The 72,089-nt window shown below is 37.6% G+C and overlaps 2 protein-coding genes across 2 annotated transcripts in view; both read right to left on the bottom strand.

Moving 5' to 3' along the window:
* AADAC (arylacetamide deacetylase) overlaps positions 1 to 205 on the bottom strand; it is a 14,371-nt gene extending 14,166 nt beyond the window's left edge. Inside the window, exon 1 of the mRNA XM_055249150.1 lies at positions 23 to 205. Coding sequence (XP_055105125.1) covers positions 23 to 160 — 138 coding nt within the window. The 5' untranslated portion in view covers positions 161 to 205. The remainder of the gene's footprint in view (positions 1 to 22) is intronic.
* A 36,857-nt stretch (positions 206 to 37,062) lies between these two features.
* On the bottom strand, positions 37,063 to 63,386 carry LOC129466568 (arylacetamide deacetylase-like 2). The gene is made up of 5 exons (XM_055250272.2): positions 63,249 to 63,386; positions 53,950 to 54,172; positions 50,636 to 50,705; positions 49,110 to 49,281; positions 37,063 to 37,665 (listed from the first exon to the last, which is right to left on the bottom strand). The coding sequence occupies exons 1-5, from the start codon at positions 63,384 to 63,386 to the stop codon at positions 37,063 to 37,065; spliced, it is 1,206 nt and encodes a 401-aa protein (XP_055106247.2).
* Between the last annotated feature and the right edge of the window lie 8,703 nt (positions 63,387 to 72,089).

Raw genomic sequence — 72,089 nt, 5'->3', positions numbered from 1 at the left:
ATTCATAAAATTCCAAACTTACCAAATTTTGCATAGTTTTCAGATGTGCATTTATCCACATTATTCTCCATGGCTCCTCAACGTTATCCGGGAGAGGCGTATAAATATAATATGCTACGAGGATCCCCACAATCAGAAGGTACAGCGATTTTCTTCCCATGGTGTACGTCCCGCTTCTTGGTCTCTAGAAACACAGAAAGTAAACTTATATGATATGCCTGTAGTGTACTTTAATAAGCAGTGTGCTTCAGCTCCACCCGAAAGCTTTATCTTGCTTTTTTTGAATATAAAGTTGCTTACTTAGTTTAAGGGTTGGCATAATAAGGTCAAAATTTTACCTGTTATCCAGACACAGTCCTGTTAAGTGCAACTTCAAAGTTTAATGATTAATAGGAAACTAGGGCAAAGTTTGTCAATGATCATACTGTTATCTGTATTCCAATAAACAGCAGGTATTGAGTAATAACTCAGGAACAAATTCTTTAACTCTAACAAAATTATCCACAGAAAACATACAGAATTCAGAATCTTTGTTTTAAAATAGCTTATCATGGAAAAAACAAATTATATATATACATATATACACACACATATACACATATCTATGTACATATATACGCACGTATACATATATGTACATATATACGTAAGTATACATATATGTACGTATACATACATATATACATACGTACATATATGTACATGTATACGTACGTACGTATACATGTACATATATGTGTGTATATATGTACGTACATATGTACATATATGTGTGTATATATGTACGTACATATGTACATATATGTGTGTATATATGTACGTATATATGTGTGTATACGTACATATATGTTATGTAGTGTACATATATGTATGTATACGTACATATATGTTATGTACGTGTACATATATGTATGTATACGTACATATATACATACATATACACACATATATGTACATATATGTATACACACATATATGTACATATATATGTATATGTATATACACACATATATGTACATATATGTATATGTATATACACACATATATGTACATATATATGTATATGTATATACACACATATATGTACATATATGTATATGTATATACACACATATGTATATGTATGTACATATACACACATATATATGTACATACACACATATATATGTATATATATATTTTTTTTGATACAGAATCTCACTCAGAGTGAGTCAATAAGAGCGTTTTGTGTCAATAAGTCGTTTGTTTGAAGGTGTGTTGGGCAGTGGGATTTCCATGCACTGGGAAGTGGGGATGGGGTTTAGGCAAGTGCTTCACCCTGCGATTTCTGTGCAGGGCCTGTGTCAGTTATTGCAGAATCCTGATGTTTCTCCTGTGACTTGGGTCTGACGGTGGTTGGAGATTTTGAGAGTTTGTGTGGGGTTTGTTTCTGTTACTGTTTGGATGCCTGTCAGGGGAGTGAGTGTTAGGGTATAGTTGCATAAGCTAGAGGAGAGGGTGCCTAGGGGCATTCCTGAGGAAAGTTCACCTTCTGTGCATAGGGATGCTGGTTGGCTGAGTTCTGAGTCTGAGGTAAGTGTTCCTAAGATAACCTTGTGTTCTGAAGTATGTGTGGTAAGATTGAGTTTGTAAGTTTTGAGTGCATTTACTTCTCCAAAACTTTGGTAGCGGGGGTGGAGGGTCATATTGGTGAGAACCCAGTCTTTGAGGGGAACTGGGAAGGCATCTTTTGATATGGTTTCTGAGGGGTGTACCAGCAGGCCTTGGCCAGGGAGGGGTTATTTTGACTGAGTATCATATGTGCCTGTTGAATGGTGCACTGTAGGTGGAGCGGTAGCAAGAAGGAGGAGGGAAGAAGGAGTAAATAGACAGAGAGCAAATGTAAAGGTAAAGAATTCGGCTTCATCTGGAGTGAATTCCTGTAAATCTCCTTGAAATATAAGATTGGTGATCCAATCAAGGAGTGCTGTGAGGGTGGGATGTTCTGGGTAGGACCATGAAAAGTTTTCTGTGATGCAGTGAAGGAAGAGTGTGAAATGGCAGGACTGGCAAAGACAGGACATTTAGGAGGGGCAACTATCTGTTGGTGGTGGCTATTATACCTGCTATAAGGAGGATTATGAGGCAAGAGGTTACGGATATCGAGATTTTTTTTTGTCTGAAATTCCACCCAAGAGGCGAGACAGTATATATTCCTATGGCAAAGAGTAGAGTAAGTAGGGTGATTCCTGCAAGGGCAGCGTAATGGATGATTTCCATTAATAAGGGTTTGGATACTTAATGGTAAGGGGTAATAACTTATCTGCTATGGTTCATGAGGGAAGAGTGGGGTCTTCAGGGATGGGCGTTAGGCGGAGTCGAATTGGTCCGAGAAGAGTGCTGGAGTATTTGCAGGGAACAGCTGGTTGGTTATTTGGTGGCGGGTCAGCTGCTGGTCCTCTTTTTAACCTGGAAAGATGGTACCAAGAGTTGTGTCCTGAAAGTTTGGCTGCGGTGGGGGTAGCGAGAAGGACTTGGAAAGAGACTTCGCACTTTGGTGTGAGACTTGTTGGAGTAAGGGTTTTTAGGAAGACATATTCTCCTGGAAGGAGTGTTTGGTCAGTGGTGCCTTGGTGGGGTTTTGGGGGGCCTGGTCAGCTTGTTCGTGGAGGAGATGATGGATGAGGGAGAGTGTTGGGAGGTATTCTAATTGAGACTCAGGAGCAGGTCTGTTTTGTAAGAGGAAAGGGCATCCATACATTAAGTCGAATGGACTGAGGAAGGAGGGGGCCTTTGGACTGGCTCTGATATGAGCCAGTGCTATGGGTAAAATGGAGGTCTAAGGTTTTTGACCTTGAGAATTCCATTTGCCCTTTGGACTTTTCCAGATGACTGGGGCTGCTATGTGCTATGGAGGCACCACTGAACACCAACGGATTGAGAGGCTTGTTGGGTAATTTGGGAGATGAAGCTAGGCCCCTTATCTGATTGTATGGAGCGAAGGAGACCAAATCTAGGGATGATTTTTGTTATGAGAATTTGAGAGATTTCTGAAGCTTTTTCTGAAGGGGTAGGAAATGCTTCTATCCAACCTGAAAAAGTGTCTATGGGAGTAAGAAGATATTTAGTTTTTTTGACAGGAGACATGTGGGTGAAGTCTACCTGCCAGTCCTCCCCTGGGAGTGTTCCTCTGAGCTGATGTGTAGGGATGAGGAGAGGGTGGCGGGCCCCTTGGGAGGAAGTAACAGAGCATATATGACAGTTTGAGGTTATGTCCTTTAGTGAGGTGAATAGATGGGGGGAGGAGAAATAAGGGCAAAGGAGTAGGTACAGGAGGCGCCCACCGATATGGAAGGATTGGTGAAGAGATGTTAGAATTTCCTTGGTTTGCTCTTGGGGAAGAATGAGCTTTTGGTTTCTGATGATCCAGTCCCCTTGAAGGGAGCCTCCTTGCTGTAGTAGTGAAGCGTTTTCAGTGGGAGAGTATCTGGGTTGGACTGCTGAGGTGACAAGGAGGATGGGAGCAGGGATAGGAGAAAGGGAGGCCTGTTTTGGTGCCTCATCAGCCTATTTCCTCTTGAGATTTCATCTGATCCTGCCTAATGTCCTCAACAGTGTATGACTCCTGCTTCAGTTGGGAGGTGTGCAGCCTGAAGGAGTTGGTAAATAAGGGGGCTATTAGTAATGCGGATTCCTTTGGGGGTAAGGAATTTTTTCTCTTACCAGATGGCAGCGTGGGAATGAAGAATGTGATAGGCATACTTGGAGTCTATGTATATGTTGACCTGTTTGTCCTTGGAGAGGGTTAGGGCTCTTGTGAGAGCTGAGTTCTGCCTTTTGGGAGGAGGTTCCTGGGGGTAGGGGTTTAGCCTCAATTGCACGGTTTAAAGTAACTACTGCATACCCAACAATTTTAGGAAAGCCGGGGGCTCTGGAAGAGGAGTCATCTATGAATAGTTGGATATCTGGATTAGTGAGAGGCTTGGAGGAGATGTCAGGGAAGTGTGGCTGCAAGTGATCCAGAATGTCAGTGCAAGAATGAGTAGGAGGGGAAGAGGATATGGGGAGTAGGGATGCCAGTTTGAGGGGGGCACTTTTGGCAAGGCTGAATTCAGGATTTTTGATAAAGAGGGCATAGAGCGACTGAATTTGGGAAGGAGAGAGGGAGCTTAATGCCCAGGAGGAGAGGAGATACTGTAAGTTGTGAGGGCTGTGAATAGTGCTGCTTTGGCCAAATGTTAGTTTTTTGCTTTCCAGAGGCAAAACGGCCGCTACTGATGATGCTTTAAGACAGGTTGGCTGCCCTTTGACAGTGTTGTCTGGTTGTTTAGAGAGATATGCTACAGGGTCAAAGGAAGGAGGATTTCCCTTTTGTTGCCCTAAGACCCCAAGAGCTATTCCTTGGTTTTCGGCGGTATAGAGAACGAAGAGTTGGGAGAGGTCGGGTAAGGACAGGGCAGGTGCAGTGATGAGAGCAGTTTGGAGTTTACAGAAACTGGGAAGTATGTTGTGTATGGGGCTTAGGGGTTTATTGAGGGGGCCTTTGGCTGCTTTGTAGAGGGGTTGAGCCAGGAGGGAAAAGTTGGGAATCCTTCTTCTAAAGAAACCTTCTAGTCTTAAGAAAGAGAGAATTTCATTTTTTGAGGAAGGCAGAGGCAAGCTGTTTATTAAGGTTGCTTGTGCCGGGGTCATGGCTTGGGCCCCGGAGGAGAGTTGGACTCCTAAGTATGTTACTGTCGGGGCAGATAGCTGGGCTTTGGAGAGGGAGACCCTATATCCTTTGCTAGAAAGAAAGTTTAGAAGGGTGATGGTGTGAGTTTGGAGTCCTCTAGGGAGGGGCTGCAAAGAAGGAGGTCACCAATGTATTGGAGGAGGCAGCTGGGGGAGGGGTTTAAGGTGGTGAGGTCTTGGGCTAGAGCTTGTCCAAAGATGTGAGGGCTATATCTGAAGCCTTGAGGGAGGACAGTCCATGCGGGTTGTGACTGAAGAGTGTCAGGATCTGTCCAGGTGAAGGTGAAGAGGTCTTGGGAATTAGGGTGTAAGGGAATGGTAAAGAAAGCATCCTGTAGGTCGATTGCTGTATAGTGGGTGGTGTTGGAAGGGATGAGGGAGAGAAGTGTACAGGGGTTAGGGACCAAGGGGTAAATAGGGAGCACAGCCTGATTGATGGCTCAGAGGTCCTGAACAAGTCGGTATGAGCTGTCAGATTTTCCAACAGGGAAGAAGGGGGTGTTATATGGAGAATGTGTTGGTCTAAGAAGATTATATGAGTACAGCTTGTTTATAATGGGTTGGAGCCCTTTTGGTGGGTTAGGGAGATAGGGTATTGGGGAACGTTAGGAAATTTGGAGGGGTCCTTTAACTGGATTTTGATGGGGTTATGGTGTGCAGCTATGGAAGAGTGTAGGGAGACCCCCTGAAACTATTGCTATGGAATAAAAGATGAAATGCTCCTGATTATTGTAAATACGAAATTGCATGCAGGATTGTGTAAAGACAATGCCAGGTTGGACTGCCAGAATGAGCCAACAGCGCGTGATGTGCTTCCCCCTGCAGAAAGCCTATGAACGGATGTGCAGTCAGGGAGGTTTCACATCACCAAGATTCCTATCCCAGAAAAGCAGATGTTCATAGCTCTGGGAATGGAATGCCACCCTTGTGGAGAGCCTATAAATGGATGCATGAGGGGCACCTGTCCATATGGTAAGATAGGGCTATAAACGCCCTCATCTTGCCACAGCTCTTCTAGGCCTCTTTAGGGTTAAGGCATACTCCCTTCTGAGAATATCTGGTCTAACCAGTTGTCTACCTTCACATCCTGTTTCTATGGATTGTTTGTAACCAGCTTTTGCTGCAACTGTTACTGCTGATTAATATCTGGCTAATCATAGGTTATGGAAAGACTGTGTTCTGTTTTAAGGCTCTGTTAGAAATTACTGATGCACACACTATATTGTAAATTCTTATCTCTGCATACTGTACTTCTGCATACAGATGTTATGTTAAAGAATTACTTCATCCCCATGTGACCATCTCATCTCATAATCAAATGACCCTAAATCCCTCAGTAACCTACCCCCACCCTCACTAAACTTAATAATAAATGCTGGTATATCCAGTGCATTGTTGGTGCTGCAGGACCAGAAGGTGGTGACCCCCCTGGACCCAGCTTTCATTGTCTTGTGTGTGTCTATTACTTTTCGACCTGCCGATCTGCCTGGGAACAAAGAAAGAGCCCCGTTACATTGTGGGCTGCTGGCCAGATCCTGCAATAGAAGAGGTGGTGGTATCCCACACCACTGGGTTAATGAGAGAGGAGGGAAGTGGGTACTGGGGAGAAGGGTCAGGGGCTGGACTAGCGGAGAGGAGCAGAAAGGACTCTGGTTGAGAGAGACAGGAGAAAGTGAAGGAATCTTTGAATTTAGCTAAAAGATCTCGGCCTAGAATGGGGATGGGACAATGAGGCATGATAAGGAAGGAGTGTGAAAAAATAGTATTAAACAAGGAACAAGTAAGGGACTCAGTGGCGTGTGGATGAGAGACGAATCCATCAACCCCCATGACAGAGACCTGAGAGGGATGAGTGGGTCCTGAAAATTCAGGTAAAGCCGAGTAGGTGGCCCTGGTATCAATTAAAAAGGAGATCAGCTTACCTGTTACTGGCAGAGTTACACTGGGCTCCGAAGCAGTGATGGCAGATGGGACCGGGGACCCTGGGCTCTGTCATTCTTCAGCGGCCAGACCAAGGAGCCGTGGTAGGGTGAGTGATCTTTCACTCTCTGCCTTGCCAGGGCTTTGAGGAGTTGGTCTGTTAGCCTGGTTTTTAAAAGGACAATCAGACTTCCAGTGGCTAGTCTGTTGGCAGGCTGGGCAAGGAGTTTTTGGTGTCCTTGGGTTAGGACATGCCAATGCCCAGTGACTTTTGCTGCACTTAAAACAAGGCCCAGGAGGGTTACTGCCATTGGGTTTTTTGTGCCCTTGGGTACTATGGCTAGGTTGATGGATAGCCGCTGCCAGAAGCTGGTATTTGGCACCATCTCTTTGGGCCTTGTCTAATTTAATCTGTTCCTCCCTGTTATTGAAGACTTTGAAAGTCAGGTTAAGGAGATCTCGTTGTGGAGTTTGAGGGCCATCTTTGGCCTTTTTAAGTTTGTGCTGTATGTTAGGAGCAGACTGAGAGATGAAATGGGTATTAAGAACGATAGTTTCTTCCTGGGAGGTGGGGTCTGTGCGAGTATATTTTTGGAGGGCCTCTGTAAGGCGAGAAAGAAATTCAGCAGGATTTTCACTGGCTCTTTGGGCTTTGCGCTTTCAATTTCTTTGAGCTTTTCAAAATTTATGGCCTTATGGGTTGCTTTGTTAAGGCCTGCGATGAGGCAAGTAATCATATGGTTACAAGATGCCTGGCCAGGGTCTGTGGGTTGGTACTTCCCGGGGGGTTCCTCCAAGGGAACTGCAGCAGCCCCTATGGGCTTAGTAGGGTCTTGCCGACGAAGATCGTTGGCATGTGCCTGTGCTGCAAGCCACACTCTTTCCTTCTTTTCTGGAAGGAGGGTAGAAGAGAGGATAATGTAGAGATCATGCCAAGTGAGTTCGTAAGATTGGGTAAGGTACTTAAATTCTTTGATATAAGTGTCAGGATCGGAGGAAAAGGACCCAAGACGTTTTGCAATTTGGGAGAGGTCAGAGAGGGAGAAGGGAACGTGGACTCGAATGATGCCTTCGGCTCCAGCCACCTGTTGGAGGGGAAGTATGGGGGCTGGTTGTTGGGCATGCTGAGTTTGACAGCGGGTATGAGATGGAGATGGGGATGAATCAGTCAGAAGCTGGGTGGTTGGAGAGAGGGGGGAAAAGAGGGAGGGCAGGAGCTGGAGCATAGGGCAGAGGGTCGTGGTGATTGGGCGGACGTCGGCAGGGTCAAAGGAGGAGGAATCGCCAGAAGGAAGGAGAGCTGAGGATGAGTCTGGCTTGGAGCGGGCGAGGAGGATTTGGAAAGGGGAACAGGACTGATAAAGGGAGGGGCATCTACGGAGGGCAAAAAAGGCCTGAACATAAGGGATTTCAGACCACTTTCCATTGCGATGGCAAAAGTTGTCTAGGTCCCTGAGGATGTTAAAATCGAATGTGCCATTTTCAGGCCATTGGGAGCCATTGTCCAATTTATACTGAGGCCAGGCTGTGTTACAATAAAAGATGAGCCTTTTTGGTCAAATTTCGGAATAGAGGCCCAGGGCATTAAGATTGCGGAGGAGACATCCGAGGGGAGATGTCTTTGAGGGAGTGGACTGAGAGGCTCCCATGGTAGAATGAGTGAGGGAGGGGTGGAGATGGGAGGAGTGGCCAGAGACTAGAACGACAGGAGAAGGCGTCCCCTGTCCTACAGTTGAAGTCAGAGAGGTGCGATAATTCCCCATTCAAGCATCCCTGAAAGGCAGATACCAAGGGCCTGGAGGCCGGGAGGAGGAAACCCTTGGCCCAGTGCTGCGTCTTCTGAGAAGGAAAGAGTGGACAAGGGTTCCGGACAGAAGGCAGAAGTCTCCTTTACTCACCCCTGAGGTGGCCCTGGTGTTGGATGTGTCTGCCAGCAATGGAAAGGAGTAGGAAATCCTCTGGGTCTCCAGCAGGTTCTGGAAGGGGGAGTTCGGCCGGGGGAAGGGAGAAGGGAAGGAGAGAGGGAGAAAGGGAGGCTGAACTCTACCACCTTCCCGGGTTTTGGCACCAAGATGTAAGGGATAATTGGAAGGATAGCCGAGAAAGGAATGAGGCCAACAGACCCAAGTTCAGGCAAGCTGATTTATTGTCAGTCCTGCTGGGCTACCTCCTGACAAAAGCAGAGGAGGGAGCCGCACTTACAGGCTATAGCAAGGTTTTGTAGGGTGTAGAACTGGGTCAGGGTGAAGGAAAAAGAAAAGAGTTGTGGGGTCCTTTGTGCCAGGTGTCTGACCACTTCCTGGGGATATTTTTCTTGCCAGTTCTGTTGTGTAAGGTAGACGTCTTGACTGCATCCTGGAACTGGTCAGACAGTTACAGGCGGGTTTGGTGTAGGAGGTTTTACTTTTGGCCTTTGGGGCTTAGGTCTATGGGAGGGGAAAACAGTCCAGTTGGGTGAACCCTAACAATAATAATAAATCACTTTCCTACATTGCTAAGCTCACTGATGTTGACACCTTCCTGTATTTACTGTCATAACTTTTTTTATACATAGGTAAATCTTTCCTAGCTGAAGCCTAGAGTAAATAATTTCTTCAAGGAGTCCTGGTTTCATTTAGTGGCAAATGTCAGTAGAAAAAAAAATCTTGGCATTATATGTACTCATTGGTACTAAGCCATTTTAGTTTGCAGAGCTAGAAAAGATAGATTTTGAAAATATGAGTTTAAAATGATGTTTAAATTTAATACTACAAGATTGTCTTGATTTCATTACTTTTACAATTTTATATAGTTTTTCAAGTAAACATTTCATTTTCATTTTACATTACTGAAATCTTATGTTCTGTTGTATAAAATTATAAAACATTTATATGCAAAAAGGAAAATTAATAAGTCCATCCTCTTTCCTGATATTCTCCTCTCTTGGCTTCACGTAGATCTTTAGCCCTTCTCAGTCACCTAAGAGTGTACCCTCCCTCTTTACCATTTGCAAGTTGCTTCATGTCAGCACTCTCTAAGCCCAAACTTGTAACACTGGCAATCAGAACCCCCCTTAAATCTAGGCAATTGAGGCCTCCATCCCAAGCCCTACACTTAAAAGGACTGTCTGGCCTTCCTCTGATTGCCAGCTTCACTGTAGGGCATAGACTAGCAGAGCAAGGGGCCATGTCCATTCCATTCTAGGCCATACTCCCAGCACCCTGGACCTTGAGCCTTGAACAGTCTTTCTACATTTCATCTATTATCTTGTTCATTGAAATATCCCACATGAAAAAAAAAATACTAGCTATTTTATTAAACATGAAAACTGAAGCATTTTTCCTGGAGTACATTTTGATCTTGGAAAGGATAATAATATTGTTGGAGAAAAAATTGAAAGGAAAGTACAAGCCATTATTTAATCCTATATTGTTAAACAGGAAACAATTCAAAGAAAGCAAACTATGCTTTAATATTCAATTGTTTATTTTTATTTATTTTATAGACTGAGTCTTACTACTGTGCCTAGATTGATCTCAAATTCCTGGCCTCAAATGATGCTCCCACATTGGCCTCCCAAAGTGCTGGGGTTATAGACATGAGCCATAATATCCAGCCAATATTTAACTTTAGTATATGGAAACTCTGCAGTTTTCCTACCTCTATTTGGGGACATGAGAAAAGCATATTTGGAAAAGAATTATTTATTTGAGCCATGAAGGAAAAATAAGTCATTTCCAGCAGTATGTTGGCAAGCTCACAATGCAACAGTATGTTGGCAAGCTCACAAAGGAACTTGGTAAATCTGTGAAATTTGTAAGTTCTGTCAGTGAATGGAAGGGTCAGAAACTCTTAGGTAGGGTAAAAAACTATTAAAATATTTCAAAGTTCAACTGTTACTAAACTTTTATTTAGATTGAGATTTCAAAAATTCAATTAATTCATGTTGCTTTAATGAAATAAATTTAGGAAGCAGGAACATGATATTTAATTTGTAGATTATGATAAAAGAGTAGTCAAAGTAGTATCGAAATTGTATTAAATAAATTTTCCACCAATTGATACTTACTGTTACTACTCAAACATGAGCCACCACCATGGTTATAAAATAAGCTTCTTCTTCATGATTCTGTCTTCCATTTTGGCACACATTTGCAGACAACAATGTTGTTAAATTTCCTTCTCACAGTTACATTTTCATCTGAGGTTGGTGGAACCTTTAGAAAGCTTGAAAGGAACATCATAGGCTCTATCAAGTTGTTTGGCCCCAACATTTCAGCAAACAGGGCCTAAAATAAAACACATACACATACACACACATTCTAAGTGTCAAAAATATTTTTGAATAAGGAAGTGCACATTAATATCTGATATGATCCCAATGGTCTTAAATTACATACTCTCAGAAAAATGATACCATCTGAAGATACAGAAGCTCAAAAATTGTAAAGTAAGAATTATTCTAAGTGAAATGAATCCTCATTTATGCATCACTCAATAGGAATACCATGTGGGTCTATAATCCTGTGTGAAATACTGTGAAGACCAAGCAGAATCAAGTAAATTCATCATCCTAAAACAAAACAAAACCACCACCAGCAAAAACCTCAGAGCCAAATGACAGACATGAATGACAAAACAAGGTCTTACCATAGATATAGACAAAGTTATTTGGGATAATCATAAAGATGTAAGAGAAAGAAAAGAATTTCAACTTGGAGTTAAACTGGAACTTGAAAGGAAAGTAGAGTTTGGACAGCAAACTTAGCAGAAGGCCTCTCAGGCAGATTAAATGAGCTTAGCCCAGAGAAAAACAAAAATATAGGAAGTGAGAAGTGCAGGTCTTGTGCTATCCCTATACTTCTGGGTGTATGACAGTGGGTAAGAGGAGCGAATCCTTAAGAAAAATTTAATAAAACACACACATGTTAAGGAAAAAAACAAAGGAAACCATCAAAAGCCGTGATAGAAATATTGAAAAATTGAGTTAGTTAAGATTAAGAATTTATGTTAATCAAACTGTCCTATAAAGTGATTGAAAAGACAAGCTATGACCAGGTATGGTGGCTGGTGCCTGGAACTCCAGCACTGTGGGAGGTCTAGGCAGATCACTTGAGGTCAGGAGTTCTAGACCAGTCTGGCCAACATGGTGAAACCCTGTCTCTACTAAAAATACAAAAATTAGCCAAGTGCAGTGGTGGGCACCTGTAATCCCAGCTACTTGGGAGGCTAAGGCAGGAGAATCGCTTGAACCCAGGAGGCAGAAGTTCCAGTGAGCCAAGATTGCATCACTGCACTCCAGCCTGGGCGACAGAGCAAGACTCCAACTCAAAAAAAAAAAAACAGAAAAAAACAAAGACAAGCTACAATGTGGACAATGATATTTGTAATACATACAAATAAGAAAATATGAAAATATTAGTATATAGAATGTATAACAAACTCATACAAAGAAGGAATAGAACAACAACTCAATAAAGTAGATGAAAAACTTCTACAGTTTTTTCATGGAAAGCCTAGTTATTGAGATTTCAAAGAAAAAACCTATTCATTTTTCAAGTATATATTTCAAAAGGAAATACCTATAAAACAAGATGGTAAAATAAGCACTGTTTTAGCATCCTCTCCATTCTCCCAATATTATTAAAATGGTGAGGCCAGGTGCGGTGGCTCATGCCTGTAATCCCAGCACTTTGGGAGGCAGAGGCGGGCGGATCACGAGGTCAGGAGATCGAGACCATCATGGCTAACATGGTGAAACGCTATCTCTACCAAAATTACAAAAAATTAGCCAGTTGTGGTGGCGGGCATCTGTAGTCCCAGCTACTCGGGAGGCTGAGGCAGGAAAATGGCGTTAACCCAGGAGGCGGAGCTTGCAGTGAGCCAAGATCGCACCACTGCACTCCAGCCTGGGTGACAGTGCAAGACTCTGCCTCAAAAAAAAAAATTATTAGTTGGCGATTAACAATCCTATCTCATTAATTCTTACATGGTCTAATAATAGGTTATTATTATTAGAATAATATTCTCCTTTTAATTATTATTATTCTATAATTAGAACAAGTGTGCAGCAAAACCATAGGCATATAGAAAATTCAGTTTCTTGTAGAGCCTCCACAAGTTATAGGTAATGTCAGAGCAAACATTAACATTTCATGGTACAAATGTACTTTTAAAATTAATTCAAACTTTTATAAAACCCATTACATCAAGAGTTAAATCTTTTCTAAAGAATTCTTGCAAAGGAATCATCAACTCCGGATGTACTGAAATTTATATTTTAAATGTTATCAGAAATGTATCCCAATGTTGTCACAGTCCATAAAATACTCTTCCCAGTTCTACTAACAGTTGTATCAGAAGAATGAGCCTTCTCAAAATTAAAAATCATCAAAACTTAATTGCAGTCTTGCATTTGCGGAGAACAGCTGACTTCACTTTCAATTATGTCAATTGAAAATGGGCTGGGCACGGTAGCTCTCACGCCTGTAATCCTAGCACTTTGGGAGGCTGAGGCAGGCGGATTGCCTGAGCTCAGCAGTTCGAGACCAGCCTGGGCAACATGATGAAACCTCGTTTCTACTAAAATACAAAAAATTAGCCAGGTGTGGCGGCATACTAGTCCCAGCTACTCGGGAGGCTGAGGCAGGAGAATTGCTTGAACCCGGGAGGCAGAGGTTGCAGTAAGCCGATATCACACCACTGCACTCCAGCCTAGGCGACAGAGCAAGACTCTGTCTCAAAGAAAAAAAAAAGAAAAGAAAAGAAAATGAAGCTAAAAAAATTTGATTTGAATGATAAATTTACAAAAGAGTGGGCCAGAAAAATCTTATGATCAATCAGTATATCACACTGATAAATTGTTGTTATTCATTGTATTATATAAAATGATACAAACGTGTTTTTGCAATTTGTAACTTTATGTCATATTCATATCACTATTACTCCTATTACAGTTTATAAATAATAAATTTTTTTTAAAGAAAAGTCTTTAAGTTTTAAGATTTTTAACTGCATCTTTAAATCTGCCTTTTGAATAAGGTTTCCTTTATTTTTATTTTGCTCTGCCCTCCACAAATTACGTAGCCAACTCTGATATGCACTTTTATATGCACACTGGATAATATGGATGTACAGAGGAGGGGGCTAGACTATTATGATGCTTCCCTAAAAGAACAAATATGTGAGCCCATGTCATGAATATCAGTGTACTCAAAAAACTGCCTGAGCTAGTAGTTACAAAGGCGAAGACATCAGATATTTCCTTAGTGTTGTGTAAGCATTCCCAGACTTAGCACACAGTAGTAGCATTGTAACTCAGCTTAAAGGATTAAATGTGGAAGAGAAAGTTTCTATTCTCTGAGCTCTTTAGGCAGAGTCTAGGGGCACCCTTACTAATAGCTTTGGTGTCCTGTTATGAAGTTAGCAGACAAATTGGTCCTTTCTGGGTCCACAACTCTTTTCTGCTCTTCTTCAATAATAGATAGCCCTGCTAGTGAGAAGTGCTGTGGTGTGTGCTGTCAATACTGTTTTAAATTCAAATGGCTATGATAATATGCTGTATTGATTTACAGCAGTTTTAGTGCTGGCTTAGCAGGGTTAGTGTTTTTCTGCAGCAATAAAGGTAGGTTTATTTGGTGGCCTCTGATTCTCAATATCCCATAACAGTGCATTTCATACATAATACTTTTATGAGTCAGGCTCTTTTACTTAGGTGAGGTACAACGTATTTCTTGCCTCTCTATTCAGTGAGAACTATTCAGTGACCACAATGTCACATATACCAAAACCTGATACTCTAAGTTCGTGAGCAGATTCCAGTATTCCTAGAAAGATATTTACTGAGAAGCTCAGACAAATTTGGCAATAAAAATATAAATCCAAACCAAAATAAGTTTCCAAATGCCTGAGAAGAGTCTTGATTTGCTACTGAAAACATAATTAATCATCAGTACCTATTAGGGCCACCCAAAATCTAGATTTTGATTACTATTTAAATTCCAAAAGTATTTCCCTGAACAATTTTGAAAACTTTATCACGGCTAAAAGTTTGAAAGTCATTGACATTACCTGACTGGGTGAATTCTTTTTTTTTTTTTTTAATGCAAGTGAAACTTTAAATAAAAGAAAAGAACATCCAAGTTCCAGGTTCATGGTAGGCTGCTGTGATGGTTTTCTAGTGTTCTGAGGACAGTGCTCAGAAACGCCATTTTCACCCTCATTTTTGGCCACTCGTGCATTTAAGGGAAATCTGCTCCTTTATATTGAATGCACCACCACCATTTTTCTTGGAAAGAAAATGCTGTGCTATTCTCTCCATGCCTATCTTTATCTAATTAAGTCTCCTAGATTATGGAGGAAGAATTTCCTTTCAGCTTTTTCTTAGATGCCTGACTTGCACGAATCTTTTATAATTATCTTAAATCACAAGGGACTTTCCAAGAAATGGGACTGGGATAGAAAATTGGAGAAAAGTGAAAGTTCAATCTAAACTTCTCACTACTTATCAACATAAATTCCAACTGAAGCAGAGATTTGAACATAAAAAAGAAGCCAGGAAAGCCCCAGAAGAGACTAAAGGGGAATTCTTCTATAGTCTTAGAGTGTAGATAAACTTCTTAGCTATGAATCAAATTTTAGAAGACATAATTTAGAAGACCAATAAGTTTTGATTAAAAATGAAGAGTAGTAAAAAAATACTTCATCCTGGCCAATTTATTGTAATAAGGACAGAAGACAAACTGGGAAAAAATTGTATTTTCCTAATATAGAAAGAAATTTAAAAAAAAAAACAAAAACCCAATTAAAAATTGGACAAAGAAGCTTCTTGGAGTTCAAAGGAAAATAAATGCAAATGTCTCAAACATAAAAGATTTAAAAACTTACTCTTAGTAACTGATGTATAAAATTAAATTATACTAAGATACCACTTCTCATTTATATTAGAGAAATGAAATCCAGAAAAATCATAACACACTTCACTGAGAAGCTAACAGGACAAAGATATACTCATGCCTTGTTTGTAGGAGTTGAAATTATTAAAGGACAATTTTGCAAAGAGTAGCAAAATTACAATTGACCCAACAATCCCACTTCATAGATTATTTATTGATGAAATCTAGCCTCCAAATTAAATGTTATTATATAATACTGTATTCATCTGTTCTCATGCTGCTAATAAAGACATATCTGAGACTGGGTAATTTATAAAGGAAAGAGTTTTAACTGACTCATAGTTCCACATGGCTGGGGAGGCCTCACAATCATGGCAGAAGAGCAAGGGATGTCTTACATGGCAGCGGGCAAGACAGAGCTTTTGCAGGGGAACTTCCCTTTATAAAAACCATCAGATTTTGTGAGACTTAGTCACTATCGTGAGAACAGCACAGGAAAGACCTCCATGATTCAATTAACTCCCAGTGGGTTCCTCCCACAACACGTGGGAATTGTGGGAACTACAATTCAAAATGAGATTTGGGTGGGAACATAGCCAAACCATATCAAACACCATTTTATTGTTTGTAATGACAAAACATTGGAAAGAACAAAAGTTTTCATCTGAACAGATCTGATTAAATAAACTATGGTTTATACAGATATTGAGTCCTACGCCACTATGTAAAAGAATGAGGACAATTTGTATGTAAAGGTGTAGAAACTTCTCTAGGATGTATAATTAAATGAAAATGTAAAGACCATAATAGCATACATGTGATGCTGTTTCTTATGTAAGAAAGAAGGAAGGATAAGAATATATTTTTCTATTATCTGTATTCATTATCACTAGTATTACTTCTATGCAGAATACCCAGGATGGGTCACAAGAAGCTAATAAGACTGATGATCTATAGACGACTGGGTTGAGAATAGGATGAATAAAGTTAGAAATGGGAGCAGGATGTGTCATTGTGTACTTTTTTTTTCATATTGCTTTGATTTTCAACTGTTTAAATGTATTACTATTTAAAACATAAAATTTGCTTTAAATTATCTTGGAAACAAGGAGTGGGTACATAAGAAAGTAATGCACTCTCCATTCTTGGAATTGTGGATGTTAAGATCAAAGACCTCTTCCTGTGAAGATCCAGCAATTTCTAATGTCTACCACCAAACAATTCCTACTTGTTACAGTTAAACTTTACTCTCTCTATACATTGCTATATATACATATATGTACACACACATACACATATTTATACACACATGCATATATACACACACACATATATATATAACTGTGTTTACATACACATACACATACAGAAAGAGAGAGACTGAGAGAGAGAGTTAATTTTGTAGCAAGAAGATTTGAGGAGACACACTGGGTCAGGTTCTCAATGAAATAGTCATAGTAGAGAGAGAGACATTCTTCCGAAACTACTAACCACATCTCTCATAGTTTCTATGCATTTTCCAGTCAGTGAAGCTGTAGTATATTTTCATAAGAACTTACCCATCTGTAGTGTATACCCCAAATCTTCTATTAATGATTAAATGTCACAGAGTAGCTCAAACATATGACTTCTGGGTGTTGTATGAATCATACCTAAGTAAAATCATACCTAAGTAGAAGAATGTTTTAAAATTATTGTATATTTTATGACTTTACTGCTATTAGAATAGGTCATTTTTATTGTAAATATAATCCGAATATCACCTTGTTCATCTTGTTAGTGGTATACTTTAGGATCATTCAGGGATGCAATAAAGAAGCCAGTAACATTTGGCAATGAGAAACCAAGTACATATAAAACTTATTTTGTAAAAAGAAAACAACTAGAATCCTAGAGAACTTGTCTTTCTTGATCAATAAAATTTTTCACTTACCGAATATGACGACTTTCCATAACAGCATTTAGCAGCATTATTTTCCATGGTTTCTTAACATTATCTGAGAGGAGTATATAGATACAATATGCTATGAGGACTCCCAATATCAGAAAGTAAAAGAATTTCTTCCCATTTTGTAACCCTGTTTCTTCCACAAGACAGCATTATAGTTTACCTCAATGCCTAAAATTAAATAGACATTGGAAACCCCCCACCCAAAACTATTATCTAACTTTCTATCCCAGAGAGTTCTTATTAGCAAAACAGCTTGTCATGTTGTATCAAGTTTTACCAATAACAGTACAAATTCCAATGAGCACTGTGAAAAAGGAAATACTCACTTCTAGCTACTTCTGTCCAAGCTGCCAGCATTATTGTATCTTCAGATCGTCACTGGGCAGAGGCCTGTTGCCCACCGACTTGAAGAAAAGCATGTTAATTATCAGATATTCTGGAAAATATAGTAGAAGCACATCCCTCAGTGGAGAGAAAAACAAACTGATTCATTAAAAAGTTCTGATATATTTTAAATAATTAACTTTATTTTATCTTTAATAAAAGCCAAGTAATTATGGGCAAATTGAGTATCTTAAGTACTGATTGGAGTGGTTTGTAGTGAATAATGGAAAACCTTGTTGCAAAAGAAACTGAGTCATGTCTTAGAAAGGCTGACTGGAAGATAAGAAAAATAAAGGACTTTGTAATATAAAAAGCACTAAAGTAGGCTTTAAAAATATAACTTTTAATCCATATAACTTCTTGCTCTTTCATATTCTATCTTAGTTAATATATGACCTCACCTGATATGTTGTTGAATATCAAGGTACTTGATAAGAAATGAAGGAGTCCTTGATGTGTCTTTAAGCCTATTCTGCTGTTCTGCTGTCTTTAATGTAAGATTCACTCGTCTTTTTCTTTTCTCTTTTCTTTTCTTTTCCTTCTCTTTTCTCTTCTCTTCGCTTCGCTTCTCTTCTCTTCTCTTCTCTTCTCTTCTCTTCTCTTCTCTTCTCTTCTCTTCTCTTCTCTTCTCTCCTTTCCCTTCCCTTCCCTTCCCTTCCCTTCCCTTCCCTTCCCTTCCCTTCCCTTCCCTTCTCTTTTCTTTTTTTCTTTTCTTTTCTTTTCTTCTTTTCTTTTCTTTTCTTTTCTTTTCTTTTCTTTTCTTTTCTTTTCTTTTCTTTTCTTTTCTTTTCTTTCAGAGGGTGTTTCTCTGTTGCCCAGGCTGGAGTACCAGAGTGCAGTGGTGGAATCATACCTCTTTGTAGCCTCTACCACCTAGGCTCCAGGGATCCTCCCACCTCATCCTCCTGAGTAGCTGGGACCACAGGTGTGTGCCATCATTCCCAGCTAATTTTTTTAAAGAAATTATCTGTAGTGATGAGGTCTTGCTATGTTGCTCAAGTTGGTCTTGAATTCCTGGGTTCAAGCAATCCTCCCACCTTGGCCTCCCAAAGTGCTGGGATTACGTGAGCTACCGCGCACAGCCAAGTCTTACTCTTTCTTTAACACGGTTCTATGTTCTAGAAAGGCAAGAAAACAATTTGGATAACCACCTTTTTCTGTGTTGTCAAGAAAATTTTTGCATGGAGAGTGGATAATATAAATGGAAACATTTCAATTTACAGCAGCACTTGCCCAGGAGAGAATCAAAATTTAATGCCGTGTTTCACTATAATTCTTCGGACACTATCCTCTTAAAGAACCAGGACCTCTAAGTAATCCTGCTAATCCTGACACGAATCCAACCAAAGATTCTTTCCTGATGAATCAGGATCATTGAGGCTTGTTTAAAGCAATTGTGTGTAGTCATTTGGACTCATCTGTACTACAAGGGCATCTAGTTTTCAGTAAGCGATAACAAATAGTGAGCTATGATTTCAATCTCATCCAAAAGCAAACCTTTCTCACATGCCACAAATATATCACATGTACCCCATAAATACTATGTATCAATCATAAAACAGATATGTGAATATTAAGCCTAACTTTTAAGGTTTTTTTTTTTTTGCAGGGGGCGTTGTTTGTTTGTTTTTTGAGACCGAGTTTTGCTCTTGTCATCCAGGCTGGAGTGCAATGGCGCCATTTCGGCTCACTGCAGCCTCCACTTCCTGGGTTCAAGCAATTCTCCTGCCTCAGCCTCCCCAGTAGCTGGGATTAGAGGCGTGTGCCACCATGCCTGGCTAATTTTTGTATTTTTAGTAGAGACAGGGTTTCACCGTGTTGGCCAGGTTGGTCTCAAACTCCTTGCCTCAGATGATCCACTGGCCTCGGCCTCCCAAAGTGCTGGGATTACAGGCATGAGCCACCATGTCCAGCTTAAGGTTATTTTCTTAACTATAATATTCTCATTTCAAATGCTACTCCTCCTCATGGCATAGAAGGTTTTGTTGTTGTCATTGTTGTTGCTGTTTTTTATTCCCTTCTGCCGACTGTGATGTATTTTCACCAGTGCCCTAGGGCAGCTTTATTGCTATCCTTCACTCCTGTATATTAGGGTTTTATTTCTTAAGAGAGATAGAGAACAAGGATCCCAAGGGACTTCTGCCACCATTCTGCAGCAGCTGCCATTTCCCTCCCTGGCCCACACCGTAAGGGAAGCTTTCTCAGCAGTCTCCCCAATCTTGTGTTTGTGTGTGTAAATCTATGTAATATCTATCATCTATCTATCTATCTATCTATCTATCTATCTATCTATCTATCTATCTATCATCTATCTTCCTACTATTATGTAATCAATCTATGCAATCTATCTGTATAGAAGATATATATCACAGATAGATTTCTCTTCAAAACATTACAATTTTGAGCAGGTTGCTTCTTCATGATTTTCACTGTCTGAGTGGATGCTCTATTGAATTCTATCTTACTACTCTCCATATTTATTTACTGAATCCCAAGGAAGAAGAGTAAAATAAAAAACAATATGAAGAAAGAATGCTAAAATCAATAGACTTCAGCTGAAGTTCTAGCAGGAAACACTTTTGCATTCGTCACTTTGTGGCCAGTCCATGTTGGTGTGCTGCACCCATTAACTCATCATTTAGCATTAGGTGTATCTTCTAATGCTATCCCTCCCCCCTCCCCCCTCCCCCCACCCCACAACTGTCCCCGGAGTGTGATGTTCCCCTTCCTGTGTCTATGTGTTCTCATTGTTCAATTCCCACCTATGAGTGAGAACATGTGGTGTTTGGTTTTTTGTCCTTGCGATAGTTTACTGAGAATGATGATTTCCAGTTTCATCCATGTCCCTACAAAGGATATGAACTCATCATTTTTATGGCTGCATAGTATTCCATGGTGTATATGTGCCACATTTTCTTAATCCAGTCTATCGTTGTTGGACATTTGGGTTGGTTCCAAGTCTTTGCTATTGTGAGTAGTGCCACAATAAACATACGTGTGCATGTGTCTTTATAGCAGCAAGATTTATAATCCTTTGGGTATATACCCAGCAATGGGATGGCTGGGTCAAATGGTATTTCTAGTTCTAGATCCCTGAGGAATCGCCACACTGACTTCCACAATGGTTGAACTAGTTTACAGTCCCACCAACAGTGTAGAAGTGTTCCTATTTCTCCACATCCTCTCCAGCACCTGTTGTTCCCTGACTTTTTAATGATGGCCATTCTAACTGGTGTAAGATGGTATCTCATTGTGGTTTTGATTTGCATTTCTCTGATGGCCAGTGATGATGAGCATTTTTTCATGTGTCTTTTGGCTGCATAAATGTCTTCTTCTGAGAAGTGTCTGTTCATATCCTTTGCCCACCTTCTGATGGGGTTGTTTGTTTTTTTCTTGTAAATTTGTTTGAGTTCATTGTAGATTCTGGATATTAGCCCTTTGTCAGATGAGTAGGTTGCAAAAATTTTCTCCCATTCTGTAGGTTGCCTGTTCACTCTGATGGTGGTTTCTTTTGCTGTGCAGAAGCTCTTTAGTTTAATTAGATCCCATTTGTCAATTTTGGCTTTTGTTGCCATTGCTTTTGGTGTTTTAGACATGAAGTCCTTGCCCATGCCTATGTCCTGAATGGTATTGCCTAGGTTTTCTTCTAGGGTCTTAATGGTTTTAGGTCTAACATTTAAGTCTTTAATCCATCTTGAATTAATTTTAGTATAAGGTGTAAGGAAGGGATCCAGTTTCAGCTTTCTACATATGGCTAGCCAGTTTTCCCAGCACCATTTATTAAATAGGGAATCCTTTTCCCATTGCACACTGCTGAATTTGACCAGAGGTACAAGGAGAAGCTGGTACCATTCCTTCTGAAACTATTCCAATCAATAGAAAAAGAAGGAATCCTCCCTAACTCATTTTATGAGGCCAGCATCATCCTGATACCAAAGCCTGACAGAGACACAACAAAAAAAGAGAATTTTAGACCAATATCCTTGATGAACATTAATGCAAAAATCCTCAGTAAAATACTGGCAAACTGAATCCAGCAGCACATCAAAAAGCTTATCCACCATGATCAAGTGGGCTTCATCCCTGGGATGCAAGGCTGGTTCAACATATGCAAATCAATAAATGTAATCCAGCATATAAACAGAACCAAAGACAAAAACCACATGATTATCTCAATAGATGCAGAAAAGGCCTTTGATAAAATTCAACAACGCTTCATGCTAAAAACTCTCAATAAATTAGGTATTGATGGGACATATATCAAAATAATAAGAGCTATCTATGACAAACCCACAGGCAATATCATACTGAATGGGCAAAAGCTGGAAGCATTCCCTTTGAAAATTGGCACAAGACAGGGATGTCCTCTCTCACCATTCGTATTCAACATAGTGTTGGAAGTTCTGGCCAAGGCAATTAGGCAGGAGAAGGAAATAAAGGGTATTCAATTAGGAAAAGAGGAAGTCAAATTGTCCCTGTTTGCAGATAAGATGATTGTATATTTAGAATACCCCATTGTCTCAGTCCAAAATCTCCTTAAGCTGTTAAGCAACTTCAGCAAAGTCTCAGGATGCAAAATCAATGTACAAAAATCACAAGCATTCTTATATACTAATAACAGACAAACAGAGAGCCAAATCATGAGTGAACTCCCATTCACAATTCCTTCAAAGAGAATAAAATACCTAGGAATCCAACTTACAAGGGATGAGAAGGACCTCTTCAAGGAGAACTGCAAACCACTGCTCAATGAAATAAAAGAAGATATAAACAAATGGAAGAACATTCCATGCTCATGGGTAGGAAGAATTAATATCATGAAAATGGCCATACTGCCCAAGGTTATTTATAGATTCAATGCCATCCCCATCAAGCTACCAATGACTTTCTTCACAGAATTGGAAAAAACTACTTTAAAGTTCATATGGAACCAAAAAAGAGCCCACATTGCCAAGTCAATCCTAAGCCAAAAGAACAAAGCTGGAGGCATCATGCTACCTGACTTCAAACTATACTACAAGGCTACAGTAACCAGAACAGCATGGTACTGGTACCACAACAGAGATATAGACCGGAACAGAACAGAGCCCTCAGAAATAATGCCGCATATCTACAACTATCTGATCTTTGACAAACCTGAAAAAAACAAGCAAGGGGGAAAGGAATAATTTCAATTACCATAGAATTAATTAGTTTTAAATAACTCATGCTATTCTGATAAAACTCATATTACTATGAATCCATCTTTGCTGATGCCTTCTCCATTGATGTATTACTAATTAATTTTCCAATGTTTCTCAACTTTATAAACTAAGGGAAGGTCATTTTTTTTTTGCAGCTATGGTGATTTTTTTCCAGTAATTACTTGTTTTTTTTTAACTTTTATTTTAGGTTCAAGGGCACATGTGCAGGTTTGTTACATAGCTAAACTCCTGTCACAAGGATTTGTTGTACAGATTATTTCATCAGTCAGGTAGTAAGCCTAGTACTCAATTGTTATTTTTCTGCTCCTCTCTCTCCTTCCACCCTCCACCCTTAAGTAGGCCCCAGTGTCTGTTATTTCCTTCTTTGTGTCCATGAGTTCTCATCATTTAGCTCTCACTTATAAGTGAGAACACACAGCATTTGGTTTTCTGTTTCTGCATTAGTTAGCTAAGGATAATGGCCTCCAGCTCTAACCATATTCCCACAAAAGACATGATCTCATTCTTTTTTATGGCTGCATAGTATTCCATAGTACATATGTACCACATTTTCTGTATCCATTCTGTCATTGATGGACATTTAGGTTGATTCCATGACTTTGCTATTGTGAATAGTGCTGCAGTGAACATTCACATGCATATGTCTTTATTGTAGAATGATTTATATTCCTCTGGGTATATACCCAGTTACAGGATTGCTGGGTTAAATAATAGTTCTGTTTTTAGCTTGGTAAGGAATCTCCACACTGATTTCCACAATGGTTGAACTAATGTACACTTCCAACAACAATGTAGAAGCATTCCCTTTTCTCTGCAACCTCACCAGCATCTGTTATTTTATTTTTTTGACTTTTTAATAATAGCCATTCTGACTGGTGTGAGATGATATTTCATTGTGGTTTTGATCTGCATTTCTCTAATGATCAGTGATATTAAGCTTTTTTTTTCATATGCTTTTTGGCCACATGTATGTCTTCTTTTGAAAAGTGGTATCTGTTCATATCCTTTGCCCAGTTTTTAATGGGGTTATTTGTTTTCCTCTTGTAAATTTAAGTTTCTTATAGATGCTGGATATTAGACCTTTGTCAGATGCATAGTTTGCAAATATTTTCTCTCATTCTGTAGATTGTCTGTTTACTCTGTTGATAGTTTCTTTTGCTGTGCAGAAACTCTTAAGTTTAATTAGATGCCATTTGTCAATTTTTTCATTTGTCACGTTTGCTGTTGGCATCTTCATCGTGAAATTTTTGCCTATTCCTATGTCCGGAATGGTATTGCCTGGGTTGTCTTCAAGGGTTTTTATAGTTTTAGTTTAACATTTAAATCTTTAATCAATCTTGAGTTGATGTTTACATATGGTGTAAGAAAGGGGTTCAGTTTCAATCTTCTGGATATGTTTAGCCAGTTATTTCAGCACCATTTTATTAAATAGGGAGTCATTTCCCCATTGCTTGTTTTTGTCAGCTTTGTTGAAGATCAGTTGGTCACAAGTTTGCAGCCTTATTTCCAGGCTCTCTATTCTGTTTCATTGGTCTGTGTGTCTGTTTTGAACCAGTACCATGTTGTTTGAGCCATCTGTGACAAACCCACACCCAACATCATACTGAATGGGCAAAAGCTGGAAGCATTCCCCTTGAAAACTGGCAGAAGACAAGGATGCCCTCTCTCACCACCTATTCAGCAGAGTATTGGAAGTCCTGGCCAGAGCAATCAGGCAAGAGAAAGAAATAAAGGGCATCTAAATAGGAAGAGAGGAAGTCAAATTATTCCTGTTTGCAGATTGCATAATTCTATATCTAGAAACCCCATAATCTTGGCCCAAAGCTCTTTCAGTTGATAAACAACTTCAGCAAAGTTATAGGATACAAAATCAATGTACAAAAGTCACTAGCATTCCTATACCCCAACAACAGCAAAGCCAAGAGCCAAATCAGTAATATAATCCCATTCACAATTGCCACAAAAAGAATAAAATACTTTGGAACACAGCTAACAAGGGAGGTGAAAGATCTCTACAATGGGAATTACAAAACACTGCTCAAAGAAATCAGGGGTGACACAAACAAATGGAAAAACATCCCATGCTCGTGGATAGGAAGAATCAATATCATTAAAATGGCCCTACTGCCTAAAGCAATGTACAGATTGAATGCTATTCCTATCAAACTACCAATAACATTCTTTGTAGAACTAGAAAAAACAAATTTAAAACTCATTTGAAACCATAAAAGAGTTTGAATAGCCAAGGCAATCCTAGGCAAAAAGAACAAAGCTGGAGGTATCAAGTTACCTGACTTCAAACTATACTATAGGGAATGTCATTTTTCCCCCTATTTATATCTTACCCATGCCCTCTAGGTTTTATATATGTGCCCCCAATAGCACATGGCAGTCACATAATTATTTCAATACCTTCTGTCTTCTTTTTCATTCCCAATATTGTATTTTTTTAACTTTCTCTCTGAGTCTCGGGATGGGTGTGTGGTGTTATTTGTCTTATTCGTCTTCAAAAATTATCAGCTTTTTATTTACTTACCTTTCATTTCATTTTCTTTAAGTGGAAAAGTATAAGCCATATTTTAATTTTAGGGAAACACTCTAATAGACATTTATTTTTGTCCATTATCACATCCATTCTAACAGACATTTATATACATATATATCCAAATATATATATATATATATACACCAAACTGATGGAATATAAAATCCTATACAATTCACCCTGTCATGAACATCACTGCCTGTGACAACTGGTAGCGAAAACAGTACACATCGAGGACACAGATCTTTTTGAACCGCTGCAGTAGCTCAGTACTGAGACTGAAGATTGCCTTATTCGGTGCAAGCTGCACAAAAATTAGTGAAAAGAATTTGGTTGGAGATGAAGTAAAATAATCAAGCAAAGAGCATAGGCCTGCAATTGAAAGCAGTCTTCTCTTTGAGTTCACATCAAAGCTGAAAGTATATCACATGGAAGTGAACTTGGATTCTCCATATTCATTAACAGGCTCGATGCTATGTGAAATTTACATTATACTTATTTTTATATATTTTTTTTATTATAATTATAAGCAGGCTGAAAACATGTGCAGCTGCACACAGCTGCAAAGGCTGCTGCCCAGCCTCTAGCTCACTGAGGACCCCATGGGAGCCAGTAGGGTGGTCCATCGCAGCCAGGGGAGTAGCGTGTGGACCCCACGAAGGCCTAGGTGAGGCTGACCCCATTCCCCCAGTTGTTTGGGGAGTCATGAGCAGTGGCAGAGGAGGAGGAGCTGGCATCGTAGATGGCAGTCCAGCGTGCCGCCACTGCCACACAAAACCTAGGTTACAGATGTCATTTCTGATAACAGATTGAAATAGATTTCATGATTTGCATATATGTTTTAAATGCTTCTTTACACACATACTGTCTCACACACATATATATACATATATATGTATAAATTTTGCATTGGCCTTAAAGTGTCATGAGAAATTTTATCTATTGCACGATGGGCCTAGCCATCTATTTGATGTGTAGTAATCTTGGATATGTTCCTGCTGTGTTACTTCTGTAAATACAACAAATATGATTTAAAAAAATAAATAAAAAGGAGAGAGGACCTCCTGCTGGGGTTGGAGTCAAACAAAGGTGTACCCAGATAATCTTCCTACAAATGCGGATATTTCTGTCCACAGTGAGGCTTGGAGTAGACTTCTGTGAACTGTCCATGGTGTCATTAGTGTCATTAATGTCTCCCCAAGGCCCAAGTTAGGAGAAATTGTTCTGGTAAGTTCTATCAGTGAGAGACTGTTTGAAAAGAATCTAGAGAGCTATGTGAAAAAATTAAAAGTACCAGTTCACATAATCCAAATGGAACAATGTTCTGGATTAATCAGAACTAGATTTGAAAGGAGCTGCTGTGTCTCAAGGGCAAGTGATTTTCTTCGTAGATGGTGAGTGTACAATAGGCTTAAACATGACAGGAGAAGAGTGTTATGTTCTACCATTGATATGATCCATGAGGGTACTTCTGAGCTCAAGGCAGGCTCTGATATGACCTATGCTGTATTCAGCTAGCAGCTCAGTTTTTACTGGTATCCTGTTCCCCAGAGAGAAATGCACAGAAGGAAAATTGATGGACCCTTCCTTTCAGAACACCACCAATGGCACAAGGCCTTTATTTACTTTTAAGAAATTGGAACATATGATACTTGCTAGGTGTTCTTTTGTGTTCCACCAAATATATATATATGTATATATATATATCACTATATATATATATCACAATATATATGTATCACAACAAATGTGTATCTCACCATATATATAAATATATATATCTCACCATATATATAAATATATATACATCACCATATATATATATATATATATATATATATATATATAAAACATATATATATGTTTGAGTCCTAACCCCCAATACTTTACATGTGATTTTATTTGCAGATAGGGTCTTTACAAAGACAGACAGGTTAAAATGAAGTTATTAGGATGGGCCCTAATCTAACCTGACTGCTATCTTTATAAAAAGGGAAAATTGGGGAAGAACACATACAAAGGGAGAATATCATGTGAAGATTGGAGTTATGCTGCTACAGGCCAGGAGTCCTGAAACAGATCCATCCTTGGTGCCTTCAGAGGGACCATGGCGTGCTGACACCTTGATCTCCAACTTCTAGCCTTCTGAACCACGAAGCAATAAATTCCTTTTATTTATTTAAGGCACTCAGTTTGTGATACTTTGTTATAGCAGCTCTAGCAAACAAAAACAATGCTGGAATGGATGTCTTAGCAGAAAAACCTAGAAATTTCCTTTAGGATGTGGCGCTGTTTGGAGGTGCTTTGGAAATTGTTACTACTTTACGTGTTAGATATGTGTGTCAGAAACCTACACCTTATGTTTCCAGGAGACACAGGCAGATTATCAGTAAAAAATAATAGATGACTTGTAGAAATTTGGATAGCTGAAGTCAAGAATTTCTTCTGTATACTTTCCCTGGGTGTTATGCAGGTAGGTTATGGAGCTGTATCATCAAGACTTGGGACTTGGACTAGTACACAAACTATAACATAAACCCTTGCCTTGGTACCTAGAGAATATTAAATTTGACTCTCAGGTTCTGCATCACAGTTTCTCTTACAAAGGAAGATGAGATGTAAATACAAATCAATGTCCGGATAACATAGCTACAAAGAGACTGAAAACATTGGAATTTTTAGCTGTAATGTCATGGTGTGTAATCAAGTCTTCCCCTATACTGTCAAGAAATAAATTAGATATGTTAAAAGACACAACATTACATCTAGGTAGTTTCTATACCACTGTAGGATGACTATAGTTAACAATAATATATTACAAAATCTCAAACAGCTAAAAAAGGGATATTGAACGTTCCCAACACAAAGAAATGATAAATGTTTGAGATGATGTGCCTATTACCCTGATATAATCACTATACATGATATGTATTGAAACATCACTATGTATCCCATGAATACGTACAATTAACGTCAATTTAAAATGAAATTTAAAAATAAAATAAAATACATTATAACAGATGACTTTCGTTCAGTTGTTTCCAAACTTGATGGCTTGATCAAAATCCTCACGCCACCACACAAAAGGGAAGAAACTCTGAAAGTAAGACCCAGTGAAATGAACCCTTTAGCATACAAATGGTAACAGTGCCTGGATGAAGCCACAAAAGAAGTTAGTGAGAGGTAAGGGACTGCAACAGAAGCTAGTCTAGCTGTGGTTCCATCCAGAAATATTCTGGGACCAAATTTACAAAATAAATAAAAAGGGATTGACTGGCCTACCTTAGCATACATTTCTTTTTTTTTTTTTTTTTTTTTTTATTATACTTTAGGGTTTTAGGGTACATGTGCACAATGTGCAGGTTTGTTACGTATGTATCCATGTGCCATGTTGATTTCCTGCACCCATTAATTAGTCATTTAGCATTAGGTGTATCTCCTAATGCTGTCCCTCCCCCCTCCCCCCACCCCACAACAGTCCCCGGAGCGTGATGTTCCCCTTCCTGTGTCCATGAGTTCTCATTGTTCAATTCCCACCTATGAGTGAGAACATGCGGTGTTTGGTTTTTGGTCCTTGCGATAGTTTACTGAGAATGATGTTTTCCAGTTTCATCCATGTCCCTACAAAGGACACGAACTCATCATTTTTTATGGCTGCATAGTATTCCATGGTGTATATGTGCCACATTTTCTTAATCCAGTCTATCGTTGTTGGACATTTGGGTTGGTTCCAACTCTTTGCTATTGTGAATAGTGCCGCAATAAACATACGTGTGCATGTGTCTTTATAGCAGCATGATTTATAGTCCTTTGGGTATATACCCAGTAATGGGATGGCTGGGTCAAATGGTATTTCTAGTTCGAGATCCCTGAGGAATCGCCACACTGACTTCCACAATGGTTGAACTAGTTTACAGTCCCACCAACAGTGTAAAAGTGTTCCTATTTCTCCACATCCTCTCCAGCACCTGTTGTTTCCTGATTTTTTAATGATGGCCATTCTAACTGGTGTGAGATGGTATCTCACTGTGGTTTTGATTTGCATTTCTCTGATGGCCAGTGATGAGGAGCATTTCTTCATGTGTTTTTTGGCTGCATAAATGTCTTCTTTTGAGAAGTGTCTGTTCATGTCCTCTGCCCACTTTTTGATGGGGTTGTTTGTTTTTTTCTTGTAAATTTGTTTGAGTTCATTGTAGATTCTGGATATTAGCCCTTTGTCAGATGAGTAGGTTGCAAAAATTTTCTCCCATTGTGTAGGTTGCCTGTTCACTCTGATGATAGTTTCTTTTGCTGTGCAGAAGCTCTTTAGCTTAATGAGATCCCATTTGTCGATTTTGGCTTTTGTTGCCATTGCTTTTGGTGTTTTAGACATGAAGTCCTTGCCCATGCCTATGTCCTGAATGGTATTGCCTAGGTTTTCTTGTAGGATTTTAATGGTTTTAGGTCTAACATATAAGTCTTTAACCCATCTTGAATTAATTTTTGTATAAGGTGTAAGGAAGGGATCCAGTTGCAGCTTTCTACATATGGCTAGCCAGTTGTCCCAGCACCATTTATTAAATAGGGAATCCTTTCCCCATTTCTTGTTTTTGTCAGGTTTGTCAAAGATCAGATAGTTGTAGCTATGCGGCATCATTTCTGAGGGCTCTGTTCTGTTCCATTGATCTATGTCTCTGTTGCGGTACCAGTACCATGCTGTTTTGGTTACTGTAGCCTTGTAGTATAGTTTAAAGTCAGGTAGCGTGATGCCTCCAGCTTTGTTCTTTTGGCTTAGGATTGACTTGGCGATGCGGGCTCTTTTTTGGTTCCATATGAACTTTAAAGTAGTTTTTTCCAATTCTGTGAAGAAAGTCATTGGTAGCTTGATGGGGATGGCATTGAATCTATAAATTACCTTGGGCAGTATGGCCATTTTCACGATATTGATTCTTCCAACCCATGAGCATGGAATGTTCTTCCATTTGTTTGTATCCTCTTTTATTTCATTGAGCAGTGGTTTGTAGTTCTCCTTGAAGAGGTCCTTCACATCCCTGGTAAGTTGGATTCCTAGGTATTTTATTCTCTTTGAAGCAATTGTGAATGGGAGTTCACTCATGATTTGGCTCTCTGTTTGTCTGTTATTGGTGTACAAGAATGCTTGTGATTTTTGTACATTAATTTTGTATCCTGAGACTTTGCTGAAGTTGCTAATCAGCTTAAGGAGATTTTGGGCTGAGACAATGGGGTTTTCTAGATATACAATCATGTCATCTGCAAACAGGGACAATTTGACTTCCTCTTTTCCTAATTGAATACCCTTTATTTCCTTCTCCTGCCTGATTGCTCTGGCCAGAACTTCCAGCACTATGTTGAATAGTAGCGGTGAGAGAGGGCATCCCTGTCTTGTGCCAGTTTTCAGAGGGAATGCTTCCAGTTTTTGCCCATTTAGTATGATATTGGCTGTGGGTTTGTTGTAGATAGCTCTTATTATTTTGAGATACGTCCCATCAATATCTAATTTATTGAGAGTTTTTAGCATGAAGCGTTGTTGAATTTTTTCAAAGGCCTTTTCTGCATCTATTGAGATAATCATGTGGTTTTTGTCTTTGGTTCTGTTTATATGCTGGATTACATTTATTGATTTGCGTATGTTGAACCAGCCTTGCATCCCAGGGATGAAGCCCACTTGATCATGGTGGATAAGCTTTTTGATGTGCTGCTGGATTCGGTTTGCCAGTATTTTATTGAGGATTTTTGCATCAATGTTCATCAAGGATATTGGTCTGAAATTCTCTTTTTTGGTTATGTCTCTGCCAGGTTTTGGTATCAGGACGATGCTGGCTTCGTAAAATGTGTTACGGAGGATTCCCTCTTTTTCTATCAATTGGAATAGTTTCAGAAGGAATGGTACCAGTTCCTCCTTGTACCTCTGGTAGAATTCAGCTGTGAATCCATCAGGTCCTGGACTCTTTTTGGTTGGTAAGCTATTGATTATTGCCACAATTTCAGAACCTGTTATTGGTCTATTCAGAGATTCAACTTCTTCCTGCTTTAGTCTTGGGAGGGTGTATTTGCCGAGGAATTTATCCATTTCTTCCAGATTTTCTAGTTTATTTGCATAGAGGTGTTTGTAGTATTCTCTGATGGTAGATTGTATTTCTGTGGGATCGGTGGTGATATCCCCTTTTTCGTTTTTTATTGCATCTATTTGATTCTTCTCTCTTTTCTTCTTTATTAGTCTTGCTAGCGGTCCATCAATTTTGTTGATCTTTTCAAAAAACCAGCTCCTAGATTCATTAATTTTTTGAAGGGTTTTTTGTGTCTCTATTTCCTTCAGTTCTGCTCTGATTTTAGTTATTTCTAGCCTTCTGCTAGCTTTTGAATGTGTTTGCTCTTGCTTTTCTAGTTCTTTTAATTGTGATGTTAGGGTGTCAATTTTGGATCTTTCCTGCTTTCTCTTGTGGGCATTTTGTGCTATAAATTTCCTTCTACACACTGCTTTGAACGTGTCCCAGAGATTCCGGTATGTTGTGTCTTTGTTCTCATTGGTTTCAAAGAACATCTTTATTTCTGCCTTCATTTCATTATGTACCCAATAGTCATTCAGGAGCAGGTTGTTCAGTTTCCATGTAGTTGAGCGGTTTTGACTGAGTTTCTTAATCCTGAGTTCTAGTTTGATTGCACTGTGGTCTGAGAGACAGTTTGTTATAATCTCTGTTCTTTTACATTTGCTGAGAAGAGCTTTACTTCCAACTATGTGGTCAATTTTGGAATAGGTGTGGTGTGGTGCTGAAAAAAATGTATATTCTGTTGATTTGGGGTGGAGAGTTCTGTAGATGTCTATTAGGTCCACTTTATGTAGAGCTGAGTTCAATTCCTGGATATCCTTGTTAACTTTCTGTCTCGTTGATCTGTCTAATGCTGACAGTGGGGTGTTAAAATCTCCCATTATTATTGTGTGGGAGTTTAAGTCCCTTTGTAGGTCACTGAGGACTTGCTTTATGAATCTGGGTGCTTCTGTGTTGGGTGCCTATATATTTAGGATAGTTAGCTCTTCTTGTTGAATTGATCCCTTTACCATTATGTAATGCCCTTCTTTGTCTCTTTTGATCTTTGTTGGTTTAAAGTCTATTTTATCAGAGACTAGGATTGCAACCCCTGCCTTTTTTTGTTTTCCAGTTGCTTGATAGATCTTCCTCCATCCCTTTATTTTGAGTCTATGTGTGTCTCTGCACGTGAGATGGGTTTCCTGAATACAGCACACTGATGGGTCCTGACTCCTTATCCAGTTTGCCAGTCTGTGTCTTTTGATTGGAGCATTTAGCCCATTTACATTTAACGTGAATATTGTTATGTGTGAATCTGATCCTGTCATTATGATGTTAGTTGGTTATTTTGCTCGTTAGTTGCTATAGTTTCTTCCTAGCCTCGATGGTCTTTACAATTTGGCATGTTTTTGCAGGGGCTGGTACCGGTTGTTCCTTTCCATGTTTAGTGCTTCCTTCAGGAGCTCTTTTAGGGCAGGCCTGGTGGTGACAAAATCACTCAGCGTTTGCTTGTCTGTAAAGTATTTTATTTCTCCTTCACTTATGAAGCTTAGTTTGGCAGGATAGGAAATTCTGGGTTGAAAATTCTTTTCTTTAAGAATGTTGAATATCGGCCCCCACTCTCTTCTGGCTTGTAGAGTTTCTGCTGAGAGATCAGCTGTTAGTCTGATGGGCTTCCCTTTGTGGGTAACCCGACCTTTCTCTCTGGCTGCCCTTAACATTTTTTCCTTCATTTCCACTTTGGTGAATCTGACAATTATGTGTCTTGGAGTTGCCCTTCTCGAGGAGTATCTTTGTGGCGTTCTCTGTATTTCCTGAATCTGAATGCTGGCCTGCCTTGCTAGATTGGGGAAGTTCTCCTGGACAATATCTTGCAGAGTGTTTTCCAACTTGGTTCCATTCTCCCCATCATTTTCAGGTACACCAATCAGACGTAGGTTTGGTCTTTTCACATAGTCCCAAATTTCTTGGAGGCTTTGTTCATTTCTTTTTATTCTTTTTTCTCTAAACTTCCCTTCTCTCTTCATTTCATTCATTTCATCTTCTATCAGCGATACCCTTTCTTCCAGTTGATCGCATCTGCTACTGAGGCTTCTGCATTCTTCGCGTAGTTCTTGAAACTTGGCTTTCAGCTCCATCATCTCCTTTAAGCCCTTCTCTCCATTGGTTATTCTAGTTATCCATTCTTCTAATTTTTTTTCAAAGTTTTTAACTTCTTTGCTATTGTTTTGAATTTCCTCTCGTAGCTCAGAGTAGTTTGATCGTCTGAAGCCTTCTTCTCTCAACTCATCAAAGTCATCCTCCATCCAGCTTTGTTCCGTTGCTGGTGAGGAACTGCGTTCCTTTGGAGGAGGAGAGGTGCTCTGTTTTTTAGAGTTTCCAGTTTTTTTGGTCTGTTTTTTCCCCATCTTTGTGGTTTTGTCTACTTTTTGTCTTCGATGATGGTGATGTACAGATGGGTTTTTGGTGTGGATGTCCTTTCTGTTTGTTAATTTTCCTTCTACCAGACAAGACCCTCAGCTGCAGGTCTGTTGGAGTTTACTAGAGGTCCACTCCAGACCCTGTTTGGCTGGGTGTCAGCACCGGTGGCTGCAGAACAGCGGATTTTCGTGAGACCACAAATTCAGCTGTCTGATAGTTCCTCTGAAAGTTTTGTCTCAGAGGAGTACCCGGTTGAATGAGGTGTCAGTCTGTCCCGCTGGGGGGGTGCCTCCCAGTTAGGCTGCTCAGGGGTGAGGGACCCACTTTAGGAGGCAGTCTGTCCATTCTCAGATCTCCAGCTGCGTGCTGGGAAAACCACTACTGTCTTCAAAGTTGTCAGTCAGACAGGGACATTTAAGGCTGTGGAGGTTCTCGCTGAGTTTTTGGTTGTCTGTGCCCTGCCCCCAGAGTTGGAGCCTACAGAGGCAGGCAGGCCTCCTTGAGCTGTGGTGGGCTCCACCCAGTTCGAGCTTCCTGGCTGCTTTGTTTACCTAAGCAAGCCTGGGCAATGGCGGGCGCCCCTCCCCCAGCCTCGTTGCCGCCTTGCAGCGTGATCTCAGACTGCTGTGCTAGCAATCAGCAAGACTCTGTGGGCATAGGACCCTCCGAGCCAGGTGCGGGACACAATCTCCTAGTGTGCCGTTTTCCAGGCCCGTTGGAAAAGCGCAGTATTAGGATGGGACTGACCCGATATTCCAGGTGCCGTCTGTTTTCCCTTTCTTTGACTAGGAAAGGGAACTCCCTGACCCCTTGCACTTCCCGAGTGAGGCAATGCCTCGCCCTGCTTCGGCTCGCACACAGTGCGCTTCACGGACTGTCCTGAACCCACTGTTAGGCACTCCCTAGTGAGATGAAACCGGTACCTCAAGCAGAAATGCAGAAATCACCAGTCTTCTGTGTCGCTGGGGCTGGGAGCTGGAGACCGGAGCTGTTCCTATTCGGCCATCTTGGCTCCACCCTCCTTAGCATACATTTCTACCACATACTTAGCTTTTCTGCTCTGCAAGATACAAACTTTTTCAAAAATTAAAACAAACTTAGTTATTATCTAGCTGTGAGCCATCCTTTCTGTTTAAAGGCTTGAAAGTGCATACTAGTGACACTACACACTAGTGTAGTGCTTAGAAAATTGAAAGGATTTTTAGTCAGGAATCATTGTGAAAATGTTCAGACAATAGGACAATCAACAAAATGTGCTTCCTAGAGAGCTGCATTTTATTTCTAGGACTTGTTTTCCTAATTAGAACGGGTAGCCAGTATATTAAATGATGAAAAAGAGCTGGAACCAGATTCAGTATCATGAAAAACAAATTACAAATTTTAAAATATATCAAGTTTAAAGGAGATTAAATCAGAATTATGAAAAATACAATATTCTTAGTGTATATAGTATGGCATATAGTATCAAATCTCCATTTAGATTTTATTTCTCAGAGGAAAAAGTAACACATTCCCATGACACTTATTTTCATTTGTCATAGTCATGGATGCGTTTTTAGCTTTGGGATACTGAAATTGAGTGAAAGAAAAAGGGCTCTTTGAACATAATTAATTTCTCTCTACATTAAAAAAATCTTATTTTCTTTGTGGACTGTTGAAATTGTAATTCTTAATTGCCTTCTGAATAATGGAGAATTGAGAAAAATGTCTGGTCCCAACTAAGTTGTTTTTGGGTCAATTGGATGGTAGATTTTTCCCACACACATGCACATACTCATACATATACACATTTCTTACTACATTTTTAACTTCTTAATTGGATTCAACTGAATATGCTTAATACTCAAAATTTATAACATCATACTATGGATCTGTTTTCATAGCAATAAATTTTCAGTTTTTTGTTTATGATTCCACTCAACAAAAGGGCTACAGAAGTGATTTATTCTTTAGGTAATTTGAGATGATATATTTGAAAGTTTTTTGGAGAAGCTTTTCTAGTCCATACTCAGATGTTCTTCATTATTGAATGCATATTTAGATCAGATTCTTGAATTATAATATTGATCTGCGGCCTCCTTTAAAAAATAAAATTTGACTGAAAATATTTTTAAAAATGGCCTCCCAAAAGATAACTACATCCTAATCTCTGAAGGTTACTTTATATAGAAAAGGGTGGGGGAAATCTGCAAATGCAATTCAATTGAGCATTGTGAGATGCAGAGATTATCCTGGACTATTCAGGTGGACCCTCCTAAATGCAAACACATGTGTTTTTCTAAGAGAAGCCCATAGGGAGGTTAGACACAGGCAGAGAAGAAGGCAATGTGAAGATGAAGCAGAAAGATTGGAAGATGCTGGCCTTCAAGATGAAAGTGATCTAACAATAGTCAAAGAATACTGGCAGCCACCAGAGGTTAAAAGAGGCAAAGAGCACCTTCTAGAGAGTCTCCAAGGGAGTCGTGTCTCTTGCCTATGACTTGGTTTGGGCCTAGTTAATACTAATTTCATACTTTAGGACCCCAGAACTGTAAAAGAATAAATATCTGTTGTTTTAAGCAACTGAATTTGTAGTAATTTGCTACAATAGTCACAGGAAACTAATATAGGGCACTTAGGGTTTATTTAGTCCAGTGGTTTCCATACATTTTTAGCAGCAAGTTTGTTCCATGTTTTTTCCCCTTCCCACTCACTACAACAATTTCTGTGCCTATCTGGAAACTATCTTTCTTAATTTGCCAATAACCACTCTTATTTCTCAACTTTAATAAGCATTGGTTCTTATTGGGACCAACATAATTATAATAAATTATAAGTAAGGAGAAAATAGGCAGGATTACATACATTTTACATATTCAGGGTCTGTAAGTCAGAAAATTTAATAACTCTTCAAGGACACACATTAACTGCTACAAATGATGCAAATTTAGATTTAGATAACTCAAATGACATTGTTCTTTGCTCCAAAACCACAAAATATCACAAATTACAATCCACTATGTAAGGGCTATACATATACATCACATATTTATAAATTCTTATCCAGCCAACTTACATACATATCTCTTATCCTAAGACCTAGACGTAAATAAAATGGTGAAGTCATGTATGATAAAGCTCCATGAATTCCATCCTCAATATGGTCATGAACAACTTGGACTCCAACATTTCGAAGTCTTGTAACATACATAAGTCCATCATCTCTTAAGAGATCATGTTGACAAGTAAGAATATAGGTTAGTGGCAAGTTCTGTAACTGAGAATCATTGGCCAACAAGGGTAATGCTCTGCTGTCTGTAAGTCCTGGCAATGAATAACTAAGTCCTCCAAGAATTGGTTCAGTATATACATAGTCTTTTCTATACTTCTCAGGAAGAAGAATACTCCAGTTAACAAACTTAAACAGATGTCTTGACTCCAGAGGCATGTGTTGGTTTCTTCTCATTGCCCGGGGAAGTGCTTCATCCTTGGTGAAATATAAGCTCACGAGTTTTATGGCTACATCCCTGGTCAAAACTATACCATGCTCGTTTTCTCGGTGAGATGGCAAATAAGAATCTGTTATCTGTAAGCCAGGGTAAAGTAAAACTTGCATCTTGATTTTATGTTTTATTTCAGCATCATTCTGCACCTGAAAATATATGGTAATATCCTGTAATGCAAAAATTTCCAAAATACCAGGAGAATAAAATTTAATTTTAATTATCTAGCAATCATGAGATAAACAAATCTACATAAATGGATGTGATATATCATAATTATTTTTATAATATTTATAATATATTACCATGGCATAAAACAATTCAAACCAATTTAAATTTAAGGTTTTAAAAAATATTGATTTTGTGTGTGAGGAAAAAAGGAGAAAGTATAAGAGAGCAGAGGGAAAGAGACAGAAAGAGAATGTACAAGGCGAGAGAGATACACAGGATTTTTTGGTCAAAAATCACAAATGAAAATGATCCAATTCTGAATATTTCTAGTGGAAATTGACAGTACATATAAGTTTGTAAAAATTCTTCTTAAATAAAGTAACCAGAGTGAGTGGAAGAAATAAATATAGCTATTAAATCATATTATTTCATTAAAGAGTCTAAAAAAAATCTTAAACATTTTTAGAATATATTATTTGGAAACAAGGTAGACATTACCAACATCATACCATAATTTTTAAGAAACATTATCCCAATGCAAAAGCACATGGACCAAGGTGAAGAAAAAAAAAGGCCAATCAACAGGTATCTTATGAGAATGATGCAGTGTTGGAGAAACAAAGGGAGAAAATTATGAAAAAATTGATGTGCACAAGTTTGATACGCAAGGAAAAAATGTGAAGTACTTGATAAGGAGTGCCTTTTCTTTTTCAAAGAGAAAGGCATTTGAGGCCTCACCTATGACCCTGCAGACTGCAGGAGACAACGTTGAATTAATCTCCCAAGAGCTATTGCCTTGGCTAGAGTCTGGGATCTGGACAAATGAAAATACCTGCTGCTGCTCCAAGTGAAAAGCTCAGGACCACAGGATGTACCTCTAAGTCAACCAGTCACCACAGTGGTTAGCTGAACTGAAAGGAAAAACTAAAGTGAAATCCAAGCGGTACCTCAGAAAGGGAAATGGTATCCTACCATCTCCACCATGTACTTCCAAGATGCTGGAGGTTTAATAAGTGTAGAATCAAAATGAGCCAAAACAAAGTTATCTTACAGAAACTTTCCTAGATCCCAAATCTCTCTGCCGTGCCCTTAGGTAGATAATTTACTAATCAAAGATTGCTATCAATAGCCCACCCTCAGTCATCCTACTCTCAATCTCACTAATCTAGGGGATAAAAACAAACAAACATAGAACACATAAACAGGGGCAGGTCAGAAAGTGTCCATCAATACCCTTGCCTGACCCTAACTTTCCTTTCTGGAATGCCATATGAAATAAATCACTTCAACAAATGTGTCAGTATTTCCCATCTCTAAGTTCCCCATTATGTCATTTGTTACTTTGCCATTGAAGGCTTTTTTCCTCTCTCTCTAATATTCTTCCAAACCCATGCTAAAGTCAGTTCTCTTCAAGATACTGGAAAAGCACCTGAGTCAGATTCTCTGAGGTTGGCAATTTTGCCATAGTCTTAACAACTATGTTATTTATCTGGTGTGTTTCAGATATTTTCTACACATTTTATACGTACTCACAAGCATATATGTGTGATTATGCATGTAAATACCTGATCAAAGGAAACTCTTCTTTTTTAAATTCCCAAATCTCTATTACCTCTTTAAGGCCAATCGTCACTTTTCCTTTATTATACAAAAATGTACATGATTAATCTTTCTACTTGGTTTTGAATTTCACAAACACTGACATGATACCTAAGTTGTCATTGTACCCCTTACTGGGCCTAAGATAATAAAGTCATTAATATCATATGGGAAAATAATAGAAAAATGAGCATTTTAGTATATGGAAACCATAATATTATAAACCATAATATTTGATTTATAATACTTTTAACAGGACATTATATCTGGAGCCAGGAATAATAGGATCCAAGAAACAGTAACAAGTATAAAACAAGTAGGTCCCAACAGTAATGCTGAATTATTGACCTATCTATAGCTTAGTTCTTTCCTCCTAGACCTATATGGTCTCGAAGACAGCCAGCTAAGCAAAGTTCAGAAGTGCACATAAACATTAATACTAAACCAAAACAAGCCTAGAATAGAACGTTCTATAAAATAGACATGAAGTAATGGATATGTATTTCTGATTTTGTGGGTAACTAATATGTACTTGAGTGCAAAAAAATGTGACATTCATCTCAGGATGTTATTACTTTGTAAAGAACAAGAATGAAAAAGTAAAAGGTCAAAAAAGTTGAGAGAACATATCTAGCTCATGGTAATGTCCTTAGAGTTTAGACACTGGTAACTGTATTTCAAATTTCTATTTACCTTTTTATTATATTTCCAATATAATAAAGACCTTTGGATAGCTAAGTAACTTAAAGGTTGTGGAAGAGCTTCAATAAAGCCAATCCTTATTCTTAATCTTTTTCAACAATGAACTTTATTTTCATGAAAACACAATGGATAGTATGCATTTGAACTTTCCTTTTATAATTAAACACCATTAATCCTAAACTTATGGTATTTACAGTAAAATTGTCTCATATAAATTATTTGCTCTGCCCCTCCCTTATTAAGTCCCCCAGTTTGAATCTCTAATTGGTTCAAGTTATAGGCCGTGTTTTTCAAGTTATAGGCCATGCCACTGGTATTATTTTCATCAAGAAAGTGACTTATTTATACCATGATGAAGACTGGTCTCCTAAGTCTATACTTTTGAGAGCAAAATTTGGGACCCAGTTCCTGAAAAGCTTCTATGCCATGCTAAAATGCTTGGAGTAAACATGTGGACCAGCACGATTTTCACTCCTACATCAGTTTTTTTCATTCACAAACATCCCTCCTGGACAGCATGAATTGGGAGTGGTGGCTGAAAGGAAGCTGGTAACAAAGTCAGAGAAGGGATGATCCATGACTTCATGCCCTGTGTCATTTTATGACTCAACTGCTTCAAAGCCCATTCAAAGCAGTAATCTGCCATGGACACCTGTGCTTGGCATAAAGTCATCTCCAGACAGTCTGAAGCATTACTGAATCCTCTCCCATTTCCCAAGTGCCCTGTGACCATTCAAAGGGCATGGCACTTTCCTAGAGAATAATAGTTTCCGCTGCCAAGGGAACATATTACAGCCCTTGCACTTTGCCACCCCCCATCATCTACTACCCTTCTCAATCCAGTTACTGGTTCGCAAGATACCCTACCATCTAGCTCCCTGGTTTGAGTGTGTGTTATTCAAATTCCTGCATGCCCACACCAACTTACCCATAGCCTGTCATCCATGGAAGGATGGATGTCGACAAAATATTAACTTGTTATTTGAGGAGTTCCCACATTGCTAATGGTAAGTATTGTTCACCAAACTTAACATATCTGTCACTTTCAACCCAGAGCACTCAACTTCATAGCAACTGTGATTGCTGTCCCCACTAATTTTCCTTTCTATCAACTACCCCTAACAACTCCAAACTTGATTCCAACAATACACAGCTAGCCAATGAGTATCTGGAGAAACTATGAACCACCATGAAGAAATTCCAATATGGGAGGATTTTTTGGCCTCATCCTAGCACGCATGTTCCAACCATGCTGGAAACTGCGAAACTCCCACATGGGCTAGAGTCCAAGATAATCAACCTGCTCTCCTCCTTGCAGATTAATCCTGTCCTTTCCTGATCTTCATTCTTCCCCTAAAATCCCACTTCCCACTTTATGTCCTAAAAGTGTGACAGTAAAACAGATTATATCACTCAGAAGTGCAGGACTCACAGTGATACCACTTCCAGGTGCAAGTAAAAGAAGACAGATATTTCTGCTTCTGATGGATTTCAGGTGACCTCTATAGCACTGATATGCTGTGATTACACAGAGGTAAACAAACAAAATAACAGAAACTAACATACATACATACTATCTATGTATGGGACATCATCCCATGTCCAAGAATGTTGCATGTCAATCATGTTTTTCTAAAAATCATCACCATTAATTATAATTTCTGATTAATATTTGCTATTAAACTGTTTTTAAAGAGTTTTTAACATATTTTTAAAGAAGTGTCACATATGTAATATCATATATAGCCATAGAAATATGGGATGCCATAGAAATATTATTATAAATAAGATCATAAGGCTTTATTACCACCTATGACAAATGATACAAATTAGAAGCAAAAGTATATTTAGAAAGACCAAAGCTATAAACCTAAATAAGTAGAGCTATCGCATATCACAGTTTCCTCTTTAAATTACCTACATTGAAATACTTATTTTTTAGAATATCTAAGAGAGTAGGACTTACTAATTACTTCAAAATATCAAATCAATTGCCATTGTTTTATGAAAGTAAAAAGAATATCTCTGATCCTAAATAAGAGCAATGCATACATTCTTTTAAAATAAAATGTGGCCATGAAATTGGATTTAAGTGATATGATTAAAGTTTAGAAATTGTTTTTCCTCTTAATTAAAGATTAAGGCACCATGTCCACAAGAGTTTTCTAAGCGATAGTGATCATCCAGATCATTGTGACCAGCAAGCCACATTAGTGATTTTAGGACATATCAAGTGATGTTGCCAGGAAATCTAGCAATAATAGGTTAAATATATTCATTTGTTTTCAATAATAAAAATACAAGTGAAAAGTGGACCAAGTCCACAAGAGAAAATGACAGGATAATGTATGCGTCCTAATCCATGAGAAAACCCTTTTATAATGTGAATTGAAACAGATGAGTCATTTTTTAAAATATATCCCTCAGTGGTGATTATTGATACCGAATTTTTAAAGCCATAATCTATAACATATTATCGATCACAAGATCATGACACATTGGAAAAAATGAGCTCTATAATAATTTCAAAGTAAAAGTTGATTCTTATGACCCAAAATGAACACAGTACAGGGAATAAAGCTTTTCAATGAAAATGTAATTCATATAGAAAGTTTAGCAGTCCATGAAGAACAAATAACTTAAAGTATAATCATGAAAGGATAAAGAAAATCACCTTTTTAAATGCTCATTAAGTACACTGAGTTCTTATGCAGCCTGTTCATCTGCATACTGCACTATGTTCCCTTTGAACAGATAAATCAGAATGTCTAAATAGATACTAAGTTCTTATATAATTAATTAAGAAATAGAATGATGTTAGATTTTTATTCACTTTTGTGCTGCCCTACAGATTTTACTGAGAATCACGTCTCTGTTTGGTGCCTGTGTGATCAAGTATTGTCCTGCTGAAAAGTTATAAGGTAGGGTATCACATATTCATGAATCTGTATGGCTACATCCAATTGCTATTTCTTTTTTCTTTCTTTCTTTTCTTTTTTGTTTTTTAGAAGCAGGGTCTTGCTCTGTCACCCATGTTGGATTGCAGTGGTGTGAACCTAGCTCACTGCAAACCCCAAACTCCTGGGCCCAAGCAATCCTCCTGCCTCAGTCTATTGAGTTGCTGGGACTACAGGAATGTACCACCACCTCTGGCTATTTTTATTTTTTTATTCCTAGACTGGTCTTGAACTCCTGGCCTCAAGTAATCCTCCCCACTGAGCTTCCCAAAGTGCTGGGGTCTTATTTAGGATCAGAGATATTCTTTTTACTTTCATAAAACAATGGGAATTGATTTGATATTTTGAAGTAATTAGTAAGTCCTACTCTCTTAGATATTCTAAAAAATAAGTATTTCAATGTAGGTAATTTAAAGAGCCAATACATCAAGCCCAATTGTTGTTTCAGTTATGATTGCTACACTTACAAAGCCAAGCAAATGTTACAAATGTGCAAGAAATTAGAGATATGGTAAGATGTTGCTTAATCACTATTGGGTAATTGTTGGACAGCTTTCAGAATCTCTACATTCCCCAAACCGGTTTCAGATGAAATTTTAGACCAGACTGCTATACAATTTTACATAGTAATTAGTATAATAATCTCTAAACAGGGCATTCTCCAATTTTTACCCTCCATCATACACCTCATTTTACTCCAGCAAGATCTTTCAAATAAATGACATTATTTCAAGTAAATAGCAAATAAGTTCAGTCTGGAAGAGTCCTCAAGAATCAACATGTCTAATGGTTTGCAAACTTTCTTCTTGGCAATGAAGTCCTCTTTTAATTTTCTCCTAAGAAAATTTACTTAGAGCTGTAAACATGAAGGGCAACTAAAGTGGAATAGGTTGGGTTGAAGGGAGGCCCAGGTATACAACCAAAGGTGAAGCTTTGTTATCACTGCAATTTTGGTTTCACAATAGGGTTTTGTGTGTGTGATGTCATAGATTAATATATACATATAGGCATATGTATATGTACATGTATATATGTGCATATATACTTACATATGTATGTATAACATATATTTCAAGTGTATATGTATATAAAAATATGTATGTATATAAACTTCTTCTAGTACTTTAATCCTGAATCTTATAATACTTAAGAGGAAAGAAATTTTAAAAAATAGAGAGGCACCTAGAGTAACCTTTTGGTTCAAGTTTTCATAACTAAAGTCATATTTTATAAAGTACAGAGCAGTGTTTCTCAAAAAGAAGTTTGAAGAAGACTAGTTTCATCTTTTTTTTTTTTTAAATAGAAAGGTAGACAAGTTGACATAAGGAGTAGACATCAGGAAAAAACCAGCACTCTTGAAAAGTGGCAAGATCGTGAAAGATAAGAAAAGGCTGGCAAACTATTCGTTAGGAACATAGATGCGTAGGTGGAGGAAGTGATGAACGGAGACTCATAGGTTAACTTAGGAACCTGGATGCACAGGTGGCGGAAGCTGACGTAATGAGTAAGCATCACAGAAAAATCCCCAGCACTGTTAAAAAATGTTGAGGTCATGAAAGGCAAAGATATTCTGGCTAATTTTCCATTATGAACATAGGTGTAAAAATTATAAGCAAAATACTAGCAAACCAAATTCAACAGCACATTAAAAGGATCATACACCATGTTCAAGTGGGATTTATCCCAAGGATGCAAGGATGCTTCAATACACACAAATCTATCAATGTGATATACCATAGTAAGAGAATGAAGAATAAAAATTACATGAACATCTCAACAGATGCAAAAAATGACTTGACAAAATGCAATATCTTTTCATTATACAAACTCTCAACAAATTACATGTAGAGGAAAGTACCTCAACATAATAAAGGCCATATAGACAAGCTCACAGCTAACATCATACTCAGTGGTAAAAAGCTGAAAGCTTTTCCTCTGACATCAGGAACAAGACAAAGATATCCATTCTCACTATACCTATTTAATAAAATACTAGAAGACCTAGTCAGAGAAATTAAGAAAACAAAAAAACAAACAAACAAAAACAGAAATAAAAAGCATTCAAATGAGAAAGAAGTAAAAAAGTCTGGGCTGGGTGCAATGGCTCATGCCTGTAATTCCAGCACTTTGGGAGGCTGAGGCTGGCAGATCACAAGGTCAGGAGATCGAGACCATCCTGGTTAACATGGTGAAACCTCGTCTGTACTAAACATACAAAAAATTAGCCAGGCGTGATGGTGGGTGCCTGTAGTCCCAGCTACTCGGGAGGCTGAGGCAGGAGAATGGCATGAACCCGGGAGGCGGAGCTTGCACTGAGAAGAGATCACGCCACTGCACTCCAGCCTGGGCGGCAGAGCAAGACTCTGTTTCAAAAAAAAATAAATAAAAGTCTGTTTTCATATTACATGATATTAGATATAGAAAACCCTAAGACTCTACCAAAAATCTGTTAGTACAAGTAAATAAATTCAGTAAAGTTGTGGGATACAAAATCAACACAGAAAAATCACTTGCATTTCTATATACTAACAACAAACTATCTTAAAAAGAAATTTTAAAAAATCCCATTTCAATAACATCAAAAATAAGTACATAAATAAAACACTAGGAATAAATTTAACCAAGGAGGTAGAAAGATCTATACACAGAAAGCTATAAAATATTAATGAAGGAAATTGAAGAGGACACAAGTAAATGAAAAGATTAACCATGTTTCTGGATCCAAAGAATTAATACTGTTAAAATGTCTATACTACACAAAGCAATGTACAGATTCAATGCAATTCCAATCAAAATTTCAATGGTATTTTTTACAGAAATAAAAAATTCATGTGGAACCACAAAAGACTGAATAGTCAATATAATCTTGAGTAAAAAGAACAAACCTGGAAGGCAACACAATGCCTGATTTCAAAATAAACTGCAAAGCTACAATAATCAAAACAGTAAGGTACTGGCATAAAAACAAACATATAGACCAATGGAACAGAATTAAGAGCTAAGAAATAAATTGTTGTCTTAGTTCAGTTAGCACTTCTACAATAGAATGCCTGAGACTGGGTAATTTATTAAAAAAATTTTATCTCACAATTCTAGTGGCTGAAAGTTTCAATATTGGGTATCTGCATCTTATAATGGCCTCTGACTGCTTTAACTCATGGCTGAATGAGAACCGGGAATCTGCATGTGCAAAGAAATCACATGACAAGAAAGGAAGTAAGAGAGAGAAACCAAGGAAGCCAGATTATTTTTAATAATCTGCTCTCTGACAAACTATTTCCTTCCCTGGAGAGCAAGAATTCACTCATTCATTCCCTCTGAAGGGCATTAATCTATTCATGAAGGATCCACCCTCCTGCCCCAAACACCTCTTACTAGGCTCAGTCTTTCAACACTGCCACATTGGGGATCAAATTTCAACATGAGCTTTGACTGGGAAAGACCAAGCTATAGCAATGGTCAACTGATCTTTGACAAAGGTGCCAAGAACACACAAGAGGAAAAGACAGTCTTTTCAATAAATAGTGTTGAGAATTCTCATATATCCACATGCAGAAGAATGAAATTGGACACTCATTTCATTTCATATACAAAAATCAACTCAAAATGATGAATCAAAGGTCTAATACTTAATATAAAACTGTATAGCTACTGGAAGAAAGCTTAGAGAAAAATGACTTGATATTAGTCTAAGCAATAATTTGGGAGGTATGACTCCAAAAGTACAGGCAACAAAAGCAAAAATAGATATATGAGATTGCCTCAAACTAAAAAGCTTCTGCACTAAAAAAGAAACAATCAACAGAGTGAAGAGACACTCTACAAAATAGGAGAAAATATTTCAAACCATGGGTTCAATAAGGGATTAATATTCAAAATGTACAAATAACTCAACTAAATGGCAAGAAAACAAATAACCCGATTTAAAAAATGGGAAATAGAACTAGGTAGACATATGTACAAGGACTCCTTGTACATTTTGTTGGAAATGTCAATTAGTATATCCATTATGGAAAACAGTATGGAGTTTCTTCAAAAAATTAAAAATGGAACTACCAGATGATTCGGCAATACGACTTCTAGGTATACATCCAAAGGAAACAAAGTCAGTAACATGAAGAGATATCTGTACTCACATATTCGTTGCAGCAGTGTTCACAATAGCCAAGATATGGAATCAAACTGTTTGTCAGCCGGATAAATGGATAAAGAAAATTTGGTGTGTGTGTGTGTATCTACACAATGGAATATTATTAAGCCTCCAGAAAGAAGAAAATCCTGTCATTGGTGACAACATTGATGAACCTGGAGGTCCTTACACTGAATGAAATAAGTCAGACAAATACGGCATAATCTTGCTTATATGTAGAACCTAAGAAAGTTAAACCCCTAGAAGTGGATAGTACAGTGGTGGTTATGAGGAGCTGGGGATATAGATGAAAGAGGATGGAGATGGGGAGAATGGGGAGATGTTGGTGAAAGGTTACAAAATTTCAGTTATGCAGGATGAATAAGTTCTGGAGATCTAATATTAAGTGCGGTGACTATAGTTAATAATACTGCGTACTCGAAATTTGCTAAGACAGATCTTAAACATGCTCACCATACAGAAAAAATAAATGGTAACTATGTGAGGTAATGATTACATTACTTAGCTTTTGTTAGTTGTTTAAAAATGCATACATATGTCAAAACATCATGTTGTATCATCTTAAATACATATTATTCTTCCTTTTCAACTGTACCTCAATACAACCTTACAAAAGAGAAAAAAAAACAGAAAATAAGAGAGTTGGAATTCTTCCCAAATTATTTAATAAGGCTAGTGTAATTTTTCTCTCAAAACCTGACAAAGGCAGGTGGCGGAGGTTGCAGTGAGCTGAGATCACGCCACTGCACTCCAGCTTGGGTGACGGAGCAAAACTCCATCTCAAAAAAAAAAAAAAAAAAAAAAAAAAACCTGACAAAAAATGTTAAAAAATAAAGATTAATTTAATGAACTAGAGCAAACGGAAAGCAGCAACATATAAAAATTTTAATTCATCATGACCAAGTAAGGCTCATGCCTCGAATGTAAGCACAATTTAACATTTAACATTTAAAAGTCCATTGGCATAATTTACCACATTAAAAGAATAAATAAGAAAAATTACATGATCATCTCAATAGTTGCATTAAAAACATTTGACTAATTCAACACCCATTTATGCAAAAACTATTAGCAAACTAGGAGTAGAAATAACTTCCTCAATCTGACAAAAGCTAACTATGAAAACCTTCAGTTAATACTATATTTATTGATGAAATATTGAAAAATTTCCTCTGAAAATACAAAGCAAGAGAGTTATATTAAATATTTTACTAGAGGCCCCAGACAGTGCACTAATAAAAGAAAAATTAAAAGGAATAAGTACTGGGAAGCAAGAACTAAAACTGTCTCTAGTCATCGAAAATATAGAAAATCCTAGGAAACTAAAAAAAAAAAAACACACACAGAACACTAGAGTTATAAGTGAGTTTACTGAGGATATGATGGGAAAAGGCCAATATCAAAATCAATTGTATTTCTATATAGCATAGAAATAAATTACAAATTACAAATTCCAATATGTTCCAAATGAGCATTCAGAAAATATTATTTTAATAAAATTTTAAAAAAAATCTCAGAGTAAAATTTGAGAAAAGATTTCCATGATTTCTACACTGAAAATAGTAAAATACTGCTGAGAAATTGAAGAGGATCTAATAAAGTATGAGACATGCCATGTACATTAATTGGAAATCTCAATATTGTTGACATGTTAATCCTCCCCTAAGTTATAGATTCCATGCAATCCTAATAAAAATTCAGTTACTTTCTTTTTAAAAATTGATAAGATAATCTAATATTTTAATGGGAAAGATATGGAATACTAGATTTTTTTTAAAGAAGAAAAAAGTTGAAATCAGTGTAGTATTGGCAGTAGGATAGACATGTAGATCAATGGAACAAAATAATCCAGAAATAGTCACATTAAGGTTAAATAAATGTTTACTCAAGTGCTACTGTAATTCAATGGGAAAGAATGGTCTTTTCAACAAATGGTGCTGGAAGAACTGAATTATCTAGAGAAAAAAAATGAGCTTCATCTTCTACCTCCTATCATAAAAAAAATATAAGGTACCTGTTGAGTGACCGCTGTTGCTAAATTGCCCCCAGAACTGTCTCCCGAAATGCAGATTCGAGTGGGATCCACTCCATATTTTGTAAGAATTTTTTCCAGAAGAAAAAATTTGACTGCAGCAAGGCCATCTTCAAACTGAGCAGGAAAGTGGTGTTGAGGAGCCAGCCTATAGCTTTGAAGAAAGAATAATAAAGCATTTATGGTTGTATCTGTCCATCTAATTCTCAGATACCAAATAGATGCAATTTAATGCCAGCCTTTGTTGTTCGTTCATTCTTCTAAAAATCAAGCCTAAGTTTTCTACTAACTCTTGATTAAAATGAAAATTATTTTAATAAAGTATAAGGTTTTCAATCTTGTACCTAAAGTGCATGGATGGAATTATTTGTGAGGAGCCAGGGGAGTGTTATGAACTGCCTAGGAATTGTAAGGAAAAATTTTAGTCCAAGTGTATTTTAGAGTGGAGATGGTCTATAGCTTATGTCATATTCTCAATGTAACTCGTAATCCAAACATTTTTTTAAAAGTGCTTGTTTAAAAAGCACAATAAGCTGCAGATCTGAGAGCATATTGTAGGCAGTGTCCTATTTTATCAAGGACATTTAGGTAAAAAATTTTATAAGCTGATGGTGCATATACTTCATCATGGATAATACCCAGTAGTTATTACTAGATAAAAATTTTGATATATAAATAAAATTTAAATATGCCAGAGAGCTTGCTTATTTCTGGTAAATGCATTTGTAAGGCAAATTATCGCGCTCTTCTTTTCATGGGCACAAATTGATTTTTTCCCCAGTGTATGTAGACCAGTAAAACAGGAAAATACATCTAGCAGCCAATTCATAGAGCTTTTTCTTTTTGATCTTCAGAATGCTAAAACGTGTATATTTCTACAGCCAATTTGAAATGTTGGTAATAGGGTTCTTAGAATTTTATTATAAGCTATCTAGAAAACTCTAAGTAATTTGTAGCTTAGACATAGATGTGTACCAAAAAGATGTTGGTATCTTTATTTAAAATGCAGTAGATTTATACTTTTTGGACAAAGAACAACACAAATTGTAGGGATTTGATAGAATGTATAAGCCAGGCACAAACGTATTATTATATCAAAACAGATATAAAATAGTATTTAGATTACTTCAAAACCTATGAAATTAAACTTTTCTTGCCTGCTCAAATACAATCCAATATCCCAAATGTGTAATAGTTAAGATACTTCCTTCTGTCCAGCTATGTTACTTGGGACACTACTAGCGCCGTATAGGACCTAAGTCTTACGTGTCTAGAGCAAGTGTTTCCAAAACTGCTTACTCTGGGGTATAATTCAGATATTCTCACAATCACAGAAAAGTACTGGGACACTGAACCTCTTTGAGGAGCAGTCTATGTTGCAATGGTGACAAGTAAAATATATTAATTTAAAAAATTATATTTGAAGCATAGCTGACTTGATGTGGAAATCAAACCTCTACATGGTAAAGGCAAAAATCATAGCAGCCAGAAAAAAATCATTCTCTTACTCCACGCCTACAACAACAGCATCAAGTGTGTTTGCCGTCCATCTATTCAGGAAGTCAAAAGCCCTCTGTTCTGAAATGAAGAAATAAACATCAAATTATTTTCTGTAATTAAAAAGCTATAGAAACAGTTACAGATATGAATGTGGAAATAACTGTGGTTTGTGAATATCACATAGGAGCTTTTCTTTCCAACCCTCATTTCCAAGCAGATGGACCTGAATCCACATGGCACACTCTCCCCTTCCTAGTCTTTTCAGCCACTCTCTCCAGGAGGAAAAGGATGACTTCACCAATTGATTATTCTGGGGAGGTTCAGCTAGAATAGGATCAGCTAGAATAGGCTCAGCCTATTGTAATTTCGTCTTGACATCTGCTGTCTGTATGCAATGACCCTTCTCAGGACCCTTTGTATCCTGGTGCATTTTACTTCATCTGAAATAATGGTAATGGTTTGACTTGCATTTATGTGAACGCTGTGTGTAATTTTTTAGCTGGTTCAGAAGTCGGAGGAAAAAGAAAGTAATAGTATGTATTGAGTCTTTAAACATGGTTCTTCAAAACCTCTTGTCTTCTTTGAAGATGCCACATAATAAAATAGTCCAATAACATTGACATTAAGACAGAGTCTAAGGAATAGTAACTAGATATGAGAGAGCCTCTGGCAGGTCAGTGTGAAGACTTGATATACATATGAATTTTGACATGCTTGACATACAAGCTATTGACTTTCTCCAGACACATAACACACCCACATAACCACACACACACACACACACACACACACACACATTTTTCCCCAGGTCCCCACATATCCTATTTACCAGGGCCCTGGCCAAGCACCTTGGCAAATTCTCTAACATCTGCTGCTGCTTTATTTACCACAAGATCCTAGAAATCCAGAGAATTCTAGAATTGTGATCAAATTCCAGACTTTTCTGGACCTTCTCTTGCACATTAACAAAACTGCAAAGTAAAAACTAACCACTGGGTGTATATATAACCTGGAAAACAGGAAAGTAAGTCACCTAGTCTTTTAAATAGAAAAAAAAATGTTTTATTAAAGATAAGTTAATTTTCAAGAAAAGGCCATGCATAGATGAAGACCAAAATGTACAAGACCTAAGAACTCTCTGAACTTCACCTTGTTAACAAAAGACCATGAGATCTTCAGAAGAAAATGAGAGAGCTTTATTTTCTATTAAAAAAAAATCTGCAGATTAGGGAGACATAGCCTTTCATGTAAAACAAAAGTGTGCTCTGGAGACCAAAAAGAGGGTCTGTGGCTTAAATATGGAGAATCAGCTGGCACCCCTCAATCACAATCAGGTATATATATGTAAATAAAGGATTCAAACTTATTCAAATAGCTTAAAACAGCTGATTTCTGATTGGGTAGTTTCCAAGCCCCAAACCAAAAGTCTGTTAGATACCCCTTTCAAGCAACTGGTGGGATGAGTTTTCTAGTCAAGGTGTTTCAGCTTGGAAACATCTTAGCTCAGAGGCGCAAACAGGATGTTTGGAGCTGCCTTCTCTGGGAACAAAGTGATGTGTGACCTCCCTTTTCTCACTCATTATGGACACTGAGCTCTTAGTATCATAATTTGGGTATCTTTATCAGCCACAAGGAGTCCATTTCATCCAGAGACCTTGGGGTCTTATTTCCAGTATCATTTCATAACCTTTAAAGCCACTAGTGATGTATTTCAAATCTATGTCTTCATTTTCATCTCCCAATCCTTTTTGTCATAGAATTAAAGCCATCTTTTTATTTGCTTGTTTGTTTCCCATTTTTATCTCAAACTGTCTCTACTCATAGAATATTTGCTGTTATAATCTATCTGGTCATGTTTCTTTTATTCCATGCCTTTTTATTGTTATAGTGTCTGTAGAATGCGTATAGAAACAAAAAGATATGAGGATAAATGTTGAAAAACAAAAATCACAAAAGTATGTAAAAAGTCTACTAGAGCAACATTTTCCTATATTTCTTGGTTCTCAAAGCAACTTTGGTATGTTTTAGAGAAGACAAAAGAGGAAGCCTAGGGGGAAAAGAAAGAAAATTAAAATTTGCAACTACTAGAAAATATTTATAATGTCTGTTTTTTCTTGGTGAAAAAATAGAAAGTGTCTAAGTCTTTTCCAGTGCATTCACGTATGTTTGGGAGATCTGAAAACAAATAATTTGTAAATGTAAAACCAAAATATTGACAAAATATATCTAGAATTTAGCTAAGCAGAATGTTGGAATGTCATATCTTGAATAATAATTCTCACAGTTTTAGAAATTACTGATAACAATCATTGCCTATGTCAGTAAAAAGAGATATAACCCTAATGATCAGGAATACTTCTTAGCATTTTTCAATCAAAGTGATATTTTCCTTCAGTGGCCATTTCTTTTGTGCTTACTCAAGTCCTAGGTAATATGTATATGAACACTTGGATATTTCATATACCTCATAAAAACTTCAGTGGAATGAATGCATTTCTTTGGAGAGAAATGGGGCAAACTTGGTATTTATCTTATCAAGAAAGCAGGTTATTCTGACCATTTTAATGCATGATATAAATTAAATTATAGATGAAATATAGATGAAATCTAATTTATTGAAAACATTAAGAAGGTAAAAAAATACATAAAAGAAATGGATTAGAACATTTTGGATAATAATTCCTCTAGAGATCATCAGATGTTCCTCTCATTCATTATGTGTGTGTCTTTTTTCTTCACAAAAACATTTATTGAATAATCACTGTAAGAAAAATGCCTAAAAAAACAAGTAGGGAACCTAGATTTTATGGGAAGAGTTTATTATTACATAGTACTATTTTGTGTTTTCTTTTTAGAGTCAATACTAACAACTGCATTCTAAGCCTTACCAGTATTTATATTATGTTATCAGTAACTGCAAACTTGATCTTGTAGCAACCAATAGCAAATGCTTTTGACTTGTTAATTAAAACATCTGCGTGCCCTCAATGTTTCTGCTCTTGAATTCAAATCCCAAGAAAAAAAGTTTAACTGACTTTATATCCTATTTTCATTTGACATATGTTCATTCAATATGAAAGCTAAGGATAATAAAAAACAAAACAAAACAAAAACTGAATTTAAAATCCTCATAATATTATTGGCCAAACATATGTCTATGTCTCTTTATTAGATATCTCACATTTATATCTATACTTATCCATATCCAGACAAGTATATATATAGATGTATATATCAGTATAAGTGTGTATATTTATATAAAATAGTTCTTATATCAAAAATGTAGAGCTAGCTACACTTTTTCCTTATACAATGAACTTACTGGAACTTCCAAAACAAAAACCACCACCATGAAAATATATTACAGCTCGCCTTCGGGTTTCTGACTTTCTTTTTGGCAAGTACAATCGTACTGGAATGTCAACAAATGTTGTATCAGTCACTGTGATGTATTCATCTGAAAGTGGTTGGGTATAATCCAGCCTGAATATCATGGATATAAACTCTTCATATCTCATAATACCCATATTTTCAAAACACATAGCCTGTAAGAACAAAACAAACAAAATTAAATATTTAGATATTTAAATAACACCAAATGTATTTAAAAAGAAAGTTAAAAAGGAAGAAAAAATAAGCAAGGTAAACAAAAGAAATAGACTATTTATAAATATTATTTCCAAATAATACTATAAAGATTTTATTGCATAACCTTCTTGCCCTTGAAAATCTCAAATATCTGGCAAGCTGGCTGAATAGGAACAGCTCTGGTCTGCAGCTCCCATGGAGGGCAATGCAGAAGGCAGGTGATTTCTGCATTTCCAACTGAGGTACCCAGTTCATCTCATTGGGATTTGTTAGGCAATGGGTGTAGCCCACAGAGGGTGAGCTGAAGCAGGGTGGGGCATTGCTTCACCCAGGAAGTGCAAAGAGCCAGGGGACCTCCCTCCCCCACCCAAGGGAAGCCGTTGAGGGACTGTGCTACCCAGCCCAGATACTACGCTTTTCCATGGTTTTTGCAATCTGCAGATCAGGAGATTCTCTCGTGTGCCTACAGCACCAGGGCCCTGGGTTTCAAGCACAAAACTGGGTGGCTGTTTGGGCAGACACGGAGCTAGCTGCAGGAGTTTCTTTTGTACCCCAGTGTTGCTTGGAACTCCAGTGAGACAGAATCGTTCACTCCCCTGGAAAGGGGGCTGAAGTCAGGAAGCCAAGAGGTTTTGATTAGAGGGTTCCATTCCCCCTGGATCCCAGCAAGCTAAGATCCACTGGCTTGAAATCCTCACTGCCAGCACAGCAGTCTGAAGTCAACCTGGGATGATCTAGCTTAGTGTGGGGGAGAGGAGTCTATCATTACTGAGGCTTGAGTAGATGGTTTTCCCCTGACAGTGCGAAGGAGGCTGGGAGGTTTGGACTGGGTGGAATTCAGCACCACGTAGCAAAGTGGCTGTGGCCAGACTGCCTCTCTAGATTCCTCCTCACTTGGTAGGGCATCTCTGAAAGAAAGGCAGCAGCCCTAGTCAGAGGCTTACAGATAAAACTCCCATCTTCCTGAGACAGAGCACCTGGGGAAAGGGGAAGCTGTGGGCACAGCTTCAGTGGACTTAAACTTTCCTGCCTGCTGGCTCTGAAGAGAGCAGCTGATCCTGAGAAGGAGGATTCTCCCAGCACAGTGCTTGAGCTCTGCTAAGGAACAGACTGTCTCCTCAAATGCATCCCTGACCCCTGTGCCTCCTGACAGGGAGATATCTCCCAGCAAGGGTAAACAGACACCTCATACAGGAGAGCTCTGGCTGGCATCAAGCTGGTGCCCCTCTGGGATGAAGCTTCCAGGGGAAGGAGCAAGCAGCAATCTTTGCTGTTCTGCAGCCTCCACTGGTGACACCCAGGCAAACAGGGTCTGGAGTGGACCTCCAGCAAACTGCAACAGACCTGCAGAAGAGGAGCCTAACTGTTAGAAGAAAAACTAACAAACAGAAAGCAACAACATCAACATCAACAAAAAGGACCCCCACACAAAAACTCCATCCAAAGGTCATCAGCCTCAAAGATCAAAGGTAGATAAATCCATGAAAATGAGGAAAAACTAGCCCAGAAACGCTGAAAATTCCAAAGACCAGAATGACTCTTCTCCAAATGATAGCAACTCCTCTCCAGCAAGGGCACAAACCTGGATGGAGAATGAGATTGACGAATTGACAGAAGTAAGATTCAGAAAGTGGGTAATAACAAGCTCCTCTGAGCTAAAGGAGCATGTTCTACCCCAATGCAAGGAAGCTAAGAACCTTGATAAAAGGTTACAGGAACTGCTAACTAAAATAACCAGTTTAGAGAAGAATATAAATGACCAGATGGAGCTGAAAAACACAGCACAAGAACTTCGTGAGGCATAGACAAGTATCAATAGCTGAATCAATCGAGTGGAAGAAAGGATACCAGAGATTGAAGATCAACTTAATGAAATAAAGTGTGAAGACAAGATTAGAGAAAAAAGAAAGAAAAGGAACAAACAAAGCCTCCAAGAAATATGGAACTATGTGAAAAGACCAAACCTGTGTTAGATTGGTGTACCTGAAAGTGACAAGGAGAATGGAATCAAGTTGGAAAACACACCTCAGGATATTATGCAGGAGAACTTCCCCAACATAGCAAGACAGGCCAACATTCAAATTCAGGAAATACAGAGAACACCACTAAGATACTCCTTGAGAAGAGCAACCCCATGACACATAATCATCAGATTCTCCAAGGTTAAAACAAAGGAAAAATGTTAAGGGCAGCCAGAGAGAAAGGTCAGGTTACCTACAAAGGGAGGCCCATCAGACTAACACTGGATTTCTCTGCAGAAACTCTACAAGCCAGAAAAGAGTGGTGACAAATATTCAACATCCTTAAAGAAAAGAATTTTCAACCCAGAATTTCATATCCAGCCAAACTAAGCTTCAAACGCAAAGGAGAAATAAAATCTTTTCCAGACGTGCAAATGCTGAGGGATTTTGTCACCACCAGGCCTGCCTTACAAAAGGAAATAAGGGGAACATATGGAAAGGAAATAAAATGGAAAGAAACATGGAAAGGAAATAAACGTGGAAAAGAAAAACTGGTACCAGCCACTGAAAAAACACACCAAAATATAAAGACCAATGACACTCTGAAGAAACCATGTTGACTATTGTGCAAAATAAATAGCTAGCATCATAATGACAGGATCAAATTCACACATAACAATGTTTACCTTAAATGTAAATGGGTTAATGCCCCTATTAAAAGACACAGGCTAGCAAATTGTATAAGGAGTCAAGACTCATCAGTGTGCTGTATTCAGGAGACCCACCTCACATTGAAAGACACACATAGGCTCAAAATAAAGGGATTGAGGAAGATTTACCAAGCAAATGGAAAGAAAAAAAAAGCAAGGGTTGCAAATCTAGTCTCTGATAAAACAGACTTTGTACCAACAAAGATCAAAGACAAAGAAGGACATTACACAAGGGTAAAGGTACCAAGGCAACAAGAAGAGCTAACTATCCTAAATATATATGCATAGATACCTTCGAAGAGACTTAGACTCCCACACAATACTAGTGGGAGACCTTAACACCCACTGTCAATATTAGACAGATCATGAGACACAAAATTAACAAGGATACTCAGGACTTGCACTCAGCTCTGGACCAAGGCGACCTAATAGTCATCTACAGAACTCTCCACCCCAAATCAACAGAATATACATTCTTCTCAGCACCATATAGCACTTATTCTAACATTGACCATATAATTGGAAGAAAAAACACGCCTCAGCAAATACAAAAGAATGAAAATCATAAAAAACAGTCTCTCGGACCACAGCACAATCAAATTAGAACTCAGGATTAAGAAACTCACTCAAAATCTCAGAACTACATGGAAGTTGAACAACTTGCTCCTGAATGACTACTGGGTAAATAACTAAATTAAGGCAGAAATAACAAAGTTCTTTGAAACCAATGAGAATGAAGAGACAACATACCAGAATCTCTGGGACACAGCTAAAGCAGTATTAAGAGGGAAATTTATACCACTAAATGGCCACATCAGGAAGCTGAACAGGTCTGAAATCGACACCTGAACATCGCAATTAAAAGAACTAGAGAAGCAAAAGCAAACAAATCCAAAAGCTAGCAGAAGACGAGAAATAACAAAAATCAGGGAAGAACTGAAGAAGATAGAGACATGAAAAAAACCTTTGAAAAATCAGTGAATCCAGGAGCTGCTTTTTTGAAAAGATTAACAAACTAGATAGACTACTGGCTAGACTAATAAAGAAGAAAAGGGAGAAGAATCAAATTGACACAATAAAAAATGATAAAGGGGCTATCACCACTGATCCCACAGAAATACAAACAACCATCAGAGAATACTATAAACGCCTCTATGCAAATAAACTAGAAAATCTAGAAGAAATGGATAAATTCCTGGACACATACACTCTCCTAAGACTAAACCAGGATGACGTCAAATCCCTGAATAGATCAATAACAAGTTCTGAAATTGAGGCAGTAATTAATAGCCTACCAACAAAAAAAGCCCAGGACCAGACATATTCACAGCCAAATTCTACCAGAGGTACAAAGAAGAGCTGTACCATACCTTCTGAAATTATTGCAAGCAATAGAAAAACACAACTCCTCCCTAACTCATTTTGTGAGGCTGGCTTCATCCTGATACAAAAACCTGGCAGAGACACAACAACAACAAAAAAATTCAGGCCAATATCCCTGATGAACATAAATGTGAAAATAACACAATAAGATACGGGCAAACCAAATCCAGCAGCACATCAAAAAGCTTATCCACCACGATCAAGTAGGCTTCATCCCTGGGATGCAAGGCTGATTCAACCTATGCAAATCAATAAACATAATGCATCACATAAACAGAACCAATGACAAAAATCTCAATAGATGTAGAAAAGGCCTTCAATAAAATTCAACATCCTTTCATGCCAAAAACTTTCAATAAACTAGGTATTGATGGAACATATCTCAAAACAATAAGAGCTATTTATGACAAACCCATAGCCAATATCATACTGAATGGGCAAAAGCTGGAACCATTCCCTTTGAAAACTGGCAAAAGACAAGGATACCCTCTCTCACCACTCCTATTCAACACAATATTGGAAGTTCTGACCAGGGCAATAAAGAAATAAAGGGTATTCAGATAGGAAGAGAGGAAGTCAAATTGTCTCTGTTTGCAGATGACACGATTGTATATTGAGAAAACCCCATTGTCTCAGCCCAAAAACTCCTTAAGCTGATAAGTAACTTCAGCAAAGTCTCAGGATACAAATCAGTGTGCAAAAATCACAAGCATTCCTATACACCAATAATAGACATGCATAGAGCCAAATCATGAGTGAACTTCCATTAACAATTGCTACAAAGAGAATAAAATAATTAGGAATACAACTTACAAGAAATGTGAAGAACCTCTTCAAGGAGAACTACAAACCTCTGCTCAAGGAAATAAGAGAGGACACAAACAAATGGGAAAAAAATTCCATGCTCGTGGATAGGAAGAATCAATATCATTGGAAATGACAATACTGCCCAAAGTAATTTATAGATTCAATGCTATTTCCATTAAGCTACCATTGATTTTCTTTGCAGAATTAGAAAAAACTACTTTAAATTTCATATGGAACCAAAAAAGAAGCTGTATAGCCAAGACAATCCTAAGCAAAAAGAACAAAACTGGAGGCATCACACTACCTGACTTCAAATCATACTACAAGCCTGCAGTAACCAAAACAACATCGTACTGGTACCAAAACAGAGATATAGACTAATGGAACAAAACAGAGCCCTCAGAAAAAACACCACACATCTACAACCATCTGATCTTCAACAAACCTGACAAAAAGAAGCAATGGGGAAAGGATTCCCTATTTAAAAAATGGTGCTGGAGAAACTGGCTAGCCATATCTAGAAAGCTTAAACTGGACCCCTTCCATTACACCTTATACAAAAATTAATTCAAAATAGATTAAAGACTTAAACGCAAGACCTAAAACCATAAAAACCCTAGAAGAAAACTTAGGCAATACCATTCAGAACATAGGCATGGGCAAAGGCTTCATGACTAAATCACCAAAAGCAACTGCAACAAAAGCCAAAATCGACAAATGGGATCTAATTAAACTGAAGAGCTTCTGCACAGAAAAAGAAACTATCATCAGAGTGAACAGGCAACCTACAGAATGGGAGAAAATTTTTGCAATCTACCCATCTGACAAAGGTCTAAAAGCCGGAATCTATAAGGAACTTAAACAAATTTACAAGAATAAAACAAACCCATCAAAAAGTGGGCAAAGGATATGAACAGACACTTCTCAAAAGAACACATTTATGCAGCCAACAAACATATGAAAAAGAGCTCATCATCACTGCTCATTACAGAAATACAAATCAAGACCACAATGAGATACCATCTCACACCGGTTAGAATGGTGATCATTAAAAAGTCAGGAAACAACAGATGCTGCCATGGATGCAGAGAAATAGGAATGCTTTTACACTGTTGGTGGGAGCGTAAATTAGTTCAACCATTGTGAAATACAGTGTGGCAATTCCTCAATGATCTTTAATCAGAAATATCATTTGACCCAGCAATCCCATTACTGGGTATATACCCAAAGGATTATGAATATTTCTACTATAAAGACACATGCATACATATGTTTATTGCAGCACTATTTACAATAACAAAGACTTGGAACCAACCAAATGCACATCAATGATAGAATAGATAAAGAAAATATGGCACATATACACCATGAAATACTATACAGCCATAAAAAGCAATGAGTTCATGTCCTTTGCAGGTACATGGATGGAGCTGGAAGCCATCATTCTCAGCAAACTAACACAGGAACAGAAAACCAAACACCACATGTTCTCACTCATAAATGGGAGTCGAACAATGAGAACACATGGACACAGGGAGGGGAACATCATGCACCAGGGCCTGTCGGGAGGTGGGGGAAAAGGGGAGTGAGAGCCTTAGGACAAATACCTAACACATGCAGGGCTTAAAACCTAGATGATGAGTTGAGAGGTGCAGCAAACCACCATGGCACATGTATACCTATGTAACAAACCTGCATGTTCTGCACATGTATCCCAGAACTTGAAGTAAAAGACAAAAAAAAAAAAAAAGATAAATCCTTGTGTATAAAAAAAGAAAATCTCAAATATTTAGTATTTTAGACTGAGAGCTGTCCTATTCAAAATCCATTAATTTACTAGCAGTTTTTTTATGCCGCTGTAATTATTTTTGATTTGTAAATTTTTTTCAGAAAAAAAAAACATTTTGTAGGCATGCTGTCATGTGTTCTTTTTTCATTGTTCATTTTATTTAATCCAAAGTTTTAAATATCTTCATATGAACACACTAGTAAAATCCAAATTTTTGGCTTTCAACTCCAAAAAGATTAGGGCACTTTCCTCATGTTTAAATTCCATATTTGATGTCATTGAAAAAAGCTGCCTTTGGTATTTCTGACCAGCTTCTTGAGGACTTCTGTGTTATGTCACTGGACAGTTTACTCATAAAAAAACTTAAAAATTACATGGTTAATAACACATTAAACAATCCTTACTATTACATTTATTCCAAGGAAATTAAGGTATTTGCAGGGCAATTGAGAACATCTAGCCCCTATATTTTCTTAATTTTAATTTAATTTTTTTATTTTTTGAGAAGGAGTCTTGCTCTGTCGTTTAGGCTAGAGTGCAATGGCACGATCTCGGCTCACTGCAACCTCCGCCTCCTGGATTCAAGTGATTCTCCTGCCTCAGCCTCCCCAGTAGCTGGGATTACAGGCGTGTACTACAACAGCTGGCTAATTTTTGTATTTTTAGTAGAGATGGGGTTTGCCCACGTTGGCCAGGCAGGTCCTGAACTCCTAGCCTCAGGTGATCTACCTGCCTTGGCCTCTCAAAGTACTGAAATTATAATCGTGAGCCATCGTGCTAACCCTTACGATTTAAAGATGAGGAAGTATGCAGAAACTCTAAGTTGTAGCCAGTAAATGTCAAAGCCAAGTTTGCATCCATTTAAACCAGCATCTTATGCTACTACTTACTAGCTGATTGACATTGAGAAAACTACTCTCTGTAGCTCAATTTCCTTGTCTATATGATAGTAATAATAATACTTCAGTGGGTTGTAGTAGGGTTTAAACAAGTTAATGCCCTGAGATAGAAATTAGATAAGGAAGGGAACATAGTATTTTCTCTGTGGAACTGACACTTGCTTACCCACATATGCTTACTCAAGAAGTAAGAGCAGGCCGGGCACGGTGGCTAACGCTTGTAATTCCAGCACTTTGGGAGGCCGAGGCGGGCGGATCACGAGGTCAGGAGATCGAGACCACGGTGAAACCCCGTCTCTACTAAAAATACAAAAAATTAGCCGGGCGTGGTGGCGGGTGCCTGTAGTCCCAGCTACTCGGAGAGGCTGAGGCAGGAGACTGGCGTGAACCCGGGAGGCGGAGCTTGCAGTGAGCCGAGATTGCGCCACTGCACTCCAGCCTGGGTGACAGAGCGAGACTCCGTCTCAAAAAAAAAAAAAAAAGAAAGAAGTAAGAGCATTGGAGAAAAGTTATGGAGAAGGTAAGCCTCTAGAAGTGATTACGGGGGAAAATATTAGCAGACATCAGAAGGAGTTGACTGTGGTTTCATAAAGCAAATGTACTGTTTGCTGTACAAAACATCATAAGACAGCCTCTTCTTATACCATGGATTGCTCTCTTTTTTTCTGATCATCTTCTGCTGTGGCCTTCTCCTTTGAGCCTCTTATTGTTACCCTTTCTGGAAGCTGTCTGGCTTGGCAGAAAGAGTATGGGTTTCAAAATGAGACAGTTTAGAGTTCGAATTATGGAGTTGTTACTTTTTACCTGCATATGTTCTTCTCAATCTCTTTCCCAAACCCATAACCTGATAAAAATAATTGCAGGATAGCGGGGAATCAATGGAAGTACATATTATACAAAGCCTGTACAACTTAAGAACTCAAAAATATTAGTTTCTAACCCTATCTCTCCCATTTAAAGGAGCTATTTTTGCATGAATTTATAACTTATTCTGCACATGCCAAGTCAGATAATGCCTGAAAACCAGCAATTTAGAATTGAAGATGGACAATGAAAGTCATTAAGTAGTAAGAGCCTTAAATTAATATCAAAGAGTTACAAATATCAATAATGTGTATCTGAACAACTAAAAAATAATTACAGGACTAGGTTGTCCCTGAAAGTTCAAATTTAAGTCAAGTTCTCAAATAAACCTCAAAGCCTTTTCCTTTAGCAATACCATTTATTTTATACATGTCACAATAAATTTATTTTATACATGTCACATTTAGACATAAAGTCTTAGAAGTGAGAATTCTGTCTCACTGTTTCGCACAGATGTAGGGAGTTTTATTTACTTAATGTTGTTTAATTAATTTACTCAAACAAGCAATGGTTCTTTCAAAATGGTGATATTAATACTATTAATAAAAGAGTTCATAAGCACTCATTTTTAGTCAACAAGTCATCCCAATAGCCAACAGAAAAAAAAAAGTTAACCTTACCGTAAATGTACAAATTTTAGCCATGGCATCCAAGGCCATTATTTTCCAGCTTTCTTCAATGTTGTCTGGCATGGGTGTGTAAAAATGAGAGGCAAAAAGAACACAAAGCAGCCCCAAACAGAGAGCTTTTAGCCCCATAATATCCCTTTTTCCAGCTTCTTCACAGTACTGAGATTAAAATTTTTCATAAATACTGAATAGTAACTAGTAGAGCAAATGTGGACTTGGGAACTCTCTCAGGTGATATGATCGTCTTAACAACATGAAGCTAATTTTCAATTCAAATGTTACAGTGTCAGTAGTAACTTGTTTTGCAAGTACACAGACTGGAACAGATGTCATAATTCATGAGGGCGTGCATGCATTATTATCACGCAATGTAATACTCTTACAGTGTTTCTTCACCCTGTGATACCATCATCAGCCCAAAACAACTTTATTATTGAGAGTTAAACCTAAATGAAACCTAAATGAACCTAAATAAAAGCACTGAATAAGTCATGAAGTAAATTTTTGTGATTGGGTGGTGGTTGCAACATATTTTAAGAACAGGTTTGTTTGTTCGTTTTAAGTTTGCTGCTATTAAGTCAAAATCCAGGCTAATGCCATTATCATGGATTATTAACCATGTTAACAAAATTTTCTTGTGGTGGAACAAGTTTTGGATTAAAAAACAAGGGATGAGGGGACTTGTCCAAGTTCTATTAAGCATCAAATTAGAATTTTTCCATAGACTAAGCCTGGAAGCTCAGTGCAATTATCTGTTTTTTTAGAGGATTACATAGTATGATGATGAACTTTATGTGTCAATTTGACTGAGCTAAGGGATGCTCATAAACAGTAAATAGCTCGTAAAAAAGTATTTCTGGGTATGTCTTTGAGAGTGTTTCTGGAAAAGATTAGCATTTGAACTGGTAGAGTGAATGAAGAAAATTACCTTCCCCAATGTGGGTAGGCAGAATCCAATCCATTGATGCACTAAACAGAACAAAAATGTGAAGGAAAGGTAAATTCACTCTCTTCTTGGGCTGGGACATTGTTGTAACTCTAATTCATATTAGTGCTGCCTCAGCACCACCTTCTTGGTCCGTCCCCAGCTTGTCACAAATGACCTGCATATTTTGAGACAGTCTACACCCAGTTTCTGTTTCTACATGGATGTGGCCCCATTTACTGCCTTATTTCTGCTTTAAGTCTGGTAAACACAATCATGCAACCCAAGTTCTCACACTTAAACTCATGCTTCCTTCAAATTAACCAATCCAACTCTGTTGTGGAAAACCCACCTAGGTAATCCTGAACCCCAGTAAAGGGTTCTACCCATAGGTCCCTCCATCTCTCACTTGCTTTTCACCTGCTGGGTGAGAGACAGTGTCCTTGACTGCCTCACTCTTTCCATTGGCTCTGCAAGGCATTTTACACTCCTCTTTCTGGAATCTGCAAGTAATTGTAGTCTAAATGTCCTCATTGTGCTGCACCTGACTACACCAAACCTAACTTAAATTCTTCTTCACTTAACAAACCACAACAGACATCCATCTTCTCCTGCCCTTGGATATCAGAGCTTCTAGTTCCTATGCCTTTAGACTCTGGAACTCACACCAGACACCACCTCCCTGCTCCCAGTTCTCAGGTCTTCAGACTCAGACTGGTTTTATAGAACATAACTTTCCTGGTTCTGGTTCTCCACCTTATATACAGCATACTGTGGGACTTCTTTGCCTAAATAATTGTATTGGCCAATTTACACTTTATATACACACACATATATACATGCTAATATATGGAGAGATATACATATTTATATATTATAAATATACAATATATAAATTTATATATTTATATATAGTATATATATTTATATATTGTATATTTAATATATAGTATATTTATATATTATATATGTATATATAATAAATTATATATAAGTTTATATATTATAAATATATAAAAATAAGTGAGTATATAACATATAAATTTCTATATCTTTATATATTATATATGCATATATAATAAATTTGTATATTACAAATATATAAATATGTGTATCTATCCATATGTTATAGATATAATACAACAGATAATAGATATATAGGTATAAATATATAGATGTATATAGATATATAGATGTATATATAGATATGGATATATAAATATAATGTATGATATATATATAGAGATATATAGATATACCCCTGTGTGTGTGTGTGAATGTGTATATCTATCTATCTAGCTAGCTAGCTAGCTAGCTAGCTAGCTAGCTGGCTATCTATCTCCTGTTGGTTCTATTCCTTTAGAGAAAGCTGACTAATACATATAGTGACTTTGTTCATTTGTTTCAGTGGTAAATCTTTAGGACTAATTCACATGAATAATTTAGCCTAGGGTGGCAGAGAACATCAAATACAAACGTTGGACTTTGCCTGCTACAACCTGACGGACTGAGAGAGACCCTGCCACATTACAGCTGATCACCTGAAAATTCTTCAGAGATACAAGGACTACTAGAGATTTTCTCTCTGATGTGTCAGGACATAGTAAATAGTAAGTACAGGATTGGTACTTATGGGAAGTAATTTTTAGTAACAGAATACACTCATATCAGAGGTCCAATATATAATTTTAATGATATAAGTATATATATCATTATACTGACATAAGTAAATGTCATAAGTATATCTATCATATATATCATTAAAGGTATATATTGGACCTCTTTAGTGCATGATTATTAACTCCAAAGTCTATCAATTGAATTATTTAAACATTTATTTTTATTCACCTATATTTCAGGCTTCTCTGAATTCTTTAGTTATAACAATATAGTCTATCATTTAAAGAAGAACACTATTGCGTCTAATTGATTCTCCCCTCTTTTCTTCTTTATTAGTCTTGCTAGCAGTCTATCAATTTTGTTGATCTTTTAAAAAAAAAAAACAGCTCCTGGATTCATTGATTTTTTTTGAAGGGCTTTTTGTGTCTCTATCTTCTTCATCTCTGCTCTGATCTTAGTTATTTCTTGCCTTCTGCTAGCTTTTCAATGTGTTTGCTCTTGCTTCTCTAGTTCTTTAAATTGTGATGTTAAGGATTCAATTTTAGATCTTTCCTGCTTTCTCTTGTGGGCATTTAGTGCTATAAATGTCCCTCTCCACACTGCTTTGAATGTGTCCCAGAGATTCTGGTATGTTGTGTCTTTGTTCTCATTGGTTTCAAAGAACATCTTTATTTCTGCCTTCATTTCATTATGTACCCAGTAGTCATTCAGGAGCAGGTTGTTCAGTTTCCATGTAGTTGAGCGGTTTTGAGTGAGTTTCTTAATCCTGAGTTCTAGTTTGATTGCACTGTGGTCTGAGACAGTTTGTTATAATTTCTGTTCTTTTACATTTGCTGAGGAGAGCTTTATTTCCAACTATGTGGTCAATTTTGGAATAGGTGTGGTGTGGTGCTGAAAAGAATGTATATTCTGTTGATTTGGGGTGGAGAGTTCTGTAGATGTCTATTAGGTCCACTTTGTGCAGAGCTGAGTTCAATTCCTGGATATCCTTGTTAACTTTCTGTCTTGTTAGTCTGTCTAATGTTGACAGTGGAGTGTTAAAATCTCACATTATTATTGTGTGGGAGTCTAAGTCTCTTTGTAGGTCTCTAAGGACGTGCTTTATGAATCTGGGTGTCCTGTATTGAGTGCATATGTATTTAGGATAGTTAGTTCTTCTTGTTGAATTGATCCCTTTACCATTATGTAATGGCCTTCTTTGCCTCTTTTGATCTTTGTTAGTTTAAAGCCTGTTTTATCAGAGACTAGGATTGCAACCCCTGCCTTTTTTTGTTTTCCATTTGCTTGGTAGATCTTTCTCCATCCCTTTATTTTGAGTCTATGTGTGTCTCTGTACATGAGATGGGTCTCCTGAATACAGCACACTGATGGGTCTTGACTCTTTATTTTTTTTTGAGACAGAGTCTCTCTCTGTCGCCCAGGCTGGAGTGCAGTGGCACAATCTCGGCTCACTGCGAGCTCCACCTCCCAGGTTCACGCCATTCTCCTGCCTCAGCCTCCTGAGTAGCTGGGACTACAGGCACCCGCCACCTCACCTGGCTAATTTTTCGCATTTTTAGTAGAGGTGGTGTTTAGCCCTGTTAACCAGGATGGTCTCAATCTCCTGACATCATGATCTGCCCGCCTTGGCCTCCCAAAGTGCTGGGATTACAGGTGTGAGCCACTGCTAACTTTTTAAAAACACTAAATTACATTAACAGTATTCACCCTACTGTGCTCCAGAAAACTAGAATAGTATTCTTCTCATCTACATATTGCTTTGTATCCATTAACCAACCTGTCTCTATCCTCTTCTTTCCCCTACCTTCCCATCCTTTAATAACCACAGTTCTCTTCTCTTCTGTGAGCTCAGAAATTTTTAGTACCTTTATATGAGTGAGAACAGGTAATATTTATCTTTTTGTGCCTGGTTTATTTCATAATGTCCTCTGGGATCATCCACACTGCAAGCAAATGACAGAATTTCATACTTTTAAATTTTTCACTCTTTTTTTATCTTGTTGTGTATATATACCATATTTTCTTTATGTAATTAAGTTTTTTGTGGTTATTATTATCTTTGTTATGATTTGGTATAGAAATTATGCTGAATTTATAGTTCTAGATCCCTGAGGAATTGCCACACTGACTTCCACAATGGTTGAACTAGTTTACAGTCCCACCAACAGTGTAAAACTGTTCCTGTTTCTCCACATCCTCTCCAGCACCTGTTGTTCCCTGACTTTTTAATGATCGCCATTCTAACTGGTGTGAGATGGTATCTCATTGTGGTTTTGATTTGCATTTCTCTGATGGCCAGTGATGATGAGCATTTTTTCATGTGTCTTTGGCTGCATAAATGTCTTCTTTTGATAAGTGTCTGTTCATATCCTTTGCCCACTTTTTGATGGGGTTGTTTGTTTTTTTCTTGTAAATTTGTTTGAGTTCATTGTAGATTCTGGATATTAGCCCTTTGTCAGATGAGTAGATTGCAAAATTTTTTTCCCATTCTGTAGGTTGCCTGTTCACTCTGATGGTAGTTTCTTTTGCTGTGCAGAAGCTCTTTAGTTTAATTAGATCCCATTTGTCAATTTTGGCTTTTGTTGCCACCCAGCCATCCCATTACCGGATATATACCCAAAGGATTATAAATCATGCTGCTATAGAGACACATGCACACGTATGTTTATTGCAGCACTATTCACAACAGCAAAGACTTGGAACCAACCCAAATGTCCAACAATGACAGACTGGATTAAGAAAACGTGGCACATATACACCATGGAATACTATGCAGCCATAAAAGTTGATGAGTTCATGTCTTTTGTAGGGACATGGATGAAGCTGGAAACCATCATTCTCAGCAAACTATTGCAAGGACAAAAAAACCAAACACTGCATGTTCTCACTCATAGGTGGGAACTGAACAATGAGAGCACTTGGACATAGGAAAGGGAACATCACACCCTGGGGCCTGTTGGGGGGTGGGGGGAGGGGGGAGGGATTGCACTAGGAGATATACCTAACATAAATGACGAGTTAATGGGTGCAGCACACCAACATGGCACACGTGTACATAGGTAACAAACCTGCACGTTGTGCACATGTACCCTACAACTTAAAATATAATAATAAAAAAGAAATTATGCTGAATTAATGAAAGAGGTTGCACAGCCTTTTTAACTTTTTACTTTATGCAAAATATTTTCATGGGCATTTACATGAATTGATTTGAAATATGAAATAAAATGGGCTACAAACTTATCTGCTTCTGGTACCTTTGTAATAGACTGTCACTCAGCTTCCAGTCACTTTAATGCTAAGTATTCTATTAATTTTCTTTTTTCAACTAAGAGGCTGTCTTTGACCCCTTTATATCTCAGGAAATAATTATTTCCTTCATGTTTTAAATGAACTGATAATTCTGTACCTACTTCTAAAACATATCAGATACAAAATTACTCTGTCACTAGCAATTTGCTTAAACAAGTTTCTAGAGAAAGATGTTACATATTATCATAAAATTGATGTTCAATCATGTATATTAACCTAAAGATTGATAATTTGGATGATAACTGAATTTATATAATTCATATTTAATTCTTCTTTGCTTTTTTATGTTCCATGCTCTATAAGTATATTTAACGTTTAAATAACTTACCTCAAAATATTTGCATTGTGAACCAAAACATGACAGTTTTCTAATCTTTTCTCCATGCTCATGACTTATATGAAATTTAGCCATTATACAAAATACTCAGTAAAAGTTTGTGAATGAATCAATGACCAAATACATGCATGAATGCTGCAATTAATCTACAGACTTTTGCTGCTGTACAATGTTTGCAAAACAAACTTTGAACATATAATACCTACTCACATGACTTAAATGATTAACAGTTAAGTCAGGCAAACAAATTTTTTGTGTCGATTCTGATTTAAAATGAGTTTATCAATGTCACTTATGATTTATAAGTGAAACAACCAGATCGTTATTGCACAGGAGGTCATAGCTTTGTACATGTCATGGAACAACTAATAGCAAAGAAAACATATTCATCAACACATTCTCAAGCTTATGAAATATAGCTCAGTATTTGAATTTTAGTGAAGAGATGTATATGGTAAAGTCTGCTGAAAATTAGTGAACAGATTATTGTTGAGATGATCAAACAGCAAGTGAATAAGCTGCAGGCCAAAAGAAAAAAGTTTTGGTATTTGATTATCAATCAAATCCACAAGAACAAGTGAATTTACACAACACCATATTCAGTCAGCATTAATAAAAGATCCAGAACAGAGAAAACAATATCAGGCAAACAGCAGCATCACAAGGACCTCAAAAATTAGACATTACTTCTAATGCCTCATAATGGGAATGCATTTTAATTGTGAGGTTGGTATAGGCTGACATGAGCATTGGACTCATCATCACAAGGAAGTCAAGAGCTACTGAGTTTATCAGCTTAAATATCTTGCTTCTTAAATATCCTGCATAAAGATATATGATTTAATCTGGGAATTCAAAATAATAGAATAAATAATTTTGGCTGACACGTATAGTTGGTTAGGAAGCTCCTTGGATTAATAATCAGCACATAGCAATCAATGTAGTAAAATTTGCTAAAAGTTTGTAGCAATTTTGCTAAAAGTTTGAGTAAGGGTGAAAATTTCAGGCTATAGAAATAATTTAGAGTGCAGAAGTTAATTTTTTTTCTTCTATAGGCAAAGAATCCTAGCAATACATTTGAAATCAGATTTTGTTTTATTAAGTGAATAGAAAAAAAACTAATAGAATTTACATTGGGCAGATATAAGTAATGTAGGAGCCATACCTAATCAAAAAAAATGACTGCAATATAATGCAGTGATAACCCCATACAAATGTCATTGCAATTTTCCTTCCTTAAACTTTCCCCTCACTCACCATTACCATTCTTATCACTGCCAGGAAACTGTTATGCCTACGTTGCCTATAACCATACTCACTTTTATACTTTACTGGTATTAGTGAATATTTAGTGTTTATCAAGCAAAGTAAATCAAATTGGAATAATACAATAATGTCTTCATTTTAGCAAGGTTTAACAGTAGAAAAACTAAATAATTTATTCAAAAGTACACAATTTAAACTTAGATTTAAAGGTACTCTGATTTAAACTTTGATTTATCTCAAACTCATACCATCGTTTTATCCATTAAACTCACAAGACTTTAAAACATAATCTTTGGATTATAATACTAAGTGATTACTGACATGTATGATTTATGGATTTATAGATTTTCTTCTAACCAAGTAATATACTTATCTTTTATTCTAATGCCTAAGAGTAAATAAAATGGTGATGACATGAATGATAGAGCTCCATGAAATCCATCCTCTATATGATCATGAACAACATTAACTCCAACATTTTGAAGTCGTGTGACATATATAAGTCCATCATCTCTTAGAATATCATGTTGGCAGGTGATGATATAGGTTAATGGCAACTTTTGTAACTGGGAATCATTCACTAACAAGGGTGATAACCTACTATCCAAAAGTGCTGGATATGATACATCAAGTCTTCCAAGAATTGGTTCCATATAAATATAGTTCTTTTTATACTTATCAGGAAGAAAGGTACTCCAGTTGACTAACTTGAACAGATGTCTTGATTCTTGAGGCATATGTTGGTTTTTATTTATTGCCTGAGGAAGTGCTTCATCTTTGGTCAAATATAAGCATGCCATTTTAATTGCGATATCCCTTGTTAGGAATGGGCCATGTTTATATTCTTGGTGAGATGGTGTGAAGATATCAAGTGTTTGTAAAACAGGGTAAATTAAAGCTTGAGCCTTAATTTTATTTTTGAGTACTGGGTCATTCTTTAGCTGAAAATATATAATAAAATATGAATTAGTCAAAAGTTTTTAAACTATAGAAGTTCAAGTCTTCACTTCAATAACATGAGTTATTATAAGATAAAGTTACAAAACCGACAGTACTCAATGATTATTTTCAAAATATTTATACTACATCTCAGGAACATTAAACTATTTTATTCAAGGAGGCCAAGTAAAATGGCCAAATGGAAGCCTCCACCAATCATCCTCTCCATAGGAACACCAAATTGAACAACTATCCATGCAAAAAAGCACCTCCCTAAGAATAAAAAACCAGGTGAATAATCACAGTACCTGGTTTTAACTTCACTGAGAGAGGTACTGGAGAGATTAGGAAAGACAGTCTTGAATTGCTGACACCACCCTGCTAGGGCAGTACAGAAGGGAAATGTGGGGTTGCAGCCCCCTCAGAGTACCTA

Source organism: Symphalangus syndactylus, chromosome 17 (assembly GCF_028878055.3).
Source record: "Symphalangus syndactylus isolate Jambi chromosome 17, NHGRI_mSymSyn1-v2.1_pri, whole genome shotgun sequence".
NCBI classification, from domain to species: domain Eukaryota; kingdom Metazoa; phylum Chordata; class Mammalia; order Primates; family Hylobatidae; genus Symphalangus; species Symphalangus syndactylus.
Note: the sequence above shows the minus strand (reverse complement) of the source record. Positions and strands in the feature narration are given on the sequence as shown.

Excerpts from the sequence above, each read along its gene's own strand:
- LOC129466568 (XM_055250272.2), bottom strand. The coding sequence starts at position 63,386 with ATGGGGCTAAAAGCTCTCTGTTTGGGGCTGCTTTGTGTTCTTTTTGCC. Across the intron at positions 54,173-63,248 it reads CTAAAATTTGTACATTTACG|GCTATGTGTTTTGAAAATAT; the intron begins GTAAGGTTAACT and ends TTGTTCTTACAG. Across the intron at positions 50,706-53,949 it reads TTTTTGTTTTGGAAGTTCCA|AACAGAGGGCTTTTGACTTC; the intron begins GTAAGTTCATTG and ends TCTTCATTTCAG.